Below are 70,931 nucleotides of genomic sequence, written 5' to 3'. Positions count from 1 at the left end.
TACAAGGCACATAAGAGATAGTTTTGTATCCATATGCATCTTTACAGAAAGAATACAAGTTAAAGAGAATGCAACAGAGTTCAAATCCTTTAGAAGTAGCTGGAGAGAGTCTAAGATACCATGGGATGGAGAGATGGCTCAGTGGTTAAGAACACTGGCTGTTCTTTCAGAGGTCCTGAGTTCAATTCCCAGCACAAATGTGGCTCACAACCATCTGCAATGGGGTCTGATGCTCTCTTCTGTTATATAAGTACATATGCAGGGGGCTGGAGAGATGGCTCAGAGGTTAAGAACACTGTCTGTTCATCTAAAGGTCCTGAGTTCAATTCCTCGCCACCACATGGTGGCTCACAACCATCTATAATGAGATCTGGTGTCCTCTTCTGGTGTGCAGGTGTACATGCAGAACACTGTATATGTAATAAATAAATACATATTTTAAAAAAAAGTACATATGCAGATAGAACACTTGTGTGTGTCTGTGTCTGTGTGTCTGTGTGTATCATATGTATTAGATAGATAGAAGACAGACGGACAGATAGATATGATAGCACACTGAAAGGGGGCCACCACCGCTAAAGTCAGGGTTTCAAAGTGAAACGGTCCAGCCATGAAAGGAAAGAGCAAACCTAGGTCCAGAGAAGGAAATAGCAAGTTCAGGTCCAAATGAGTGACAGGTGGACAGGCAGTCAAATAGGCTGCCTAAAGGTCAGGGGACTGAGAAGAGCTGACTGGAGCTCCACAGATAGCCAGAGAGTCCTCTGCTTCTTGGTCCCTGAAGAACACATGAGGTATAGACGGAAGGTTGGCCTGGGGCCATGTCATCACACTGCCAGGTGACATCACCTTATGGCTTCCAAAGAGTCATATTTTCCTTTGTCTGCTGTGTCTGGGCTTCCCCAATATGATCTCAACACACCCCAGTCTCATGTGCCTCCTACAGTCTCAGTTCATCCTAACAAACTAAGGTGACTCCCTTTCTAATTCCCAGGAATAAGTCACTTATCGGTCTGTGCTGGGGGAGTGGGACCTGGCAGATGGTGCAGTTTCAGGGTCCACTCAGGGGCTGCAGGCACCGACCCCTATCAAGATAGAGTTCAAAGTTGTTTGTAAGATGGAGTCTTTTAGGGCAAGGACCACTCTGAAAATCCACTATGCTATACAATCTGCAGTACGTTAGCATAAGACACAGCCTCACTCAAAGGTCACCCTCCTTGTCCTGAAAGGTGAGTGCTGGAGACTTCCTCTCCTACCACCCCACCTTGAAAGGATCTCCAATCATGGCGACAGGATTGAAGAGTCACTTGACCTGTCCCTTGATGCTAGCTACAGGGTAGGAGCAGTGTGGATCCCCATTACTCAAAGCTGCTGTCAGGTCCCCTCCTCTACTGCAGTTCAGCCAGGTCCCCATATGCTGCCTGTGGCCCTTCCAAGCCTCACTGCTGGGGTAGCAACACCACCCGGTTTGGCTGCAAACACAGTCTCTCAGGTCATTTAACCGTCTCTTTGCTTGCTGCTTCAATACATCATGTTAATGAGGCTTTGTCTCCTACCCTGAAGAGAAGAAAATTAAAAACAACAGCAACTTCGTGTCACATGGCACCAACCCAAGCTTGCAGGAGCATTCAAGATGGAGAAACATACATCTCAGAGCCATTTCTTCGTTTTCTTTGTCCTCTCAGGCATCGGCCTCCTATGAGACAGTCTCTCGTTGGCCTGGACCTTACCAGTAAGGCAAGACTGTCTGGCCAGTGAGCATCGGGGGTCATTGTCTTGTCTCCCCATCCCCAGCACTGGGGTTACAGATGCACGCCACCACGCCTAGCTTTTTTATGTGGGTTCTGGGACTGAAAGCCTCAAGCCTCTCTATGAAGCTTTTTTAATAAAAGAGAGATAGGTGATGGAGAGATGGCTCAACGGTTAAGAGCACTGGCTGTTCTTCCAGAGGATCCGGGTTCAATTCCCAGCACCCACATGGCAGCTCACAATTGTCTGTAGCTCCAGTTCCAGGGGATCTGTCACCTTCACAGACATACACGCAGGCAAAACACTAACACAATAAAATAAAAATAAATAAATCTTTTTATCTGGTGGCAGCTGGCCTTCAGAGATCCCATACACTGCAAATTCGATGTGCATGGGGTGGGGAGGCACGTGCGCTAAGGAAGGGGATGTGGGGCCACTAACCACAAAAGCAAGCCCAGAGTCTGACTTCCCTGGACCTTATAAGAACACCCGCAAGGTCAGCAGCTGTTCCCTCCTGCTAGCCTGAAATGGATCTGGAGCCCCAAGCCGTTCAGCAAGTACCCAGAAGTCCAACCCTCAAAAACTAGAGACAACAAAGATTTGTTTAAGTCACTAACATTTGAAGGGTGGAGGTCTTTGTTACACAGCAGAAGCTGACAGACACAGAGCCCAGTGAACTCCTATATATCCCTGGCGTGACCCGAGGTCTAGCTCCCACTACCTTCATGCAGCCTCCTCACCTCAAGACATAGCCCGCTCTCTGTCCTTGACAAGCCTCCAGAATGGTCCCCATCTTCTCCCAACCTGAGCACCAATCCAGGAGAAGAGGGTTCCTAACCATAGACCCAAGTTTCTATGAGCTCTGCCTGTCTCAGCCCACTTTCCCGAAGACCCAGAAGACAAGGAACAGACAGATGTCCACGAAGCACTCAGCACCAGTCTGAGATGCAATGAAATCTAGCCTGCGGAGGTTTTTATGGAGATTTTTTTTTTTTCAACATAAGGCCAGCTTCTGTCCTCATTTTTTTTTTTTAAGATTTATTTATTTATAGCATATACAGCATTCTGCCTACATGTATGCCTGTATACCACAAGAGGGCACCAGATCTCATTCTAGATGGTCATGAGTCATCATGTGGTTGCTGGGAATTGAACTCAGGACCTCTGGAAGAGCAGCCAGTGCTCTTAACCACTGAGCCATCTCTCCAGCCCCCTTCTGTCTTCATTTAAAACTTCCCAGCTGCTGAGGGATGTGAAATTCTTACCTCTGCCCACTTCCTTATCCAAGCCCACATGGAGAAGTGAAAGGACTCTTTAGGACGCTTTCTTTCGAGTTCCTTTAGGAGGGACAAGTGTTTGTGTGCCCTTTATTCAGACTATAGACTCAGGAACGTCTATCTCTCCCTGAACAAGCGCATCGTATCCCAGCAAACATGAACTGTTGACAGGGACACAAAGAACCCATTTCCATGTGGTCTTTTAAAAATCCAAACAGTGCCAGCACTCAGGAGGCAGAGGCAGGCAGATTGCTATGAGTTCGAGGCCAGCCTGGTCTACAAAGGGAGTCTAGAACAGCTAAGGCTACACAGAGAAACCCTGTCTCGAAAAACCAAAATAAAATAAAACAAATAAATAAAAATCCAAACAGTCTGGCTAGGTACAGTCACACTCTCAGTAGAAACAACAACCATGGAAACGGGTGAACACACCCCACAGGGTATCAGAAAGGGTGCAGAAGAAATGGTTTCTGAGGAGAGTATGGGTGGGGCTGCTGAGGGAGGAGCTTGGAGCACTGCACAACCAAATGGAAACTGAAAAGTTGCCAACAAAACTACAGTAGAAAGAGCCAGAAGAACGTTTGTTCAGCACTGGAAGGAATGAGGCATCATCAAACTAACTTGCCTGGACTTCTGAAAGACAATAAGATTCATTTAATGAGAGAGGCCCCAACACTGGGAGGGGGGGGGTGAACCTAAATTAATTATTTGCTCAGCAGCTCACGGGGAGGATGAGAACGTTGCCTTCAGAAATCACAACACTTTTTTTTTTTCCACCAAGGCAAAAATCAGAGAGAAAAGAGGATGGGATGGAAAAAAGAAGAAACCAGGGTGATGGGAAATGGTGTTTTTTATTCTTGATGTGGGAGTGACAATTTTGCAGGCACAAACAAACTTTCAAAACTGGCCTAGCCTTGGCTGGCTGCTCCCCTAAGACATGCCCTGAGGTCTCTGGGGAAAGCTATTTCTAGGACCCCTGAGACTTCTGTCCCCTGATGCTGGCCTCTTCCCTCAAAGTCTCAGTTCAGCTGGCCGACTCCCTGGCTGCGTTTTCTTCTGGTGATTAAAAACACACACATCAATCTTTTCCAGATGCCTGCTGTTGCTTTCCTGTGATTTGGGGCTTCTGTTACCAGGCAGAGTAGAATCGAGATGAAATTGAAACCTGCCAACACAGGCAAGTCCCCTTTCAAAGAGTTGAACTCATAAAAAAAAAAAAAAAAAAATGGGTGCAAGGAACACTCAAAACAGCTGGGCTGGACAAAAGGCTTCTGGGGACCCAGACTCCTGTGTGTTAGAAAGGAGGGTGGGCCTGTCCTACAGGGATTCTTGTGGTCTCTGTTTGCTGTGATGGGAAATCTCTAGGAGAGGTTCGGTATACACACCTAGGGAATGGCTTAAACACATCCGTGAGCTGAGTGCTTTGACCATCTGTCACGCACAGTACTTGCTACCTACAGTGCTATTTTGATGAAGACAGGAAAGACATTTTCCAAAAGTGAGCCACTTGCCCCTAAGGATTCTCCTGACTGGCTTACCTCCTGACTTCCTGCCTTGCCAGGGCCTATCCAGGGCCTCCAAAGACAGTGGCCAGGCCCGTCCTCCTCCTCCCCTCCTCCCTTCCCCCCCCCCCCCTTCCCCCCCCCCAGGTTGTTGCTCTGGGCAACGTCTTCCCAGGCAGGCCTCTCTTGACCTCTGCACTCTGCATCCCCACCTCGCCCCAGACGGCCTCCAAGGAACCGGGAGCTCAGATTTCTTCAGTTACAACAAGACTTCAGGCATAAATCCACTCTTCTAAAATTTCATTTCTGCTCTGCACAACCCAGGGGCAAAACAGCTACACATGGCCACTAGAAAATGCATGTACAAGCTCAGCTGGCAGCGTGCTTGCCTGACATTTACAAAACCTCCTTCAGCGTAACCCTGGCCTGGCAGCACAAACCTGTCACCCAGCACTAGAGGGGTGCAGGCAGCAGGATCAGGAGTTCAAGGCCATCCTCAGCAACTTGGTGGGTTTAAGGACAGGAGGATCAGAAGTTCAAGGTCATTGCATGTATCTTGGATTACATATCAAGTTTGAGGCCAGGTTGGGCTACGTGAGAGCCAGGTTTTAAAAGAAACAAACAACACCAAAATCGAATCAGAAAAAAATACAACAACAAAAACCTCTTGTCAGAATGAGTAGTACTTCTGTGCTAAGCACATGGAGATATTTTGTTTTTCACTCCCTAACTGGCACTACCAGACAGCGACCACACAGCATATATGCTGAACCAGGTGTTGTAGGTAAGAGGGGAGCTAAGGTGTACAGGAGGGTGTGTGGGTCAAATGCAAGCACAGCGCTGGTGTGCACAGCAGACTTGAGCACTGGACCTACAAACCCATCCCCCACACAGGCCAAGGCTCTGCCTGGGACCCTTCCAATAAAACAAGGGTCGCGTTCACGGAGTCTTTAAAATGTGTCCACCTGGGTAAACACTGACCCTTTACACTCAGCCCTTCCATTGTGGCTACTTTTTATTACTTGTTTTAAATGGTTATGATCAGCATGCAAATAGTTTGAAATTCTGTGAAGATTTCTTTGGAACTCAAAAGAGTATCCACCCAAAATAACTATGTTTGTTTGCTTTTGTTTTGATTTGTTTTTTAGGGAGGAAAGGGTTGGGTCAGCCAGATGGTTCCGTGGGTAATGGTGCTTGCTGTCCATTCAATCCTCAGAAGCTAAATTCAATCTCCAGGGCCTACATGTAGAAAGACTGACTCCCAAAAGTTATCCTCTGGCCTCCACTCATGTGTTATTTTGAGTGTATGCACACACACACACACACACACACACACACACACACACACACACACACACACACGATAGATAGATGATAGATAGATAGATAGATAGATAGATAGATAGATAGATACAATTTTTAAAAGAAATGTTAAAACCCAGGGAGGGGGTGCTGGAGATAGCTCTTCATACCTGAGTTTGGATGCCCAGTGTCTGTGAAAAGAAGGCAGGCCTGGTAGCACATGCCTGTAACCCCAGCCCCAAGGAGGCAGAGACAAGAGGACCCCTGTCTTACTGTCCAGGGCAAGTGCCAGGTTCAGCAACAGCCCTGGCTCTAAAAACAAGGTGGAGAGCAAGAGGAAGAAACGTCACATTAAGCTCTGACCTCCACATGTACATGTACCCAACGCACATGCACACACATGCAGCCCAACACACATGTTAACACACACACACACAGACCCACGGTCAGCATCCCGGCTGGCTTTTTGCAATACACCATTGACCGCACCTTCAGCTCTAATTGGGCTGCTGTGTTGTCCAGCATTTTTGTGCTTGTCCCCCCCCCCCCCCCCCCCCCCCCCCCAGCCTGCCTCCACCACGCAGTCAGTTTGTGGCAGGCAAGGCCCCACCCTTCTCTTCTCAGCATCCCTGGGTGGACAACATTTCCTCTTTTCTTCTTGCTGACTCCAGGTGATGGGGCCCTGAGAGCCCACAGGGATGGATGCATGATTTAAGGACGTTTGTCCTCGGGCTCCTCTCTGCTGTGGTGCAGTTCGAAGAACGACCTTTAGGTTGCCCTTGAAGGGCCTCCAACACCTTTTGGCCTTTCTGTTACCGGCCTGAAATGCGCAAATTGCTGACAACAGGGAAGAAGCTGAGAGACAGGAAGTCGATGGGTTCAGTCAGGGCAGATGCAGTGAGAGCCCAGCCTGGGGTGTCACTGTGCTTGTGCAGGCTGACAAGGGCTCACAGAAATCCAATCCAGAACACTTCCCAGGGGATAGTAGCATGGGGCTAGCCAGCAGTCTCTGCTGAGAGCTGGCAAGGTAGGTTTAACACAGAGATACTGTCTCCTTGTACCCCATAAGATCAGCCTGGGAGGATGCAGCCTGCACCTGCTGGAAAGCAGGGCCAGATGCCACAGTGCCATACAAGTGAGAAAATACTGCCCTGGCCAGATGGGCGCCACCAGAGCTGGGTGTGGATGGGGGCCCTGGGGAGACAGCCTCTTCTTAACCAGCCACTACCACCCTCCTTCCCGGAACATTGGCTTCTCTCTGTTTGTGTGGTCCAGGCATTCCTGCTCCCTCTCCTCTCTGCTTGCTCCTGATCCCCTACCCCACCCCCATGCCCTGCCTCGCTCCAGGTGCCACAAATAACAAACTTGAGGGGACCTGATAGAGGTAAAGCTCCCCTTAATTCATTCTTTCACCTCAAAGGAAAGGCCTTGGAGACTCAGTTTGATACTGATGTGCCTTTAACTCTGTCAAGCCGAGCACATTTCCCTCTTGAGGAGGGAGCGGACAAGCCTGGGCTCTTGCAAGTGCAGCCCCTCTGTTCAAGCCAACTGTTTTCATTTCTACGTTTACCTCAGAGCTGCAAGCCACTGGCTTCCTATTTACCCTCGTGATGGACTTTTCCTTTCAATAGCAGTGGACTGGTGACAACAAAAACAAACTTAATCAAAGAAAAAATATCCAACAAGGGATGAGAATGCACACGGAGAAAGAAAAGATGAGGCCAGAGAACATTTTCACTTGGATGTGCAGAGGACTCCAGAGGCAACGCAGAGACCACAAGCCCCATCCCTGTGCCCCACCCCCACCCCCGGGCCGCCTCACCCACCAAGTTATGAGCCTGGGAAGCGGGAAGGCAGTGGGAGCCTCTCCCGTGGGCCCCTAGGCAGATGGATGGGGTGGTGTGTACTGAGCACCAGCTAGGAAGCACCCATAGGAGGACCACCACACAGCAGGAAGGAAGAACGCGCTACAACTGGGAAGTAGGCTGCTTGGAGGACAGGACTGCTCACAGTCTGGGAAGGTGTCCTCACGAAGCCACTGGGCTTGGAACATACGGTCTAAGGTTGAAATAAGCCTGGGAAACCATCGGGGCTTAGAGAGCTGGAAGGAGGTGAGGAGGGGGCTTGCTAAACAACACATCCTGATGCTGGAGTTGGCAGAAACTGTCTGGGCACCAGGACATCTGTAAGATTGTACCCCCTGAGTTGCTCCAGTGCCATCAGTAAGGCCACCACTCTGGGACCCTGGAACTTGGAATTTGGGGAGGTTAAAAACAAGCAGAGGAGCTGGGTGTGGTGGCGCACTCCTTTAATCCCGGCACTCGGGGGTAGGGGGGTACAGAGGCAGGCGGATCGCTGTGAGTTCGAGGCCAGCCTGGTTTACAAAGAGAGTCCCAGGACAGCCAAAGCTACACAGAGAAACGGGGGGGGGGGGGGGGGGGGCGGGGGGGGAGGGAGGCAGAGGGATCTTGCCGAGGTGGAAGGGATCTTGCTGGGGAAAGAAAGCAGCGGCAAGCAGGAGAAAGTTCAAAACAGCCTTCTTGTAGACTAGCACCTCTCTTGGTCTTGAATAGGGACCAGGCCTTCTTACACACATTTTTCTAATTCTCTACCTCTGCCTTAGACCACTGGTGTTGGATTTTCTATATCTTTGTGTACATAAGACTCGTAGCTGCCAGAAACCAGAGCTCATGGGCATAATTACTCTCACGGAAACCCGGGCCCCAACTCCGGCTATTTTATACTCTTGAGTTTTGGTACTGTTGCCTTCTTTCTCCCAGATACCAGATCCTTGTTTCCTCCCAGCCAATGAAAAAGGAAGAAGAGGCAATGCTTGTACCCAATTGGCTACATTTTACGCGCAAGGCAGACTGGGAAATGTAGTCTTTAATTAGTAGAGGCTTCTGGTTTCCCTGGACACTGACACATGAAGGAGGGACACAGAGGATCGCGCAGAAGAACTAAGAAGCTCAGCCATGAGTGGGAAAGATGTCCTTTAAGTTCGACACCAGTGTAACAGGGCGTGGCTGGCCGGGTAGGACAGAGCTTGGCTCTGGTGGGAGCAAGTACTCTGCAGATGGAGAAGTGAAAGGGGTTGGGGCCACATGCAGCCTTGAGGGTCATCATCCACAAAGGCCCCTTCCTAGGACGTTCAGGCAACCTGCGGTCTTCCTCAGTGCAGCTGGTCCCTGCCATCTTGGGCACCTGAGGCAGTGCTGACCTGAGGAGACATTGGGCAACAGCTCAGAGCGCGACTAGAGGCTCCGACCTCTACAGGAAGTTCTGATCTGGGCTCTGGCGCCGTCTGCCACCTGCTAAAAATATGCCTTGCCTCCATCCACAGGTGCAGCCATCAGGGAGCCGGGCTGTTTTTAGCACTGGGCAAGCAGGAGACTTCTGGATTCACAACCTGTCTGGCTGCGTGGGAACTTGTTTCCAGGAAGGCCACTCGTGGACAGCAAGCCAGTCAGAAGAGGCACCGCAGCCCACAGCTGAAAGAGGCCCTTGTCAGACAGCCCAAGATGCCCAGAGTAAGAGACAGTCACCGGCAAGAGGAGCTGGGACAGTGGCCCTAGGGTGGGTATAAGACAAATTTAACCGAGGGGGCCAGGAAACAGATAAGAAGAGATGGAGGGTCCTGGAGACAGTGAAGAGGCACTCATGGGCCCTGAGAGAGGTCAATCGGTCGTTCATTCATTCATTCAGTCAGCAGATATTTATTGAGCCCTACTATATGCCAAGGTGGGGTGTCAGAAGCACTGTCCCTTGTCCGTGTGTCTGTTGAACAGTCAGCAAACACATACTGAGCTAGTGCCTGCCTTGAGCATAGGACACCACAAGGAGTGTCACTCTTTTCTTCCTGGAGCTGAAACGGTAATGGGGGCGGGGGTGCTCAGTATCCCTCTCCAAGGACAGATGAGTAAAGAAGGAATGATGAATTGAGGGCCCTGGAGACCTTCCTGTCCCCTTGGTCTCCGAGTGTGCCTTTGGGGCAAGAGAAGTTGCCTAACGCACCAGTGCAACTTTGTAGCGTTTGTAAGCTCCAGGAGCCAAGAGACAGACTGAGCAAGCAGCTCGGAGGTGGCCGGCGCTGTGGCCGGTGCTGAAAAGGAGGACTCTTGAATTTGGAGTTGAACATGGTGGGTGGCAGAAGCCAGCAGAAACAAATGAGCTGCACTTTAGGAGAGTCGAACTCAGCAGCATGGTTCTGTTAGGAGAGGCCAGGCTGCTAGGATTCTGCCTCAGTTTGCCTGTGATGTCACTGCCTACCTGTCACGGGAGCATGGCCCTGGCCAGGGCTCTTTAAAAGGACAGACCCTCCTAGCCTCTCTCTTTCTTACCCCCTTACTCCTCTTTCTTTTGCCCGCCCCACCCCCTGTCTCTCTGTGTCTCGCTGTCTGTCTGTCTGTCTGTCTGTCTGTCTCTCTCTCTCTCTCTCTCTCTCTCTCTCTCTCTCTCTCTCTCTCTCACCTCCTCCATTTCCTTCTCCCCTTGCCATGCTCGTTTAATAAACTCATTAATACTCTATCTGTTGCCTGGCATTTTATTTCTCATTATCTTATATTGTATTATTAAACATAAAACAGACCCCTTAGAACTGGATCCATTTGTGCCCCTTCCGGGTTTGGGCACCAGATGTATGTGAGGGGCCACACAGTAAGGAAACTGCCACATGACCTCTCCTCCGTGGTATGGTTAAGGGGAAGGTTTTTTTTTTTTTTTTATTGTGCATAAGAGAGAAAATATCCAGAGGCATCTGGAAGAATCCAGATCAGAGGGGAAAGAAACCAGACTGAGCATGGCTAGGACTATTTGCAAGATGGAGGGAGGAGAGCTGGGGGGTGGGGGGAGGGGAGATTTCAAGGGATAGAGAGAATTAGAAAAGAGAGGGACAGAATAGCAGGGACAGGAGGAGAAGCCTTGCCTGGCCTTTACAGAGAGCAAGAGGTGTCAGGGCACAGGGAAGCCTGGGGAGGCTAGCATGGACGTTGAGTGGGGACTGAGGGAGCCTGAAGGCAGTGCATGTGAATGGAGCCCTTAGTCCTTCTGCCAGGGGAGGGGGAAAAGGCAGACCGGAACTAGTTTCAGGCATCCCTGAGGAATGCTGGCTTCCATCCCCCCCCCCCAACCCCAGAAATCCTCCTGTAGTCCAGTTTGAGCCCATTTCTAGACACAGGGACAGACTGTGAGACCTAGTGGTGACTTTCTTACTTGGCAACATTTTCTTGTCCCCTCAAAGCTTGAGCCTACCTAACAAGGTTATTTGTGTCACTGCAGCTTTGCTATAGGGTTGAGAAGAGAGAGGCACAGGGTCTCCAGCTTTCTTCTTCTTTTTAAGCTTGCCTGGTTGGGGTGGGGGTGGGCATAGGGAAGGCTCCTGAGTTTCTGTATAAATTTTAGGATGACTGTTGTTTTTCGTTTCTGCAAAGTGCATCGTGGTTTTTGGTGGGGCATGTTCTAAATCTGGACCCTAATTTGGGAAGTGTGACCTTTGTCATGCTGTTTCTTCCTATGCATGAGAGAACATTGGGATGTCTGTGTATTCATGGTGTTGTCTTTGGTCTCAGTACAGTTTTTGTTCTTAGTGAATAAGCCTGTCTCTCAGAATTTTTCTGTCAATGTTTTATTCTTTTTTTTTTAAGTAATTCATCCTCTCCTCCTCCTCTTCCTCCTCCTCCTCCTCCTCCTCCTCCTCCTCCTCCTCCTCCTCCTCCTCCTCTTCTTCTTCTTCTTCTTCTTCTTCTTCTTCTTCTTCTTCTTCTTCTTCTTCTTCTCTTAGTTTTTTGAGACAAGGTTTCTCTGTGCTGTCCTGGACTCACTTTGTCAACCAGGCTGGCCTCTAACTCACAGAAATCTGCCTGCCTCTGCCTCCTGAGTGCTGGATTACAGTTGTGTGCCACTGTGCCCAGCTTGTTAGTATTTTATTTTTGTGGGTGTTTTTGTAAACAAATTGGTAGGTTTTTTTTCCATTTCCCTTGTAAGCTGTTTGTGCTCACTGTGTGTGTGTGTGTGTGTGTGTGTGTGTGTGTGTGTGTGTGTTGATTCTGTGTTCTGCAATTTTATGGAATTTATCTCTTAGCTGTAAGAGGCTTATTTTAATATAAGGCTTTCTGTGTATAAAATCATATCACCAAAGAACAGACACTATTTCACTCCTTCCTTTACATTCTGCAAACCATTTATTCCTTTTTCTTACCTAATTGCTTAGGCTGGGATATCCAGGATTGTATTAACTAAAAGTAGTTCCTCACTAGTTTTTTTGTTTTGTTTTGTTTTCCTGGTTTTTCACGGCAGGGTTTCTCTGTGTATCCTTAGCTGTCCTAGACTCATTTTGTTGACCAGGTTGGCCTTGAACTCCCACCTGCCTCTGCCTCCCAAGTGCTGGGATTAAAGGCATGTGCCACCACACCAGGTGGTAGATTCCTTTTATTCACTCAAATCTCAAATAAAACATTTTCTCTTTGCAGAGGGCCATCTCTTCGATACCAGTCCTCCCCTTCACTGGTCCATCAATACATTCCATTGCACATTTCAGGTGATCTGAACTTGTGTCATTCATTTAATTGTTCACTTTCTGTCGCTGCCTCTTGATTGTGGATTCTGCGTACAAAACATCCGTTACTCTTGCATACTCTATGCATAGAATTTCCTCAGTACAGGTTAATTGAATAAATTGGCCAAGAGTGAGACTGGGGCACGGGCAGATGGATGCTCACAGGTCCCTGGCAAAGCTTCCTGCTCTCTAGACTTGTTTTCCCGCCTGCCCACAAAAAGTCCCATCCACCCTAGCTGACTCCTCATCATGTTCTGCAATGGTCCAGCATTACTTTAGCCATCTGAGGACTGTGTTACCGGGGCCAGGGCATAAAGTGGGAGTCATCCCTTCTAAATCCAATGCAACATCGGAATAGAGCTGCCACTGTCCCATCTGCCACCCACCTCCCAAGAATGAAACAACCCCACCCGCCCCCCAGAGGAAGACAAACAGTGAGAAAGGGAGAGCAAAGGGAAGGAGAGATCTCACAGGAGAGAGGGCTACCTCTGCCAATAAAGGAAGGATTGATGCTGCTTCTGGTCCTGGGGACCAAAGAGGAGACAGAGGAGAAAACATTCCACAAATGTGGCTCTGTATCCCAAGACTCACTGCCCAGAGCAATGTCAGGAAGCTGAATAAATTGAAGCAGAGGCTACACTCTTGAGGAAAAATCTAACAGGAAGAGAACAGTCTGCCTGAGCCTGGCCACCTGGCAGTGCTGCCATATGGGCACATCACAGGGGAAGTGAGGGCCACCCTTCCTCCCACAGCACTCTGCACTCCCTTTAGGGCTAATTGGCGTTTGACAGCCCGTCTCTTGAGAGCGATTAGAAGCAAAGCTACCAAGCACAAAGCCACCTCTCCAGGGCCTGCAAAATCTCTCTTCCTTAACCTCAAGGGTGATCGCACAACTGCCTATTGGTGAGCACAATTCATTGAGGCTACAGCCACTTGCTGTGTACCACTGCAGTCCTGAGGCTTCAGGCATCCTGACTCTCTTAACCCTCACGAAGGTGAGGATAGATGGACTACTGGCTTGGCCTGAGTAGGATCAGCTCACTGGAGCAGCAGCTGCAGGCCGCTAGGGCTAGGTCCAGGGTACTAGTGAGCACTGACCACTAGTGTGTGATTGCTGGTCAGTGACAGTGCTCCGTCTCTTGGTGATTGGAGAAGGAACACAGCAACATCCCAGACAACAAGACAGGACACCTCTGTCCTCAAAAAGGACTGCTCCTCTCAGCCAATGGGTGCAGGGACATTGAACCAAACTGACCCAGGGAGCTCTCTGGATTCCATCGGCCACCATGGCAGAGGTAGCAAAGCCTTTGGAGTAAGTGTGGGAAACAGGCTGGAGAGATGGCCCAGTGGTTAGGAACACTGACTGCTCTTCCTGAGGATCCAGATTTGAATCCCAGAATCCATATGGCAGCTCACAATCAGTTTTAAGCAGTCTGACATCCTCTTCTGGCCTCCATAGGGACCAGGCATGCATGTGGTACCAGGCATACAGCCAAGCACTGTTGGAAACAGTGCCATTCAGTAGAAATGCAACGCAAAGAAATACAACGCCAGCACATCCATATATATATATATATATATATATATATATATATATATATATATATATATTTTTTTTTTTTTTTTTTTTTTTTTTTTTTTTTTGCTTGGTTGGTTGGTTGGTTGGTTTCTCTGTGTAGCCTTGGCTGTCCTAGACACGCTGTGTAGACCAGGCTGGCCTTGAACTTACAGCGATCCACCTGCCTCTGCCTCCCAAGTGCTGGGATTAAAGGCACATGCGCCACCACGCCTGGCTGTACCTTGATATTTCTTAACAGGAATCGGGCATGGCAACACACACCTTTATTTAATCTTAGCACTCAGAGGCAGAAGCCGGTGGATCTCTGAGTGAGTTCCAGTCCAAGCTGGTCTACAAAGCTAGTGCCAGGCCAGCTATGCTACATAGTAAAACCCTGTCTAAAAAAGAAAGAAAGAAAGAAAGAAAGAAACCAATTTGACAATAAGCACAAATATCATTTCCACATTTAGTAAATATAAAAGTTAGGGTGTCTTACTTTTCTAAAGGGCTCCAGTACTCAGTGAGATATTTGTGCCCATAGCTTATCTCTGCTTTAGCCTGGTCCCCTGCTGATTTGGTTGCCGGGCTGATGGTAAAACCCAGGGTGTGGCACATGCTAGGCAAACACTCTAATACTGAGCTGTGCCCCAGTCCACATGTTCCGCGTGCAGACCTCAGATGTTTCCATTTGAAAAAAGCAGACCCACACAAAGAGCAGGCCAGACTCAATGTAAAAGTTCTCCAGCGGCTGACCCACGTGCCCCCTTTTTGATCATTTAGTGAAAATTAAACAAATCGGAACGCCAGTCTCAACCCAATAGCTGCATTCGATGCGCCGCCCTTGCCTGTGCCCTGTGGTGACAGAATTGGGCTGTGTTGTTCCAGATGTTTCTGCTCTATGGAGTGAGTCTTTCTCAGCGATCTGGCTTGTCATAAGCGCAGCCGTTCCTCTGTCATCAAGCTGTAGTCATCCCCAGACTCGCTCCTTTGTGAAGTGGTTCCCACTCTGAGCACAACTGGAACAGACAGGTTTGGCAGAAAACTGACTCAGTGAGCATGCCACGCCCTGCTGAGCTCAGAGGCAAGCCTGCTGCAAGCCTTGGCTCCTGGTGGCTTTATGTGCCCAGGATGGTTGAGGCTTATACTCAGGGCCTAGGCTCAGAGGAGGGCTTGTCTAGACACCCACTCTGCACCAGAGCTCTCTCAGGGCACAGAGTGGCAGGCAGTTGCTCTCATTGTCACTTCTGCTTCTTCCTTTCTCTCTCTCTCTCTCTCTCTCTCTCTCTCTCTCTCTCTCTCTCTCTCTCTCTCTCTCTTGATACAGGGTCTCTCAGTGTACCCTTGGCTGTCCTGGACTCACTATGTAGACTAGGCTGGCCTCGAACTCACAAATATCCACCTGCCTCTGCCTCCTGAGTGCTGGGATTAAAGGCATGTGCCACCATGCCCGCCCACCTCTGCCTCTCTAACAGTGTACTGGTACCCCACAGTCCTACCCAAGAGACTGCCTACTATTACACCCCTGTGTGCCTTCTGGCTCAACAGAAGGCTAGCCAGATTCTTGTCCCCATGCCAATGCAGCCCCGTGGTTCATGGGGACACCATTAAGGTCCCCAGTCCCAAGCCATCTTGATGATTATGCCACAGGTCCCCTGGGAGCAGAATCTCCTCTCCTGCTGGTCAGAGGAGGGGGGGGGGCTCAGCAGGGGGTCTGTTGTGGGACCCAAAACTGCCTTTCTAATTTGTTGCCTGGGGATCCTGAAACTGCAGGTCCAGGGGACACATTGAGAAACACAACCAACCAGGTGCCACCCTCCTTGAGCTCTTGAGCTGGCCATGGAATGAGGGAACAAACTCGGGTTTCTCTCAGCAAGAGGGAAAGAGAAAAGCAGGTAAAGGCTTCTGTGCTCTCAATATCTTGTTACTTACTAGACTCTCTGCCTTCAAGCAGGCATCGGGGCAGTCACCCTTTCAGGCACCGGAATCTCAAGACTTCCATGAGACTCCGCACTCACTTATAAGAGGTCTGGCAAACTAAGAAATGTCTCATCAAAGTCCACAGCTGCTGCCTGCCCTGGCCACCCGATAAAAGCCCCTTCCTAAATCTCCACAGGCAGGCAGCCTCCTCTGGGCACTAGAAGGCCCCTCCCTCCTGACTTCCTGCTCTGAAGTGACACTGTGGGATCAGCAGTCGGGGGAGGGGGGTCACCCAAGAACAATGCTTGCTTAGAGGTCTTTGCTGCTGTCTCCACGCTGGTTGAGGCAGACAGCCTGTGGCTACTGATCTTCACAGTGCCCACTAATGGCTCGCTACGGGTGGGCTCTGTTGAAGGCCCAAGACAGCTCTCAATTCACTAACTGCCTAAAGAGTCAGCCCCAACTGGGAAGGCCAGAGCCCGGCTTCTGCATCCTTACGAACCTGCAGGAATGCAGCAGCCAGCAAGCCACAGGCAGTCTGTCTTCCTTTGCCACAGGGGACCTTTAGAAAGCTGCTGATGTGGAATCCGATGGATGAAGGGGGGGTGGGGGGGAGGCCTGCCCCTGCCAGCATGGCTGGTCCTTCTGTGGTATGCTCAGGTCCATTTGATCCGCTGGACAATCCCAGAGGTAACAAAGGAAGAGGTGACTTTGGTAACCATTTTACAGGTGGAGAAATGAGGGGCCAAGATCATGCAGCTGAAAAATGGATCCAGGGTGGATCCTCCAAGCATGGGTGCAGAGATGGACTTTACTGGATAGGCAAACTGCTTCCTGCTTCAGTGGGAAGGTCAGAGTGGGCCTTTGATCTTGGGGACATAAAGTCTGCAGCTACATCGCATGGGCTAGGACAATACACCTCTACCACCACGTCTGCTGCCTTAGCCACGTGAATTCACTTTGATTGAAGCCCAGTAGGGCCTCCAGGAGGCAGAGGCTGGGGAGGGAAGTCTGTGCCACTTTCTATGTAGTATTGCCTTTGGAAGACTGAACTATATTCTAGAGCCTCCAGCAAGCCACTTGCCCTCTTGGTTCCAAGGGTGTCTAAACATAAGCAGGTCTAGATGTGGGCCCTGGCTAGGCTTATGAAGTTGCGGGGTGCTTGAAAGCAGCTGGTTTGTTTGTTTTTCTCTCTTGTGACCACCCAATACCCTCACTACACATTGCTCTTGTCCCCAGGACCATCCCTACAGCCCCGGACCAGTTTCAGAAGTTCAGATTCCCAGACTCCTCTGTGGATGGCTGTGGTTGTCACCTGCCCTGGCTTCTTCCATATACAATGGGATGTGGAGCCTTGAGAGAGGTGATGGTTGTGCCTGAGTGAAGCAACATGGTGGCCATGGTGGCCGTGGTGTGTTGTTGTCAGGGGTCCTTGCCATGTTGTTGCAGGCTTTGTGTCTACCTGGCTAAGCCTGACCTTGAGAGCATCTCATAAGACGGGAGCATCTCAGTATCTCTGAGCAAAGCCCTATCCTGCTTAACCAGCCACTGCCTGTTCTTGTCTGTGGCTTGTTCCTCAGCACCTACAGTGAGTGTCAGGATCCTTCTCATCCTTGTGGCACTTTCTCCGAGGTGACGAGGACTGAGTGGGCTGAGTTTGGCTTGTCCCAGGGGCCTCTGATGCAGTCTTGGTCAGCTGCCCAGCTCACGTGGGCACCAGTGCCAGACAGAGCCACTGCTAACCAAAAGTAAACCCAAATGGTGAGTCGTCACTGCTACTCACGGGGCCAGGGTGGGCCTGATGTAAGATACCCTCAGGGGCCATGAGGAAAGACAAGGTCCTGCTCCAAGGAGGACAAAGAGAAAAGGGGGGAGGGCGGGGGGAATCCTGTCAGGTTAGCCCTAGGTGCTGGCTGAGTGGATCTCAGGGACCTTGGTCCATAGCATCCAAAGCTTTGGGGGTTACACAGGGCCAAAAGAGCCAGCCACTGAGTCCTGTCCTGCCTTGCTGAACATTCCCAACTAGAGTCTCTATGCTTGCACAGGACCCCTGTGGGTTGGTTCTGTAGGCACACAGGCCTCAACACCCTCTGAACACCCCAATACTAACCCCAGTTGCTACATCTACTGGGGACCCTTACTCAAGCGGCCTTGCAGAAGACGGTGTGAATTTTGCCCTACCTCACTCCTCACCCGGCTTCTCTCGGCTCAGCCACAGCCAGATGGCCTGTCCAGGGATGGATCAAGGGCTCCCAGCAGCCAGCTACTCACGCTAGAAGGCAACCTCCTGCCACACCTCCCACAGCAGCCAGAGCCAAGCCACAACACTGCTGCTGTGATGTCCAAGTGATCCAGAACTGCTCAGCCCCAGAACCTGACGGCTTTCCCCTCCCTGTGCAGTCAGAGCAAGGTGGACTCACCGTAGCTTCAACACAGTCCAAGTGCATGAGTGAAGGCGAGTGAGCAAGCTCACCAGGGAAAGGTTCTAAAACTGCCCTGTGGGGGTGGAGCATACTTTAAATGGGTGTGCTGTGCACTGTGTAAATTAGACCTTAATACTGTATCTTTAAAAAATAAAATAAAATCTGAGCTGGGTATGGTGGCGCACACCTGTAATCACCAGCACTCAAGAGGGGCAGAGGCAGGCAGATCTCTGTAAGTTCGAGGCCAGCCTGGTCTACAAAGCAAGTCCAGGATAGCCAAGGTTGCACAGAGAAACTCTGTCTCAAAAAAAACCAAAAAATAAAATAAAATAAAATCTAAGCCTCATGTGGTTGGTGGCACATGCCTTTAACCCCCAGTAGGGAGATCTTTGAGTTCAAGACCAGCATGATCTACAGAGAGAGTTGTAAGACAGCCAGGGCTACACAGAGAAACCCTGTCTTCAAACAAACAAACAAACAAACAAACAAACATGAAATCTACCATGCCTAGAGCCAACACTAGCCCATGACCCAGATTCTAGGGTTTTGAGTTCTGGTTAATATTCTTGCTTAGGTCTTACGAGGGGAGCAGGTGGTTACAACCGTGGCAATGGAAGGCATAGTTCACATCCCTCACCATTAACCAGAAGGGAAGAGACTAGGCCCCACTGTGGGCCTGTCTAAGTCCTGGAGGAGAGAGGCATAGCCCCACTGTGAGCATGTTTGCCTCTTAGGATTCCAGTTATGACAACAAGCAGCTGGCTGGTCTCCCCTCACCATTCTAGGACCAGAGTCCCTTGAGCAGCTGTAGTTAGCACCAGCTCCCTCTGAGGCTTCTAGAAGGAGCCATCCTACCTCTTCTGATTTCTGGGCTCCTTGGCTTGTGGCTATGTGGCTCTGCCATCCATCTTGGTCTTCACAGGGCTTTTTCCTGGGTCTCTCCAGGCCCTTACTTCTTCCTCCTATGAGGACACTGGTAATGGGATCAGGGCCCACGCTAACTCTGAGCTCACCTTAATTGTTTACATCAAAGGTGATTTCCAAGTAAGATCGTATTGCCAGGATCTGGGCTGGCATGAACTTGGGGTTGCACAGTTCTGCCAGCGCAGTGGGATGGGGCATGGAGCTGAGGTAATCTTGCCTCACTGTGCTTTATCAGGCCCCAGGTGAGATACCATCTTCCTCCCAGTGCCACTATGAGGGACCGAGAACTCTGCAGGTGTGGGTGAAGGGGAGCCCCATCCTTTATCTACTGTAGGTGCCAGTTGCTATAGGAGTCATTTTAGATGGATAGAGATTTAGAGAAACTCAGGGGTCCAGTCCTACGATCTGATTCAGCAGATGCAGGAGACTATCTCACCTGGCTAAGAGTTTGTAAGATGAGAGAGAGCCAGCCGTTAAAGACCATGCTGAGACTAGTTGGAAGCCCTGTCTCTGGCCAAACATAGTCACAGCATTGCATGACAGTTCATTTGATCTCATAATCACCCCAAGAGGCGGGTTCTGAGAGAACCCATGGGAAATGTAGCTCAAGTCTTTGCTCAGGGTCTCAGGTGATCAGGGCCAAAGCTGAAGGTCAAGTGCAAGAATGTGGCTCCTGAGGTCCAAGACAGAGTGAGCCACCTGCAGCTCGCCAGTTGGGTTTAGCTCCTCTGTGGCTCTGAGACCGAGAATGGCATTGTCATTCTCAAATGGGTATTGAATAGGAAAAAAAAAAAGAAAAGAAAAGAAAGAATACGTGCAGCACCTATGTGGTTTGCAGCACATAACTAACTATTTACTACTTAGTCCTTTGTGGAAAGTGTGTGCCAATCTGCCCCCAATATCCACACTCTCCACTCAGGCTCTGATGCACCCCAGGAGAGGTACTGGCAAGAGTCCAGAGGCCGCAGGCAGACTGAAGCCTTACAGCTGCTGGGTGGGACACGTGTGAGTCATACTGCACACAGCTCAGCCCTGGGACCAGAGTGAAGCCCAGGCTCAGTAAGTCACTCTGTAGATCAGGCATGTGAAGTAGGTCCGTCCGTGGGATGCAATCCTGGAACTCTACCAAGAAAGGAGGCTTAAAAGTGGTCTGTGGGGTGCTGGGTGTGGCGCTGCACACCTTTAATCCCAGCACTTGGGAGGCAGAGGCGGGCTGATCTCTGTGAGTTGGAAGCCAGCCTGACCTACAAAATGAGTTCCAGGATAGCTAGAGCTGCACACAGAGAAACCCTATCTCAGAAAAAGAAAAAAACAAAACAAACAGGTGTGTGTGTGTGTGTGTGTATGTGTGTGTGTGTGTGTGTGTGTGTGTAAAAGCACTTGAGAGCAAGCCTATTGTCCTGAGTTCAAATCCAAGATCACAAGGCAGAAGGAAAGGATGCCTACAAACTATCCCTCTGACCTCCATATGCCTGGCACCCTACGCACACCATAAATAAGCTTTTTAAAAATATTTATTATTTATTATTATGTATATAGTGCTCCACCTGTGTGTTACACCTGAGGGCATCAGATCACATTACAGGTGGTTGTGAGCCACCATGTGGTTGCTGGGAATTGAACTCAGGACCTCTGGAAGAGCAGTCAGTGCTCTTAACCTCTGAGCCACCTCTCCAGCCCCAATAAATAAGCTTTTCAAAGGAAACACAGTTAGAAGAAGAGGAGGAATTACAGCTGTGTGCCACGGCTCCTGGCTTTAAGCTGAGCCGGGATTGAAGCCCAGGGCCTCATGCATGATCAGGAAGTTACATCCCAGCCGAAGATCCTGAGTTTTTGTTGTCAGTCAGAGCATGTGGCCTCCAGAAGATAACAATTTACCCCTCCCTTTAAAGCTAGCTAGAGAACATTATTCTTGAAAGAACCCAAGCCCCTCAAGGCTCGTGCCTGATTAGCTGGGCCCACGAAGGACAATCTCCCTTCCAGCAAATTCTATTAGCTGCCTTGGGAGCGCAATCCTATCTGCAAAATCCCTTGGCCTCAGCCTCATCCTGAGGTGACACCACTCTGCTCATAGCCCTGCCCGCACAGCGGGGACAGAGGAATTAGGACTCTTGGGGACCACTTTAGAATCCTACCTCCCCACCCCAAGCTGCCTGCTTCCATCCCCTGCCCATTGTGGCCCCTCGGTCACCTAGTAGAAGAAACTACCGTCATTCAAGAGCTCAAAAGAAAACCCATGGCCTGGTCCATTGGTCCAACAAAGCATCATGTGCTCATGTCTGACCAATGCCTGGTCATGCCTGGTCAGGACACAGAACGTATGAATTAGCCAACCCTGAGCCACATACCCACAGCTGGAGAAAGGGTCCTACATAGCATCACTGTGAGAAAACACCAGAGAGGACAATGTTGAGAAGGTGGGCTTGTTCTGGCTCAAGGTTCCAGAGGGTTGAGTCCACAGTCAAACAAGGTCAACTCACATCATGGCAGCCATGGGGGAGAGAGAGGCAAAGATGGGGTGAGAGAAAGAGTGTGTGTGTGGGAATATACCTGTGGCTCTGGGTTCCAACCCCTTTTAAGGGGCAAAGAGCTCATTTCAGCTCAGAGTTCGTCAAGGCGGCAGGAGCAGTCAGAGAATAGGGAGGGACAGACAACTCATCTCTTTCCCCCTGTCACTCCATCCAGGTTAGCAGTCTATGAAATGGAGCCACAATAGTCAGGGTGCTCCCTCCCTCCTTAGCTGCTCATCTCTGGAAAGGTCCTCAGGACACACCTGAGGTACTTTACTAATCCCAACACCATTGGGAGTCAAAAGAAACCATCATAGGTCACAGCTATCCCACCAGAGGCACCAGGGTTGGAAATCGGGGAGAGACTTTTTCCCAGAGAAAAACAGGATTCTTCATACACCACTGGATAGATGGGTGCTGGGAAGACTCTTCTACTTCCAACAATAGCCCCACCCCCACCCCCACTGCCAAATACCATCTCACATATGCACTCTACTAGCTGTTCTCGTGTCCAAACTCTCTCCTTTCTCTCTCTCTCTCTCTCTCTCTCTCTCTCTCTCTCTCTCTCTCTCTCTCTCTCTCTCTCTCTCTCTCTCTCTGTGACGTCCAGATCTATGTGTGTGATATGTGTGCTGGGTCTGTGCAGGTGCAGGTATCTGATGTGTACACCCAGGAGCACACCCAGGCCACAGGACAGTGTCAGGTGTCCTGATCCATCACTTCTACTTTCTTCCCTTGAGAAAGGGTCTGTGACTGAAGCGGGAGCTAGGCAGGCAGCCAGTAAGCCCAGCAGTCCTCCTGTCTCCACCCTCACCGCCCCGGGGTTACAGGCACCCACGCAGCCACACCCGGCTTCTTGCATGGGTGCTGAGGGCCTTGTGCTTGCCCACAGAGCCCTCTCTCCACCCATCCTGATTTACACTGAAACTTAAGTTCATGACAACTTAAGCTGAAAACTCTCTATGTTCCTGCTTATAGGCAGCCAGGGTTAAATACCCATTGTTTAGCAGCCAGGCATGAGGCAAAATTCACACCAAAGCACAGCAAAGAGTTCGGCTACTGGGTCGTCCCCCCCTCCCCCCTTCCCCCCCCTCCCCGTGAGAGCTCTTTGTCTCCTCTGTGACACACTGCCAGGTCTCAGCTCCATGGGGACCTCTAAACTAGATCCTCAAGGCTAAGGATTATTTATTTATTTCATGACAGGGTTTCTCTGTGTAGCCTTGGCTATCCTGGACTTGCTTTGTAGACCATGCTGGCCTCGAACTCAAAGAGATCAGCCTGCCTCTGCCAGCCCAAGGGCTGGGATTACAGGTGTATACCACCTGCGGAATCAGAGTATTTAACCACAGGCTCTGGCCTATCATACCAGATGCAGGCTATAAGCGGGCAAAGCTTTCTCTGGGCCAAAGGGGGAGCTGGCTGGTTGGCCATGTGACAGCCTGTGGCCAGCAGTGTGGCAACAGCCATACAGCCATGAAGTTTTCCCAGGATGATACTGCCAGGAGGCAGTTCAGTGTGAGCCAATAAGCAGCCAGTTGGGCTTCAAATCAGGGGCTTGAACTAACCTATCTCCTAGGGGCCACACACACTACATACATTTTGTAAAAAATATATATTTTTTTTTTTAAAGATTTATTTATTATGTTTACAGTGCTCTAGCTGCATATACATCTGCAGGCCAGAAGAGGGCACCATATCTCATTACAGATGGTTGTGAGCCACCATGCGGTTGCTGGGAATTGAACTCAGGACCTCTGGAAGAGTAAACAATGCTCTTAACTTCTGAGCCATCTCTCCAGCACCTGTAAAAAATATTTTAAGTTTAAGGGAGGCTGTATCTGTAAACCAGACACCACTCAATGTCTGACCGTAGGTGGTGGACACAGACACCACCCCCATGTCAGGAAATGGAGGTCCATGGTGACACAGAGCTGGTTAGTGACAGCTTGTGGTACTGGAACTTTGGATACTGTCCTAAAATACTGGGGTCAAGATCATTTTTACCACCTCTTCTGTTTGGAAGCGTCGCCTACAGAATACTTCTCCATTTACCAAGTGTGTTGTGGACACTAAGCTATCATGGTAAAAGACACAGCCTCTGTCTTTGACTGCTGGTGTCAGGGGAGCTTGGGGAGGGGAACACAACCAGTGGCCACAAGCACAGAATAAAAGCAGAATCTCAGCCAGTGTGCCTTTATTCTTAGAGTGTATGAGGCGGAATCAGGTGGGTTTCTGTGAGTTCAAGGCCAGCCTGGTCTATGTAGAAAGCTCCAGGGGCAAGAGGAATGTCCATGGTGTCGAATTATAGGAAGCTGAACATGGGGAAACAGAGGAAGAGTGGCCAGGAAGTGTTTTTAGGTAAAACACACAGGGAAGAGTCTTGGGGAGGTGACATCTGAGCTGAACCTTGTGATCACAAAGAGTTGGCAAAGTGAAACATGTAGTTTTCTAGGGAGAGGGCAGAGCAAGTGCAAAGGCCCTGAGGCAGGAAAGGCCTTGAGAAACAAGGAGGAAAAAAAAAAAAAAAACCTACTTCTGTGGCTCTGTTAATGGGAGCAAGCTGGGAGCGATTACAGAATTACTGTTAATTTCCTTAGATGCCCTAATGATGGGAAAGCCATCTGGAAAAAAGCAGATACTGCTTGGGAGATGCCCGCTCCAGTCCCGAGGGGTGAGGGCGTCACCGTGTCTGCAGCCTCCTGCCAAGGGACCCGGCAACAAATAAAAGGCCACTGGAGAAACATAATCAACTGTAGCCTCAGGTGGAGGGTTCAAATGCTCCCACCGTGTAGTCCGTCCAGTGTGTCTATTGGGTAGTTTCACCATGAAAAGAGAACCAAGAAGTAACCGGGGAGACAGGTCAGCCGGCAAAGCTCTTATCACACAACGTGAATTCAGATCCTTGGCCAATCTTGCAAAATCAGCCAGCGCCGCCGGGTTCAACGAGAAACGCTGTCTCGAAAAATAAAGCAGCCGTTTACTAGAGGCAACAGAGGCCAGAGATTAGTGTCAGGTGTCCTCCCTATCCTCTATCCCCTCCCCACCCCCAGGCCCACCCAGCCCTGCAAGTACAGGTATGTATGCAGCCATACCTGGCTTTTTGCACAGATTGTGGAGGTGGAACTCATGCTTGCAAAGAGCCATCCGTCTTCCCTAGCCCTGGTCTCCACTCCTCCGCTCTTTTTTTTTTCTTCCCCCAAGACAGGGTCTCTCTGTGTAGCCTTGACTGTCCTAGACTCACTTTGTAGACCAGGCTGGCCTCGAACTCACAGCGATCGCCTACCTCTGCCTCCCGAGTGCTGGGATTAAAGGCGTGTGCTCTTAAATGAAAAATCTGAATGGGGTGGGGGAGGGGGAGGCAGCAAAGGAACCACATCGCACACACACACACACATACACACCCAGGCACAGACCCACCAAATTATGTGTACATAATATTTTTTTTTGTTTTTTGTTTTTTGTTGTTATTGTTGTTTTGAGACAGGGTTTCTCTGTGTAGCCTTCACTGTCCTGGACTCACTTTTGTAGACCAGGCTGGCCTCAAACTCACAGAGATCCACCTGTCTCTGCCTCCCAAGTGCTGGGATTAAATGTGTGCACTACCATGCCCTGCTTAATTAATTAATTAATTAATTTTGTTTTTTCAAGACAGGGTTTCTCTGTGTAGAATCCTGAACTCTCTTTGTAGAACAGCCTGGCCTTGAACTCACAGCGATCTACTTGCCTCTGCCTCCAGAGTGCTGGGATTAAAGGCATGCGCCACCACCGTCCGGCTAATTAAAAAAAAAACAAAAACAAAAACTAGAAAAGAAAAGAAAAATCCTTTTGCTTCACCTTGGCCATGGAGACACTCTCCTCTGCCCAGGGCCTTGTGGCTGGCTACTTTCATTTTCAACCCCTACCTGTTCTCACATTGTCAATGCATCCTCAGTTACCAGAGCTACCCAGGTGACTCAGATTCACACACTTAAACTTCCGGCCTGGGTAGGACATCAAACAATGAGTCCAGTTGTCACTGGACCTGTGGTCTTTGAAGAGTGTATTAACCGGGGACTGTCCCACTCTTTCCCTGGTAAGAATTCACAGTAAACACCATCCTTTTTCAAGATTGCTTGTGGCAATTATAGTGGTTTATAATGCTCCTCCCTCTCAAACTGGCCTTTGATTCCTAAATGTGCACTTTTAGGCATCAGGCGTTAGAATAAATTAGACTATACAATTACATGTAATTAAAGGGGGGGGGGAACGGCTGTGGCGATGCAAAGATAGCTGTGTCTTGCACAAGTAAAGCCTGTCTGTGACCGTGTGTTGGACTAGGGAGGCCACATGAAATACAATTAGCATTCTGTTTTAATGAGGGCTTATAAGGCTGCTCTCATTATGCCAATATCTGACGATATATAAACAATTTCTCGCTAATACCAGGGTATTTTTCCTGACAAGACAGCTTGGGTTCTGTCTAAGATTTCAGCAGAAGTAACCACAAATTCATATGGTTGTGCAAGATACCGGAATTTGTAGCTTAAAAGCCGTGCAAGGCTGGTTCATCTCTACTCTGGGGCCCAGAGGTTTGATCTCCACCCTGAGAAGGGGTCCCAGGCTTCTCCTGGAGAGGGGAGTCCCAGGCAAGCTTGTATGCGTTATTAAAGCCGCCTGTGCCCCTGAGCGTGGGACCTCAGCCGGAGCCCCCAGTCTGCAGCCGTGTTCGTACGTTTAGTGTTTCTCCTTTACACGCCAATTTGTTTGAGACATGTTAAAAGGTTGTCTTTTATAACCCTCATAAAATACCATCGACTCTGCCCAGATGCAGCCAAAAAAAAAAAACCAAAACAAAAAAAACAAAGTTAGGACCATCTGACTGGGTTTCAACCTGTAGGATGCAGAAAGGCTTAGAAAGAGGGTTTCGGGTTCCCACCATTACCAGTGAGTCAAAGAAGTAACAACGGGAAAGACCCCATAGGGTAGGTAGGACCCCTGATGTCCTGTATAGCAAGCCACCAAGGGGCTCCAAGAGGGGAAAAGCAAGGCACAGGGGTGTCAAGACAAAGGTTCTCAAGGTTAAACCAACAATGGGGGAGGGGGGGTAGCCTACGGCTTACAAGGCTCCACAGTTGTCCAGCCCGGGCATTTGCAGTGATAGATTTCATTAGGGGCACAGGGACACAAAAGAAAGGCTGGCCTAGATCATGTGCTTAGACAGGAGGCAGGAGCTGGAGATTCAGGTGCTGGAGACTGTGCGGCCCACCCAGGCCAGAGTTGAATTGTGGAAGAGACCATGCCGCCCCCAGGCTGGAGGGGGCGGGGTGCGGGTGGGGGCGGGGGCGGGGCATCTGACCCGGAAGCCACTCCCATCTTCATCCTTTGCCTGGAAGGAGCCCGGGCAACAGGCTGAGGCTCAGACCAGCGGGTCAGGTGTTCACTAGGAATTAGGGGAAGACGGGTGATGAAGAGACTCTGCAGACCCTCCAGGTGTCTTTAACTGATGAGTGATGTCCTGAATCACACCGGCGCATCTATCCCCTTATCAGTAAAGAATAAGAAGAGGTCTAGTCACTGCCTTAGATCTTTCCATTGCAACAGCAGAAAGAAAACGAGCAAAACCAGGTGACACTACTTTCCTCCAGTGCCCGATCCCAACTGGGTGACTGAACTGCCCTCTTTCCTGGAATTTCTGGTGGGTGCACCCATCTGCAGAAAGCCACTGTCTGAAGTACAAGGGTGTGGTCATATTGTGGATCTTGAACTGCTTTCTGGTGTAAACCCCCAACTTCTAGAACATTCTCCAGAACCTCAAAGCAGACAGGGCACAAGTTCCATCCCTGAACCGTCCTCCCTCTCCTGCCTTAGACACCCATGGGACACTAGGGTCCTGCTGGAAAATCACTGCTGAGTGAGGGCCAGATCCTCACCGGGGTAGGGGACACTGGGACTGGCAGGCAACACAGGGCCAGGTAGGGACAGGTTGAGACAAGGACTGAAAGCCACCTGCCCCACCCTGCAGGGCAAGACCCTAACCTTTCTGAGCATCCATGGTCTCCAACGAATGTGAATGTATGTTTCATGTGATGACCAGGTGCAGATGATCTTCAATTGGCCACAGAACCTTCTGGAGCACAGTGCTTCTGGGGGGAGAACCCCAAGCTACATGGGGCCCAAAGTGAGCAATGTTGTAAATGAAACAAACCAACAAACAAACATGTTGCAGAGAAAGAAAAGAACGTGAAAAGACCACATTTATACTCCATTATTGGTTTAAGTGTCTCTGAGACAGTCTTATTACATAATCAGTCTTGGTGATCCTCCTGCCTCAGCCTTTGGAGTGCTGGGATCACAGGTGTGAGCCACCATAATACTCTCAGTTAACTATATAAAGAATTGTCTGTGATGTCAATACTGGTTACACCTGCTTTTCTATTTTTTTTTTTTTTTTAACTTTCTAAGATTTTTTTTTCTCCTTTTGTTTGTTTGTTTGTTTTTAAAATAAGGTCTCCTGGAACTCCAGCTGGTCTCAGGACTTACTGTGTAGATGAGGGTGACCTTGAATTTCTGATTATCCTGCCTCTGCCTCCCAAGTGGGGGGATTGCAGGTGTGCACCACACACCACTGTTATTTTACTTCTTGACTTTCTGGTGCCAGTTCTCAGAATCTCTCAGTTACAGGAGCAGCATGACCCCTGAGTCCAGTGATCAGAGCAGCAGGGAACACGGCCCCTTCCTGAACAATACATCCTCTGAACAGTAGTGCAGGGGTGCAGCCCCACCTTACACAACAATAAAACTGGATGCCCCTGGCTTGGAAAAGCAAGATCAGGCTTAGTACAGAGAAAGTATGGGAGGAGTCTACAAGCCCCTAAACCACTCAAGACAAAATCCATTTGAATTTTATATAAATAGCAAAGGTGTAATTTCAGTACATCTTCATGGGTGCCCTGTTATTCTTATTGAGCTTGAAAACGCTTTCCATCAGGAAACTAGGAAAAGCCCACAGGGAAAGGGGGATTTTGAAAATAAGCGCAGCCTGGGGTTTCAGATGTAACTCTGGATGGAGCTCGGCTTCTTGGGATCAGATCCTGATCCAACTGTCTGACCTTGGGCCAATAACTTAGCCGCTGTCTTGGTTTCAGTATCTATAAACGGATAAGCATCATGGAGAACTTTCAGGGTTACGTTTCCATCCGTGCCCAGGGCTGGTCCACCGCAGGGTCGATTATCCCTTAGCACATCAGCTCTATTTTCTGAAGCAACTGGTGGCCTCTATGGCGGCTCTTCACCCACCCCAAGCAGCCAGGACCCCTCAGGCCTCTGGTGGCTTCCAGGACGACAGAAACCGCGCAGACAGCACCACCTGGAGACGAGTTTTCCCTTTACCAAGGGAGTCGGCCTCTCCTTTCTTTCCCACTCCCGGCCCATGTCTGGGCAACGCTTCTGCTTTCGCTTGAGCTCAAGTTAATTTCTCAGAGAGCTTCGGAGGCGCGTGGGAAGGTCCAAGGCGCGTGGGCAGTTCCTCCAGAGATCAAGCTTGGGGATCGGCCCGAGCCGGCGTCTCCAATGGCAAGTGTTTGCGTGTGTGTTTAGAGGAGAGCGCGGGGCTTTCAGCAAAGGCAGCCGGGTGTTTGCAAACCAGGGCGAGCCCCTGTGAAAGCGGATAAAAGAAAACATTTATTAACGTGTCATTACGAGGGGCAGCGCCGGGCCGGGGCTGTCGCACGCCTCAGGGAACACTTGGCTCCGCGCTGTTGGGAGGGAGGAGGACGAGAAAGAGGAAAGAGGCAGGATTCTCTGCGCGCCAGCCCCGGGGCCTGATCCATGGCCCTCTCGACTTCGCGCCGGTGTCTGGTGGACTAAGAGATGCGCCCCCGGTCCGAGTGGCACACACGCGCGCACACACGCACGCGCGGTCCCGGTTGGCCGGCAGCTCCCTGCTCAGCGCACATCGGCTTCAACTCCGCGCCCTGGGCGAGCGGGAGCGGGTGCGAGTGAGTGCGCCCGGGGCCCGCGAGGGTGCGCGCTCGGCGGCGGGAGCGCGGCCGGCCACCGGCTCGGCAGGCAGCAGGCCGGGAGCCGCCGGGACTTCGGGCTGGGGCGCGGAGCGGCCGCGGAGCCGGAGGTGAGGCGCGATGGCTGAATCACGGGTTCCCCGGCGGGGCAGGAGACGGCCGGGTTCTGGGTCCTGGCGGGGAGGCCGGGGCGGGCTGGGCGGAGCAGAAGCCGGGATGCCGCGGCGGCAGCGGCTGGAGCAGCGGCAACGCGGAGTCCCCTACGCCCCGCGGCCCGGCCCGGCTGCGGCAGAAGCGCGGTGAGGCCGCGGGGGCCGCGCGGTCAGTAGGGCGCGGGGCCGGGCCTGGATCACGGATTCCAGGGCGAGCACGGCTCAGGTGAGCCCAGCGGATCCCTGCCTGCCGCCCCGCTCCGGGAGGGTGGCACCGAGAGGCTTCGGCACCGGCTGGCCTCAAGGGGCTGACCGATTTGACCCGGTCTGCAAGCCTGGGCGGCTTGGAGAGGACTTCCCGCACCCGGGTGGTTCCCGGGGAAGGGCGTCTGGACCCGCGGGCTGCAGGAGCATGGCCCCATTGACCCCTTGGGACTTAGACCCAGAGGGCCAGCTAGAAAGCAGACCACGTGTGGCTTGTCCGGGCAGGAACCGAGCAAGCAGGGACTAGGAACTCGCAGAACCGAGGACAAATGAAATCGGAAAACTTATTCCGCGCCAGGTCAGAACCCATCGCCCTGCAGACCTGCGTCCTCCGCGGGCTCCAGAAACCCGGAGGAGACGCTGCAGCGGAGACTGCGACTTCATTTAGAGTAGTTCATTCATTCGTTCGACAAGCATTTATGGAGTTCTGAGCGTGCCAGGCACGGAGTGTCACCCAGGGAAGCGTGGATGGCAGTGTTAGTCCCTGCGAGGGCGGCTGGTCGGGAGAGGAGGCTCAAAGTGAGCAGATGGAGGGAGCTACCCGCGGACCGTTGATATGCTTAGTGGCCTCTGCCTGGAGGGAACCCTTGAAAGCCTTGTCTCCCCATATAGTAGGATGCTCTGCACTGAGCGGGTCTGTGGTGACCCCTGCCCTCCCCACTTCCTGAAAGTTCTGAGCGGCCCCACCCCTTCAGGACTGGTTCTCCTGCAGCTTGTTTTAATCACTTTTTGAGTTAAAAGTCAATATTTAATTAACCAAGTAATTACATTCAGCTTACGTTTGAATTTAGATATTTGCTGTGTCTGTGGGGACACCCATCCTCTCTCCTCTCCATCTGTCCCTGCCTCTTTCCCACGGTGCACCCCCAAGCTACTCTGAAGGTGACAGAGAGAGCTGGTAACACTGGCTTTCACTGGGGACACCCTGGATTTTGTCTCCGAAATTGTTCACCTTGCAGTTAGTGGTGACACGGCCCAGCTCCTTGCCCAAAGGAGATCAACTAAGATACAACCGTTGATCTAAAGGGGTGGGAGCTCCCTAAAGACCCCTCCCCCCAAGATGTCTCACCCAGCCTGGCTAGTCCCCAGGGAAATCAAAACAACCTGTTTCTATGTGGTTTAGTGTTGAAATCAGCAGTTTGCTAAGGGATGGTGTTGGCTTGGCCGCTGGCATGTTGGACCCGCCGTCCCTGCCCAGGCTGAGGCCAGTGTGGCTTTGGACTTTGTGTAACCCTCTTGAGGGTTTTTTTATTTGAATTTATGGCATTTTCTGAAACCTTAATAGCATGTTAGGTTTTTCAGACTTAAGGGTGAAGGGATGCTAAGCCAATGCTGAGGGAGCAGCTAAGGGCAGGCCTGTGCAGCCTTTGTGCCTGTGTGTGTACCCCTGGCCCACCTGGGCTTGTCCCGCTGGCCCACCTGGGGGCTTGTTCAAGGACCTCATCTCATGTGCAATTTCATATTTGATGTTCCAAATGCCTTTTAACTTGGAAACTGAGCCCCTCTCCTGCGCCTGCATTTGGTGGCTTCTGGCCCCTGGGTCAGCAGGAGATTATCACACAGCCATTATCTGTTCTTAGAGTCTTGCAGTCTCTGAAGAGCCTGAGGCTTTTCCTGCCTTTCTGGTCAGTTCAAAGAAGTTTCCCCCCTACACCTCAGAGATAAGGGGCAGGAAGTGTTGTTTGGGTCAAGCCCTCAGACACAAGTCACGTGACCACACAAATCTTTCCAGAGCTTGAATACCCCTCTGAACCACTGGGCTCTTTTCCTCTAGGAGCTCTTTCTAATGCAGTGGGTGAGAAAGACCTGGCCAGGGATGGGACAGTAAAGCTATGGAAGTTAGAAGCCCGGCTGAATCTTTTCTTTTCCCCAAGAGCTCTGCTGTTTTGGGTAGGAATGGGGAGGTGTCCTGGCTTATATTGGTTTTTGTTGTTATGATTTTTCCTCTGGCTTTTTGCCTTTCTTTCCCAGTGTTGTCTCCCTCCCTTGGTCTAGATGCAAAGGTTTTCTCAAATGTGGCCAAGGCAAAGCATGCTGAGATTAGGATTTTAGCTCTTGAAAAGCATAAGGAAAGAGGTAGGCCATTGTAGGAACGAGACCCTCTTGTGGCTGGTGGTGCATTGGCTACAGAGGGGGTCCCAAGCACTTGGTTTCAGGCTGGACTCTGTGTGTCAGTGGACAGGAGAGTGAGCCTCTCTATAGTGACCTGCCGGCCAGGCCAGGCCAGTCTGGCTCTGGCCATCCACAGGGGCTGGCCTAGTGGGGACCCCAGCAGATGCCATGATCCAGCCGGCTTCAAGGCGCTGTCTAATTGGAAGATCATTAAGATCATTATAATTAATTGGCATCCTGATAAATGGCATGATTGCCTAATTGGGGTGGTTGCTAGGGAACTAGACCTCACTTGGAGCCTAGAGGGGAAGAGGCAGTGGCTGGCTGCAGTTGGGCGCTGGGGTTACAGACCCTGCAGTGTTCGTGGGCAGGAAGCCAGAACTGTATCACCCACATCTGCTGGCAGCTGCTGAGCACAGTTGCAGATGGAATGTGGGTTAGGGGTGTTTTCTTGGAAGAGCTGCAATCGGGACCCTTTCTCTTGCAAGCCATTGAAAGGGAGGCTCTGAAATCAATGGGAGGCAAAGAAAAAAAAAGTGCCTGATTCCTTTCACAGGCTCCCCAAATCCTAAGGCAGCCCTGGCATCAGACACCACTGGATCAGGACTCAGCATTTGCCATAGATATCATTTTTTATCTCCGCTCTGCTCTCTACCTCGCTCTGTGCCTTCCTCAGCACTAAAGCTGCAGTCCCTGGCAGCCCCAGGCTGAGTTGTTTAAGACAGCCAGTCTGCCTGGCCACCTGCCCAGCAATGACACGGGGGCGTGTGACTCAACCGTTCTGTGCCTCTATGTGTTCTCATCCAACAAGTGCTGAGGATAAGTCCTCACTCCCTTCCCTGAGTCTGTGGACCGGAGAGAGGCCGGTCAGCACCAAGAGCTTAGCATCTGTCCCGGGTAAACCCGGGGTGCTTTATGGAGCTACCCAGATGATGCCACTGAGGGGCAACCCTCTCACCTCTGTTGTCACAGCCCAAGAGCAGAAGCAAGCCTCTTTGCAGTGACAGCCCCTGAGACCCCAGGTGCCACCCCCCCCCCCCCCCCACTGACCTACCTGTGTGCACTGGCCGAGGTAGAAAGTTACACATGCCTCTGACCACAGTCTGAAATGAGAAGAGATGACTGTTTGGTCCCACAAGCTAGGGGGTCCCTTGGAAAAAGTAAGCCTGGCCATTGGGGAAGCAAGGAGTCACCTGTATGGGCAGCCATGGTCAGAGGGGCCTGTCAGCCTTCTAGCTGAAGTGAGAGCTGCAGAGGCACCCCCCTCCGCCCCCCCCAGTTTCTGCAGGGTCCATGGGAACCAGAACTGAACCTAGCTGGCTCCAGTGGCTAAAGCTGCCCCCCGGCGTTGATCCGGGCCTTCCTGAGGGCCGAGTTTACCTGGCCGTCCTTCATGAAAATCATCTTGAGGTATTTGTTTAAAAAAAAAAAAAAAAAACCATAGAGTCCTAGGGAGGGAGCAGGGCACCCTGCATATGTTTAAGTCAGCAAAAGGCTTGAAAAGGGGCCTTGTCGAGCTGTGGGGCTGGCAGTGTGTGTGGGTGCTCTAGGTGAGAACAGGGATATAGGGTGTCAAAATGCACCCTCGTCTTGAACATAAGAACCTTCTTGGCATTGTACAGGTCCTACTGCCACACAGGGCCCAGTACCACAAGAGAGCAAGTATCTCATAGGCCCCAGTACCTCACAGCTCCCAGTACTACTCAGCTCCCAGTACCTCACGGGTCCCAGTACCACAAGGGTTCCAGTACCTCATAGTCCTAGTACCACAAGTCCAGTACTACTCAGCTCCCAGTACCTCATGGGTCCTAGTACCACAAGTCCAGTACTACACAGCTCCCAGTACCTCATGGGTCCTAGTACCACAAGTCCAGTACTACACAGCCCCCAGTACCTCATGGGTCCTAGTACCACAAGTCCAGTACTACACAGCCCCCAGTACCTCATGGGTCCTAGTACCACAAGTCCAGTACTACACAGCCCCCAGTACCTCATGGGTCCTAGTACCACAAGTCCAGTACTACACAGCCCCCAGTACCTCATGGGTCCTAGTACCACAAGTCCAGTACTACACAGCTCCCAGTACCTCATGGGTCCTAGTACCACAAGTCCAGTACTACACAGCTCCCAGTACCTCATGGGTCCTAGTACAACAAGTCCAGTACTACACAGCCCCCAGTACCTCATGGGTCCCCGCACCACAAGTCTAGTACCTCATGGGTCCCCATGTAGCGCAGGTAAGATGAACTCCTGTTCCTCCTAAGTACCCAATAAGAGCCAGGTGCTGCCTGAGAACCTAGCCCAGCAAAAGTGAACCTGGTCTTCCAGAGGGGAAGGCCCCAGGAGCCAACAGTGAACAAAGCCATGTTCAAGGCCATTCATAACAGGCTCAAAACAAAAACAAAACAAAACAAAAACAAAAAACAGTAATGAAATACAAGACACCTTCTTGAGTGTTGAGCTCGGTGAGGTAAGGTGGTCCAGAGGAGACCTCTGAACTGTGGCCTGAAGTGTAGGAAGAGGCTGGCCTTGGGAAGAGCTGAGGAAAGAGCATTTGAAGTGGCGAGAACAGCCTGTGCAAAGGCCCTGAGACACAGAGGAGAGCTTGCTCAGAACACACAAGCCCAGTGTGACGGGGGTGGGGGGGATCATGAATGAGTGATGACATTGATACTTTGTTTTAAATGGCGTGGAAACCATGGAAAACCGTAAGAGACTGTCAGAGAAGAGCCCATCTGTCTTTCAGAAAAACTTTGGCTAACCCCCAACAGTAGGCTTGATGCTGAGTAGTGAAGACACAAAGCCCAGGGCCATCAGCGGTCCATGGTTGAGCGGAGAGTGGCCACAGGGCAGAATGGTGGTGATGGTTTGTGTTGGTGCAGTGGAGAGAGATTTGGGGTGGGCAGGGAGAAATCATCACTGCAGCAAATGCAGGAATTGAGTGGGCCCAGAGTTCAGAATAGGGGAGCCACTGTTTCTCAAACCAGGGTGCTCTTGCTGGCAAGGGAACAAGGTGGAGACAATTTTGAGTGTCACAAATATGATATCTGGCGGGTGGAGACCATGGGTACTTCTCAGTGTCTTCTGCTCAGGAGGGTCCCACCCAAGAGTGACTGCAGTGCCGAGTGTAGTGACCAGGTGGCCTGGGACAGGGTGTTTCCTAAGTACTGTGAGGAGAGACCAGGAGGGTTAGGGAGGACTGAGCCTGGTGGTTCTCTGGGCCTCTGCCTTCAGCTTACATCTTGGATGAGCTGGTGATCTGAACCAGCCATTGTGCCTCCCAGTTTCTTTAAGCTGTAAGATTAGACAATACTTACAAGGGAGAACTCATACTTTATTCGCTGGTGCGGTCCCCTGTCCCCAGGGCCTGTCGCATACCTGTCGGAGAAATATTTTTTGGACTCCCCACTCACCCCCCTCTGACATTCCTGGGAGCACAGGAAGGTGCTGGCTGAGTTTCCCATGATTCCTCACTGCTGGGTGATTGGCAGACAGAGATCATCACTGCAGCAAATGCCTTCTTGGAATTGTCTGGGGGTGAGGGGGGGCATCTCCGGCCCGGCAGGTGGCACCGTGCCTCCTGAGGTGAATAGCACTCCTCCAGCCTTCCAAGCCTCCTCTGCAGCCCAGCCTAGCACTTGGCTAGATTCACATTTATTCCCAGTCTCGGTAGGATTGCAAAACATGCATGGGCCCAGTGGCAGGAGGCCCACACTCATAGCTGTGTGTTGTGAAAGACGTGGTCCCCCCAAGACACACTGGGTCCCACTGGAGACAGCCCTCCATTCCAACCCAGACTCAAATCCTTAAGCTAAGCATGCCTGTGGGGCCAGGGGATAGGGGAGGCTGACGGAGGCCTCAAGCAGGGACATAAGATATGTTTGGCCAGGTGGATGCCAGATGTGTCTGGGAAGGGTGTTGCTGACAGCTCTTCTTGTTGGCTCATGGCTGGTTCCCCAGCAGGAGTCTGACCCACCTTGGTAGCCAGAGAGAGGTGGGGATCTGAGCAGATAGCCTAGAAAAGTCCAGGAGGAATCTACCCTTGGTGAACACTACCTGTGCTCTGGGAGACCCATGCTGTCTGTGGATTTCTGAAGGCCAGCAGCTAAGTTTGGATGTTTGAAAGAACAGGGAAGCCAACCACGGTCGTTCTAATAGCTCAGAGTGTAACCATTTGAACGTGGCTCACAACGCTTTTCTTCACTTTATAGTAAAATGGAATTCCTGGCTTAGCGTTCTGGGCAATTGAAGTTTCTATTTCTCATATAACAAAATGCAAAGCAGGGGAGAGTCTAATCCAAGTCTTGTCTTTTGATAACAAAATCCCAGAATCCTGCTACCCACTGTCCCCTCTGTCCCTACTATGTCTTTGACCTTGTCTCTCAGTTTCAGTGTCCAATCAGCTCCAATCATCAACTCTCCCTTCAGAGTAGGACAGAACTTCTTTCTTTCTCTCCTTTTCCAAAGAACAAAACCCCTCTGAGAACTCGCCCTGCCGCAGGCTTTGCTCCGGGTCTCACTGGCCCCTGGGTGGGTGTTGTGCTGGCTTCTAAACCAAACACAGGGAAGGAGGGACTGATAAATGGGGCTTTGCTGATGGTTTTAGCTCAATGCTTCCCAAACCAACAGATCAAACACCTTCTGTTTTAGCGAGTGCTTTGAGGGAGGGTTCACCGGGAAGGGACTCACAGATAACATATCTACACAGTCATCAGTGAAATGCGCTGATTGGGAGAGAAAGGGAAAACAAAGGCAGAGTGGCTTATAATTAAACACAGTGAACACACTGCAGGCCGGCACCTGGGTGGGACACCTGGGCGGGATACCTGGGCGGGACTGGTGCAGGTGCTCACAGCAGCCCAGGCAGGTGGGTATTTGGCCAAAATGGCCATACATTTTCTAGCAGCTGAGGAGACAGCTCTGTGGGTAATGGGCTTGCCAAGAAAGCACAAGGACCTGAGCTTGGATCCTCAGCACCTATGTAAAGACCTAGGTATGGTTGGAGCTCCTGTAACTCCAGCACTGCAGAGGTGCAATCAGGAGGCTTGCTGGCCAGCTAGTCTAGCCAAACTGTTGAGCTCCAAGTCCGTTAAGAAAGAGGCTCTGTCTCAAAACACAAGGTTGAAGAAGACAGCTGATGTCAGCCTCTGGTCTCTGTGCTCACAAACGTGTGTGTGTGTGTGTGTGTACACACATGCCACATACTCATAAAACAATTTGATTTTATAAAATGGTGAACAAATGGCCAAATTTCCCAAGTGAAGTGGATTTTGGTCTTCCTTTGGTTTATTTGGGTGTAGGGTAAGAACCATTCAAAAGTCATCTTGTTTGTGGGCAACAGGCAGTTTCTTGGCTCTGGAAGCTGCCAGCAGCTTTCTCATCTGCAGAAGTTAGGAAATTATAGTACACTTGTGATCCCAGCACTCTGGAGGCTGAGGCAGGAGGATTCGAAGTTTGAAAATAGGGCTATATGCAATTCTGTCCACCCGCCCCACCCCCGACAGCAAAACTGTCCTCCTCAAAAAGTTGTATTGGAAATGAGTGGTTTTTACTGGGTGTGTGTCATAAATAGCCCAGGAATCCTTCACTTCCTCATAAGCCTCCCTCAGCACTCCAGTCAGTCATATGGTGCCCCAGCTGTCCTCACACAGTCCTGGGGTGCCCCCATGGGCAAGGAGAGCCCCTCTGTGAGTAATGCTGACTTGGAAGGGATCTTTGAACTAGAGGCATCTACCCCAAAGATGCTTGTAGCTCCTGTCCCTGCACCACCCTGCTGTGACACTCCATGCAGCCAGCAAAACAGACCCAGCCTTTGCCACAGGCAGGGCCAAGTGTTCTCTGGTTGATCTTGGGATCATTGGCTTCTCCCCAGGACGAGATGGAACTGGGGTAGAAGAGACGTCCCAGTAGTGGTCATAGTGTCATAATCAAAGGCATCAACTCTAATCACAGTGCCTTGTCCAACTTGGCCTCTCAAGAGGTGTGTGCAGATGGGTGAGCCACTCTGTTCCTCTGAGTCTCTGTTGCCTCCCTTTGGAAACTGGAATAGCCATAGCAGCCTGCTCCCCAAGGAGCCGTGGGGACCCGGGTCAATGCCTGGGCTCAAGGGCCTGGCTCCAGAAAAGCTGGCTTCCCAGTTGTCACCATAGTCACTGTTCCTGCTCGTATCTGAGAGTTCTGGCTTAGCTTTTGGAGCAGGGTTGGCTGTGCCTTTGAGGCACTGCCTCTATGGGACGCCTCTAGAGAAGCCATTAGCCTCCCTGGGACAGGTGAGCACAGTTCAGTGGGACAGTAAGGATGGAGTCATCGGGCTTAAGGCTCTGCTATGTCTACTCCCCACCCCACCCTACCTCTGCCAGGTCCCATCATACCAGGGAGTTCCAGCTGAGCTTAGGACCTAGAGCCTGTCCGGAGAACCCAGGGTGGCAGCTGTCACTGTGAGCAGTGACCAGGTTGGGGCAGGAGGTCTCAGAATCTCCTAGTGCCCTGACCACACCCCGATGGTTAATTGGGCACCTTTGGAGTCACAGACCAAGCCTCAAGACGCCACCCAGGGAATGCACTCTTGAGAACCACAAAGGCAGGAGGGAAGGCTCGGGTGTGCCACCTTCCACCAAGTTCCAAAGGGGCTTCTGGAGGTGGCATGTATCCTGAAAGAGACTGTGCCAGGGCCTGTCATTCTTGTAATAAAAAACGGGCTTGTCAGGCTGGAGAGTTGGCTCAATGGTTAAGAACACTGTCTGCTCTTCCAAGGTCCGGGGTTCAATTCCCAGCACCCATATGGCAGCTCACAACTGTCTGTAACTCCAAGATCTGACACCCTCACACCAATGCACATAAATTAAAATTAAATAAAAAGAAAAAGAAAAAAAAAAAGAAAAAACAAACCAAAAAGAATTCTTTAAAAAACAAAAACGGGCTTGTTGCACAGTTACATGGGCTGTCTGCCCCCACCCCCTCCACTGCTGCCACTCCATTTACCTCCAAGCCTCTTGAAGCTTGTTGCCTGCTGCCCCTCTCCTTCCCCCCCCTCCCCCCTCTACCTCACACTCACACTCACACTCCCCATACACTGGCCACTTCTCTGTTCTCAGATACTGTTAAGCCTCCTCCAACCCCAGGGCCTTGGCACTTGCTCTTCCCACTGACCGGCTTTTCCTCACATTTGGCTCCTTTATCCTTAGCCCTAAAGTCATTCTTGGATGACACTGTTTCCTCTGGAATTCTCAAATTCAGCTCTTGTGGGGTTTTTGTTTGTTTCCCCTCCACTCACTAAAAAGTAAGCCCAGGTGCGGCCTGGTCTTGGCCTTGTTAGAGTTTGCCAGCCCAGCAGGTACCCAGGAAGGAGGCCTGGGGATCCAGGGTTGAAAGGAATGCAGCTTTTGTCCTTGCTGGAAGGTGACTGCTCCTAGCCTGGAAGTCTAAACCTGTTTGTTACAAGCTTGAGGTGGAACTGGTTAGATTCACACATTCCCATGGTGGCTGGTGGCGGGAGGGGTCATTCCCCTGATGCCCCAGCAGGGCAGCAAACCCCAGGAACACAAGGGTTAGTCACTCTTGGGCCACCTGGGAAGTGAAAGTTCACCTTTGAGAGAGTCTGGACTGAGGCCTCCTTCACTCCTTCCTTCCTAGCATCTAAGCCCATCCCACCGTGCACTCTGAGTGCTGGCTGGGCTCCTGTGGACCCAGGATGGTTTGCGGCTGAAGCAACACCCTGCTCCCTGTCTAAGGGGCTTGTGCCTGCAGACTCAGCATACAGGAGGCCTGAGAGGTCAGGGCTCTATCTAAAAAACAAGAGAAAGTATGAGACCTCCTAGGCTGCCTACCCAATGCCTGTGTTTGGCTCATGGAACCTTTGGCTTTGTTTCCCCCCCCTCCCATGTGTTACTTTGAACCTTTTGGAAAAATCAGTTAATAGATTGTTGGGCAATTGAGGGCTGACAGGGTGTTGCTATGTAGCCCAGGCTGACCTGGAACTACTAATTCTCCTGCTGCCATCAGCCTCCCAAGTGCTAGAATTACAGCCATATTTTAAAAGTTAGAGTTTTTAGCTTTTTCTGAAACTTGAGGCCTGGGGAGTTAGTGTGGGCCCTGTCAGGCCACATGAGTGCTTCTTGGCCCTAACCGAGGCTTGTGAGTGAGCCCAGCTGCCTCTTTCTTGCCCTCCCTCATTGGTGGAGCAGTGGACCGGCCCTCCTCAGGTGGGGGGTAGGTGACGGATGACCAGTGGCCCTGTATCAGGCCCACTTCTCCCAATTACATGGCTCACTTAGATCTTAGCACCCTGCTATGACACTCTTCCAGGGACAACACACTCTAAGTGTGCTTGTAGTGATTTTAAAATCTTACATTGGGGGGGTGGGGGTGGCTGGAGAGATGGTTCTTCCAAAGGTCCTGAGTTCAATTCTCAGTAACCACATGGCAGCTCACAACTGTCTGTAACTTCAAGATCTGACACCTCCACACAGACATACATGCAGGAAAAACACAAATGCACATAAAATTAAAATAAATAATTTAAAAAATTTTCAAAAATAAAAATCTTACACCATCTTGCACCGGGCAGGTAGCACACACCTGTAATTCCAGCACTGAGGATGTGGAGGCAACAGGATCAGGAGTTCAAGGTCATCTTTGGCTACATATCAAGCTTGAGACTTAGCCTAGGCCACAGGAGACCCTATTTCAAAAAAAAAAAAAAAATATGCGTTATAATAATTAAGTTAAATCTGTCTTATACTTGTTGCTTGATACTTAGTTATCTCACTGATCTTTAGAAACAGGACGTTGATTGTCTCTGTCTAGTAAGGGGGAAACTGAGGCAGGCACTATATGAAAAGCTTCCGCATGGGTGGTTCACTGAGCTCCGTCATCTTTCCACCTCCGTTGCTGGGCGTCTTAGGTGCTTGGGTTGAGGTGGTAGCAGCTCTTTCTGTTCTGAGGATGCTGTGCGCTGTTAGTGGTCTGTGTTGAATGACCCTACTTGGGAAGTCCAAACTGGCTGTACCCGGCTGCCCATACCTAGTACAGGTCACAGGTATGCGTCCCTCAGCCATGCTGAGTTTCATGTCCCTGTGTGGTGTGGCCTGGATGGCCACACAGTGTGGTGTTCCCCGAGTAGTCGGAGTTCAGAAGGTGCAGAAATGAGAGTTGGGGAGCCTTGAGCCTTACACTGGTCCTGGGTGAAGAGGTACACCATTTCCTGGAGCCCGCGCAAGGGTGTGGCTGCTGGGCGGAGTCCAAGGAAGTAACAGCTCACAGCCACAAATATTGCCTCAGAAACTGGATTCACCGAGTGGGCAGGCACTGGAAAGCTTACGGGTCTGTAGGAGGGTTGGGCTTAAGAGAGGATAGGACGCAGTCTGGAAGCCTCTGGTGGTGGTAGTGGGGTCAGGGTCTGTCTCTGTGCAGGAGTTGTTAGGAAGCCCTGGGGGGCTTCAGGGAGACCACTCAACCCTGCTGGGAGCCCTAGCTTTGAGCGCTGTCTGGGAGGCCTGAGCTCTGAAAAGTCTCATTGGCTAGCCCTGGTCACATGGCTACCTTTGGTAGGGGAGACTATCTTCTGAAGAAAATATGAGGTACTGTTTTCCAAAGAAGGAAGGGGAGTGGGTGCTTCCACACAGGGAGGGAGGGAGAGAGAGAGAGAGAGACAGAGAGAGAGAGAGAGAGAGAGAGAGAGAGAGAGAGAGAGAGAGAGAAGTCTGTGCCTAGATGGAGCAGTTGTCATCTCAAAGGATGTGTTTTTTGAAAAGGCCGACACATCTGTGGCAGCTTTTCCTGTTCCCAGACCCAGTACTGAGGCGCTGTTGGGCTCTGGAAGCCCCTCTCTATAGGGCAGCAGCAATTTCCTGCCTCATCTTAGTGTTCTTGTCTGGAAAATGACAGCAACCTGTCATCCCCGCCCCCCCCCCCCCCCCCAGCATCCTGGGTGCAGGACACGCCCCCCCCCCCTCAGCCTTGTTTGGGCCTGGGCTGCCCACTTGCTTTCTTCCATCCCCAGGATGTGCCTACTTGCTGATGCCCAGGTTGATGGCCTCACAGTCCATGTTCATAGGATCCACAGCCTCCACTCGGATAGTCATTAGCCCACGAGGCAGGAAGTGGGGCCCACATATTATCTCTCCATCTCACCTCTAGCTGGTTATTTGGTCAAAGGGACGTCAGGAGCCTGTCCCACCTGTATGTCCCAGTCTCTGGACTGTTTATATTGGCTCTGGATGGACCGCTCAGCCAGGCTATCAGGCAGAAGGAGAAGAGATGACTGGGCTATTAATCCCACAGTCAAAACTGCCCTAGTGCTCTTGGACGGTCCTGAAGAGCCCAGCCACATTCTCAGCCAGAGATCCCTGTGCTGTTTGTAGGACATGCACAGGGCAGGGGAAGTGTGGGGCTGAGCGATGGGGCGAGAGGCTGGGATGGACAGTCCCCACAGAACACCAGCCCGCAATTAGGCGTGAATAACGACTCTGTTCGAGTTGGGCTTTATTGCTTTTGGCTCTGAGCCTTTTACAGAAATAACTGTAACTCCTGCCAGGAAGCTTTTGTCCTCAGCCAAGAGGAAAGAACAAAAGACAGAGGTGGGAATGTCTGCATCTGATCCCAGTTCCCCGAAACACCCTGGAAGGACAGCGGGCGTGGCTGCCCACAGGCATGGGCCAGGGTACAGCTGTGTCCACTCTCAGCTGAGACAGCCAGCCACTCTCCGGCATCATTCGAGCTTTTGGGGCTTATTCCCATCACGCGGGGGGGGGGGGGGCAGGGGCTTTGCCTTCATTAGTATGTGGTGTGGGTGGGGGAATGGGTGCCCCAGTGTGCGTGCAGAAGTCAGTTGACAACTTTGTGGTATTGGTTCTCCTACCTTCGTGTGGGTTCCGGGATCAGAGCCCGGGCTGAGTGGCTTTTGTAGTAAGTACCTTCGCCGCTGAGCCATCCTGCCAGCCCTTTCATGTCCCTTTTTTTTTGCTCCAAAGGTGTTTCATGAGCATTGCCTAGGATACCCAAGGCCCGAGGGTTAGTCCCCAGCAACATGAAAGGAGGGAGGGAGGGAGGGAGGGAGAGAGGGGAGGAGAGAGTCAGCATTTCAGATATAACCAGCTTCTCACTGGCCTTCGAGTCTCAGCTGAATGTCACCTCCTCACAGAGGTCTCCTCTGATTGACTCTCTGGGTGTCACCCACTGACAGATTACTGCAAAGCTATCAGACAGTCTGAAGTTCTTCATCAGTTCGCCGCCCTCTGTTGTCCTCACCAGAACGGCCGGTGTTTGGAGACGGCCCTGCCTCATATTCCCTGTGGCACCACACAGGATGGTTAGCACAAGCATAATAGGTATTCGGGAAAGCTCTGGTGGCCTTGAAGATCCACTCCCAGCTCCCAGCCAGGCTTCACAGGGGCCTCATAGACTCCACTGGCTTTTCCCTGTGGCCCATCTCCTAAGTCTAGGTCCTTTCTCTTTTTTAAATATTGAATTTTAAGTTATTTGTATGTGTGTAGGGGGTTGCTTATGTGAATGCAGTGCCTGCAGAGACCTAAGGCATAGGATCTCTTGTGAGCTGCCCAGCACAGGGGCTAGAGATCAAACTCAAGTCCTCTGGAAGAGTAATATGAGCTCTAACCACTGAACCACCTCTCTGGCTCCTAGGTCTTTCATCTGTGACCATGTCTCCAACTATAGACAATGACCACTGCAGACAGGCATCTTTTTTCCAAAAATGACCAGATAATACATAAACTTCTTACAAGGCAGGCCTTCCTAGGACTGCCTCCCCATGTCACACCCCACCCTGTGTGAGATTTTCTTACAAATACGGTGGTCTTTCACAAACGAGGAGGAGGAGTTTGAAACAAAAGCAATGGGAGGAGATTAATGTTTTCTTGAACTTCAGATAGAAAAGATATTTCTGTCTTTCCCAGACCTAACTAGGAAGGTTTGTTATCACGAGAGCCTCAGCATGAACAACAGCCTGTCATCCTAGCAGACCTGTGGCATAGGCAAGCACATCACAGCCAGGTCTACATAGGGAAAATTCCAGACTAGACAGGACCACACAGGGAGATTGTTCTCCTTCCTCCAAGCCTTCTCGCCCTCCACACCCTGGGTCATACAAGAAAGAAGAGAGAGCTGGGGACCTTCGGGTTACCCAGACTTCCTGGGGCTTTAGAGACCCTCTGGAATGGGCACGGGACAAACATATCCCAAGAGGCAGGCCTGACATGATGGCCTGTGGGCCCTCACGCTGCGTGGGTTTGAGAAGGGCCACAGAACCCCATGTGTTCATCTAAACTGTGACCTCTAGACTTCCCATGGAGAAGGGGGGCTCATGTCCTCTGCCCTCAGACCAGCCTGCCTCCATCACACACACACACACACGCCTGAGAGAATGAGTAGCAGGGGTGCAGACCCACGGCAGTGAATAGGCAACCACTTTCTGTTGCTAGACACTAGAGCTCTGGAACCTTCTCTTGGCCCCACCCTAAGTCCACCAGACCCAGGCACATGAAGGCTTGCCCACTCTGGAGCCTTGCCAGCCCATGACCACAAACAGAGCACAGCCACTCTTCATGAGTCTCCGAAAATAAGTGAGTTGGAGTCACATCCCAGAAGGGACGGTGAGGAAGCTGGCCTTAGGAAAGAGAGGAGAGCCCACAGCCGAAGGGTGAGGTGGAATCTACGAGCCGGAAAGGCTTAGTTGGAACCAGGCTCCTAATGTCACTGGTTCATGCCATTTCCCAGAACTGGCCTCTTCCTCTGCTGGTTTCCTTCTCCACTCCACAGATGGCAAGATGGAGACAATGTCCGTCTGTTTTCATAGAATAGGATGTACTCAGGCTGCCACTTGGGAGGCATGGTCTCCTCTTCCCAGCCAGGGAGGCCGAAGGGCCTACGATTCTGACAAGTGAATCGCTAAGGTAGGGAGATTGAAAAGTCCTGCTTGGATCAGGTCTTGATCTCATGGTCTAACCTTAGACCTCTGTGGCTGGGCCTTAACGTTATGGATCAAAGAGGTGCTCAAATGAAAACCGGGTGCTGTTGCTGGGTGGCCCAGAGCCAGCAGGTGAGACCTGCCAGCGTTGATTGGGCACCTGCTGTAGACTGATCTACTTCTAGTGTGGACTGCCCTGCTCACCAGCCCTCCTCCACCTGCTCCATGGAAGCAGGGATGTGGGGTGCAGTTTTCCCCAGGCAGGGAATAGTCCGGGGACACAGCAGATGTGCAGGCATGTGAGTGCTGGGGTTCTATGGCCTGGCAGCCATCTGCCCCTTTGACATGTAGACAGCATGGACGCTCGGCTTCCCAAGACTGCACGTGTTGCTTCTAGCCTTTCTCTGAGCACCAGTTGGAACTGTGGCTCTTGACTCCATTTCCCAACCTGCCTGTCACTCTTTTCACCCCCCTGGAGACTCCACTGTCTTCCGATGTGTCTGCTCATTAGAATGCCAGTGCCGTGAGGACAGAGACTTGACTCCCCTGATGTTTGTTCACAGAACCAAGAACTGTGCCTGGCACACAGGCCTTCCAGAATGTTCTGTTACCTCCATGGTTTTGCACCTGGCTATTGTCCCTCCAGGTGCCTGAGCTACCTGTCCAGACCCTGAGCCCTGTCTTGAGACTGGGCCTCCACCCCTCAACCTCCAACCCCTCAGAAGGGTCCTTTTTGTCCCTGTGCTCTTTCAGGGCTGGCTTGGTTCTGTTGTTTCTAGAATTCCAGAAGGCACCAGGGTGCCAAGGCAGACCTAAGAAGACATGAGAAACTGTCCTATGGGCCCCAGCAGCTTCCTTTGAGGCCAGAGACCATGGGGGGGGGGGGGACGCCTGCACCTAGGAAGCAAGGAAGTTCCAGCAGGGTGGGGGACTAGGCAACCACCTGGCGACACCCCATCCTCCCACTCCACTTTCTTTCCACTCTGCCTGAGGCCGCACCCACTGCCATTTCGTCGCGCTCTCCTTGAGCCCCGGGGCTTACCCTGCCTTTGTACCTATGGGGCATCTCAAACATGACACTTGCCACCCTCCTCCAGGCAGCCCTCCCTGACTGCCGGCCAGCAGTCTTTCTGTGTTCTTCCTAGTCACTGAACCTCGGTCCAGTGTATTGTTCTTGCCTTCTGAATGAGTGTTAGGGTTGTAAGAACAGGGTCTGGGGTCAGGAGGTCTGGGTGCACCCTTGCTTCCCCCTCCTATGAGAGGAAGGCACCTATGGGCAGAGCTGGGCCTGCCTCTCGGTGGAGCCCCAGGCCTTCCTTCCCAGAGACCTGCTGGGGAAGGTGTCTGCAGAGCACCCTCTCTTCTCCCCCTCTCCACCCCTTCCTGTGTCCCCTTGACTAGGCTCACCCAGAGCAGACAGCACCAATCTTTCTGATGTAATCTGCTTTTCAGGAACCTTTTGCGGGGTCAGGGAGTGAATGTGGTTGCAAGCTGTGTGACTCACAGTCTTGAACCCCTCCTCCTCCTCAGCTCCCTCACCTGGACCTCGAAACTCTCAGTGCTGTTGTATGTATGTGCGGCTGAGTTAACATGGGGTGTGAGCCTAGAACTGTGCAAAACCCCTGGCAAGCACCAGATTTTAGTTACCCCTCGATAGTCTTTCAGGGGTTACTGTGTTGGGGGTATGCTCCCTTCTGAAGGATAGCCCTGACTAGCCTTTGGCTGACTACAGCATATGCCTTAATCACATCCACTATCCACACGCACACATACACATACATGTGCATGCACAGCACCCAGAGCAGGGCTTTTGCAGGCTCCCAGGCTCCCACCTTCTCACTGGTCAGACCTGTGTCACATGTCCACCTCGGACCAGTCACTGGAGCCAAAAATGGGAGATGCTCCACTGGTTCCACCTGGGTCAGTGGCTTTGCTGCTGCAGCCACACTGAGCCAAAGTGGCCTCTAGGCTCAGTGGAGGGCTGTGACCACAGGAGACAGGTGAGAGAACATTCTGTCCTAAGTCAGGAAAGAACCTGAGCACCCACTGGCTTTGGGGACATGGAAAGGGACGAAGCTGACTGAGAGAGATCTGTGCCTTCGGGGAGGTGGCATTCTGGGCAGGGAGATTGGCAGGTAGAATAGCTAGTGGCTGGGATGGCCAGTGCTTTAAAATTAGTATGTAAAGGTGGAATGTGAGCCAAGACCCGGAGAATGGGAGGAAGGGGCTGGGAGGGTATCGGAATGAGCAGCTGGTGCAAAGGTCCTGGGGTGGAGATGTGCCAGGCATGTACAGACAGAGGCTGTGTGGCTGGAGCCAGATGTAGGAGGGAGGGGGGATGGAAGGACAGAGACCAAGGTCAGCTCGCACCGGGTCTTGTCTTGGTTGGGGAACTTTGGGTTTTTACCTTGTGTGGGATAGAGTCCTTGAATTCAGGCTTTTCAATAAGAACGGCCTTTGGGTTTTGGAATTCTGGCTGCTTGGTGAGAAAAGGCAAGGGCAGAAGGACTGGAACCTGTTAGGGCATTGTGTCGTGCCATCCTGGTGGGACTCACCTGCCATGGAGCACTTTACTTCATATCCAGGAGGTCCCAGTTTGTGGCAGAGCTCACAGGTGTCTCTGCACCCCACACTTTTTTCTACCTCCCATGGAGTGCCACCGCTCCCCTCCCTCCCAGTCTAGACTCTCCTCCACTCTGAGCATTTGTCTCCTACCCTGCCAGCTGCATGGCTCTTCCTGGCTTCTCTACTCTTCTTGTGGGACTTGGAGACCCTCAGAGGAAAAGCCCATCTAGGCCTTTCTAGATGCTCTGAGTGTGACCCTGAGAATTCCCCATAAGCTCCTTGGGCCGGAGGTCTGCAACCACACCAAGACCTGAGCCTGTGTAGAATGGCCCTTGGATCTATAACTGTTGTGGTGCCTCTGCATTCTTGGGACCTTAGGTGTCTCCAGAGATATTTTGCTAGGCTCTGTGGAGCCTTTGCCAAGGCCAGTGAGGAGAGAACAGGTTGGGCAGGCTTTGAAATGAGCTGATGGGAGCGATGGTGCACCCAGTGCAGACACAATGCTCTGAAGCAGAGGCATTCTGTGCAAAACTATTTTGAACTTCTTACCAAGGAGAATGCAGAAGTGCTCGTGTCATTGTTAATTGATACCTTCTGTGTCCAGAGAGAAGCTGGCACCAGGCCAGAAGCAGCTTTGGGGTAGGGGCAGGAAGGGGATTCATCAAAAATTGACCCACGGATGGCCCAGGCTGAGAATTAGCCCCTCTCATTCCTCCATCCGGAGGAAGGAAGGGCGCCTTGACCAGCGAGCAGAGCCAGAGCTGGGACTGGAGCCCAGCGGGTGGCATCTGTCTTCCCCCGCCCCCTCCCCCCAACACACCACCACACTAGTAGCTAAACCGGCTCTGGGAGGGTACCTGCCCACCTGTTGCCTTTGGGAGCAAAAAGACTAAGGCTGGGAGCCTCTTAGGAACCGGCTTATAAACCTGCTTCTGGGGTTCCATCATGCCAGCCAAATCCAGTCTGGCGTTGAACCTTGTCTGCCCTCCAGAACCCGCAGTCCTGGGAAAGTGATTTTAGCCTTCTGTGTCTCCCTTTCTTCGTCTGTGGAGTGGGTATGACATCACCAGGCAGATCTGCATGTTGAATGGGCTGATAGCTGTGAAGTGCTCTGAGTGGAGGCTGCCCGGGTATTGCAAGCTGGGCTCTCAGGAGTATTTGCTCACATGAGTCCCGGCTGCTGGAGCACTGCCACCGGAGGCCCTGTGGGGCAACCTGTGGGAATTCCCTCAGGACTGTCTCACTTCCCATAGAAGCGCATGTTGGCTCTTTTTCTTAATAATTAAACTTGATTATACAGCCCAACTAGCTTATATAAGAAGGAAAAAAGGTTAAAGGGACAAAAGAGTGAACCTTGCGGTATCCTGTTCCACGGGATGGGTCCTTATGTGTCTCTCTGGCCCGCGTGCTGGTCCAGCCGGTCCGCTGCTCTCCACGCGCTCCAGCCCAGGCTGAACTTGTAGTTCTTTCCTCCCCGACTGCCTGAGTCACGTGGGAAGGACCATCTCCTTCTCCCGGTGAGGGTCAATTAGAAAGACAATAGTCCAGGTGGGGTTCCCAGGTCTGCTTCCTGAATTCCAGACCCAGGATGGCTCCACTCAGTCTGTCACAAGATATTCATGGGGTGCCCCAAGGGTAAAGCCCGCCAAGATTGCTCCCACCTGTGACAAGGCTTATTCTTTCCCACAAGCGCACAGGTATATCTCTGCAACTTACAGTGCACCTACATTGGAACTTCTGGGGGGTGGAGGGGACCCTTGGCCTCCTCATAAGTGCCCTTTTGGAGGCTGCCCCTGATTTGGAATAGTTCAGGGCCAGCACCACGGTGAAGGGACCTCTCTGTTCATGTGCAGCCTCCTGCTCCCTCCTGCCTGGGTGGTGATGTGTGTTGGCTACTTCCTGCATCAGCTGGTATCCTCACTCAGGAGAACAGAACGTTTGAAGGGGCCCTAGTAGAAAAAACAGCACACAGGGCTACCATCAGCTTTCTTCAGCTCCGTGGGAGCCACGCCACAGGGAAGGGACAGCTGCTTTCTGCTCACACTTGGGGAAAGAGGTTTCCGCTTCAGAAATGTGTGTGTGTGTGTGTGTGTGTTGGATACTGTGTCTCAGATAGCTTCAAACTTGTGATCCTCCTGCCTCAGCCTTCTGAGTGTTGTGACAACAGGCAGGTGCCACTTCATCTGTCTTTGTATTTGTCTTTTAAAGTGAGACCAAAGATGTCATGGATTCGGGTGTAGCCCAGTTGCAAGCTTGTCTAGTACGTGAACACCCGGGTTTGATTCGTGGCACAGCATAAGCCATAGTGGTGCACCTCTGGAATCCCAGCGTGGACGACAAAGTTTCAGGTGAAAAGAAGCACGGGCTGTCAGGAGGGCAAGGTTCAGATGCCCTCTGCTGTCCTCTCTGGGTGCCTGTGCGTACAATCTGTCTTCTTGGCTGTCAGGGGCGGAAAGAAGAGATCCCAAGTCCGTAGGCATTGGAGGGGGCTGCAGAAACCCAGCAGAAGGGTGATCACTGTAGTGTGAAAGCTCTGTTTCCACCTCTGGGTGACCTGTTTCATCTCTCACTCCCAGTTATCGGATGGGGAAACTGAGGCAGAGCGATTTTGAAGTGACCAGACAAGGAAGTTGAAAGTCTGTGCTCTTAACGGTTCTCACTCAGGGTGGATCAGAGAGGCCACTGCATTGGTTCTCTCTGGTGGTGGATACAAGCTTTAACATGGCAGGTGGCCAAGGTAGCCAGTGTCTGCCCTCTTGGGTGCCAACCTCAGTGCACATGCCAGGCTTCCTACTGTGCCCTCCAATGGCCTGGTGTCGTGACTCTTCCCCCAGCTCTTTGTGGGCACTGTTCTCATCAGCCTTTTGTAGCACCTGAGTTGGAGCTGGGGCTCTGAGCCGGGGGTGGGGGCGTGAGGGGGTGGGGGAGTGGGCATAGCTACCCTAGACTAAAAGACTGGAGGAGTAGCTCTGTGTGGCCCCAGCAGAACTGTGGGGTGAGGACGGGGAGCGGGAGGAAGACAAATAGGTGAGTTCTCAGATAGCTTCCAGAGGTAGACTCAGGCACTGCTCTACCGAAGAGATCAGAGGCTGAACAGTAGCTAGGCATGGCGGCACATGCCTTTAATCTGAGCACTCGGGAGACAGAGGCAGGTGGATCATGAGTGCTAGGCCAGCCTGGTCTACGAAGTGGGTTCCAGAATAGCCAGGGCTACACAGAGACACCCTGTCTCAAACAAACAAACAAACAAAAAAGAGGCTGAAGAGCCCCCACCAACACCCTCCCTGGAGCTCCTCTAATGATGGCTCCGTCCTGAAAGCCAGTATGGCTGGTTCCTCCTTGGAGGCCCTGGAAATGTCTGGATAAGCAAGTGGGTGACCCAGGGTGTGACAGTGGCCCTCGAGAGCCTAGCTTCCCTCACTCTCCAGAACTCTCCACGTCTCTAGTTACCTATGTATTTTCATCAGGCACTGCCCAAGGTACAGGGGACTGAGCTGTGACCAACACCAAGCCCCGTCTCTGCCCTCATGGAGCTGTCCCTCCTGTGTGTGGGGACAGGGACAAGGCTGTGTGTGGATGGCACAGTGAATAAGACCATTTCAAGGTGAGGTGGTGATTGATTGAGAGAAACCGAACAGGTGATAAAATATATAGAGTGCTTGGATGGGGGCCAGGGTGAGCCTGTCTGAGGAGGCGACATCAGTGCCTAGACTTGGCAGAGCAGAGAGAGCCCGGCGTACCATGACAACACTTACAGTGCTTGCAAAAAAGGGCAAATGTCAAAAATGATCCCATGGTGGCCAGAAAGAAGCATTGGCGAGGGGGGGGGGTACTGGGGGGGGGGGAGAAGTGAGTGAGAGATGGTGATAAAAGGAGAAGGTCAGAGCAGCTGAGCACGGAGCCAGGCGCCACCAAAAGCGGGCACCCCTCCCCCACGCCGGGCCCTATGATTTGAGTCGCTGTCACCACAGTGGGGGGGGGGGTGCTGAGTCAGGCAATCTGCCTGTCACTTTAGGAAGTTCCCTCCAGCTTCCCTGAGGGGTGGAACACCCCTGGGCACTTTTACAGCCCCAGGGCAGGTGACATGGATGGTGACTGTAAGCAGCGCCCCATCCCCTACCTCCTTCGCCCGCCTTTGCTGGAGATGCAGCCCACCCTGGGGTCAAGGATGACAGGCTAGTGTGGAAGCCACAGTCCCTCTCCCTGGCTCTCTTTCCGCACTCTTGTGACTTACTCTGCCAGTTCAGTCTGATAGGAGCCCTTTTGCCCATCTGTGGGATGGGGGATGAGGCCTTGCACACGTAGCCTGTTGAGTTGAGTCCTTAGCTTGGCCATGGGGAAACTGGGGTTCCTTTGTTTACGTGTATGGATAACAACCCCAGAGGGGTGAGTCCGATCCAGGAACCTATGACCACCCCTCCCTCCCCCCCCCAAGCATACAAGTGACCCAAGCCATCTGCTGCTGGGGCTGGAAGGGAAGGGTGGAGCAGAGGTGCTGGTGGCTTGTCCCCTTCCTTGTCCTGGTAAGCAGGTAGTCAGAGCCACACTCTTATCTGTTAAGGCTTCTTCACTGTCCTCCAGGGAAGTCCTTGTGGACAGTTCTGCTGCCGATCTGCCCCTGAGCCAATTGTAAACACTCCATTAGCTTAGCTGCAGAACCACGCCGCTCTAGAGCACGGGAAAGGCTGTCCATGCCCACACTGGTCCTTCCTTGTGTGAGGCAGCAGCGCAGTGCAGCAGGGGCAACTGTGATGTCGGTACTGACGCTTGTCTACCCTTTCATCCTTCAGATCCTGAGGGAAGAGGGGAAGGAATCCCATCCACAAGACACCACCTCAGCCTCTGCATCCAAGAAGAAGCAACAGACCAGCAAACCGCGCCAATGGCACCCCCTGGCCTGCCACTATGGCTGCTGTCCACGGCTCTCCTCTCCCTGCTGGCTGGTAGCTCCGCCTTCCTGTCCCATCCCCGCCTGAAAGGCCGCTTCCAGAGGGACCGCAGGAACATCCGGCCCAACATCATCTTGGTGCTCACGGATGACCAGGACGTGGAGCTGGGTGAGTGCCTGAGCTGCCCAGCAACACCTGGGGCTCTGGAGGTGTCATGTCCCCACAGTCCCATAGCTCCAGGTACCAGGCGGTTGTGTGGAGTTCGCTTCTGAGAGGGAGCAAGCCAGCTCACATCTGGGGGCCTTGAGAATGTAGGTTCTTAGTGAACCTCAAAATTGGGGACCACCAACTTCACAATGTAGAGTGATCTCCCCAATTTCTACAACATAAGAAGTAGAGTAAGCTAAGTTCGCTCTTGTGGTCCACCTTGCTCTCCTAAGCTACTGCACCATGGCCTTGGCTGACAGCTAAGCCATTCCCTGTTCCTTCCAGGCTGAGCAGCGCTGCGGGCTTTTGCTCTTTCTGCTACAAGAAGCCTTCTTTCTGTTCGCACCAGTAGGAGACCCCAAAACTGAGGTCACTACCAGAAAGGTCTAGATCTGTTCTCGCTCACCTGTGGGGGCATCTCCCAGTGCGCCCCATTTCTCCCTCCTTGTGTCTCCCTGAAGTCAACGTATGGGTTCCTCCCCAGCTGAACCCCGCGTCTGTGCTGTCTCATAGACGCTCAGCTCTCTGTAGCCTCTGTTCTCCATTTTCACATTCAACCAAACGTGGATCAAAAAAAAAAAAAAAAAAAAAAAAAAGCACTGCAGTGTGTGTGGGCATCCTCCTTAGTCAGTTGTTAGTCCCCGCGCAGTACCCCGCGCCCCATGTCGCAGGTCATCTAGCGCCAAATAAAGAGGGGTACAGGTGATTAGCAAAGAGCACAGCAGTTAATTCGAGGGCCTGAGCATCCTCAGAACCTGGGCCCTCCCACACTGAGGGACAACTGTATAGCATGATTCACAAATGCAAGTGGCTCGGTTGGTAAAGTGCTTGCCTGGCAAAGTCCTGCGTGCCACATCCCCAGCGCTACATACACCAGGTGCGATGACACAGAACTATAATCCCAGCACTTGGGAGACGAAGGCAAAAGAATTAAAAGTCCTTAGCTACTATAGAGCTTGTGGGCGCTCAGGAGGCAGAGGCAGGCGGATCTCTGTGAGTTCAAGGCCAGACTGGTCTACAAAGAGAGTTCCAGGATAGCCAGGGTTATTACATAGAGAAACCCTGTCTCGGAAAACCAAACATAGGTAGTGGGAGGCCAGCCTGGGCTACATGAGATCCAGAAATTAAAAAAAAAAAAAAAAAAAAGTGAAACAAAACTAATGAATTGTAGTAACATTTTGTTTAGCCCAACATGCACACTCTGCCATCTGACGTGTAGTCAGTAGAGAAAATGACTTGCGAATGTTTTGCCTCCCTTTACCTTGCCCCGACCACCTAGCATGTGTGTATCTCTGTTAGGACTGGCCACCTCTCCTGGGCTTCACAGCCACATGTGGCTTGGGACTGTTATACTGCACAGTGTGCACGGTAATGTGGTTTCCCTCTGTAAGTTAGACACCCCTCCGAGTCATTTGTACTACTGTACATTGTGAAAATCTGGAGGCAAGTGTCCCAGGTAAGGGAACAGGATGTGCAAAGACCCTGGGGCAGGATCAAGGAAGTAGTTATGGCTGAAGCCCGGAAAGACTGGCAGAGGATGGGGCATAGCTGTTGTTGCTGACTAGGTGGATGTTGTTAACCAGGTGAGGGGTGAGCGCTTTTCCTCCATCCTTTCTCTGAGGATAACAGAATATAGTTTGCGGGAATGAAGGGAATGTCTTACACGGTGAATCTTTGTAACCTGCGCCTGTGTTTTAACTACTCCAAAAGGCTGCTCGCATGAACGCCAGCCAGCCCTGACAGTTGGTACTGATGACCCCGCCTCCTGGTTTCCTTTCTGGGGTTAGGCATGCCGGAGCAATCAATGGTCCAGAAGCAGTTGGGGCTCGGAGCTTTGCAGCTGGCTTGACATACATGGTGCTAATCTGCTTGCTGGGGAGGAGTCTGTAACATGAGATTGTGGGGTGGGGGCTGGCTGGTGATTTCCTTGCAGCAGTACCTGGCCTCTGGGGTCCTGGACTCCCTTCTTGTGGCCTTCAAGCTAACGGCACTCCTGTCAGGCACCCAAGGCACCCCACATGGCCACTCAGTCAGGCAGCACAGGTTTAACAAAAATTGTTTCTTCTGGGAGATGCTGGGAGATACTGGCAGGGGGGACACTGTGCTGGCAAAGAGGTGCAACATTGATGCAAAGCAAGGTGGAGCCACTGGGACCAGTGAGGGAACAGAGGGATATTGGTTTGGGGCTGTGGTGGGGGTTGTTGTTGGTTTTATTTGGGGGGGGTTGTTTTGTTTTTGTTTTGAGACAAAGTCTTGCTATAAGCTCGAGTTAGCCTTGAACTCAGGATCTTCCTGGCTCTGCCGCTTGAGTGTTAAGGTGACAGGCATAAGCCACCACACCTAGCTGGAATGTCATTCTTAGGGAAACAGGTCAGGAGGGTGTGGAGGGGGAGGGCTGCGGCCTCACTTGAGTTCCCAAAAGACCCCTCTGCTATGCCGATAACATGACGGGGGTGAGAGGAGGCACAGAGGGCTCTCAATAGGCCCTCCAGGAGCAAGATGGACACTGGTGGTAGCCAACTGTGAAGTAATGTGCTCAGAGTCAGGTGGGCAGAGGCCAAGCTGCGCGTCTGTGGATGCATGGGTCCATGCCGGATCTGAACCAGCAGCGACTAAATGCTGATTGTCAGGACAATGCTCTTGCTCCCAGCTGCATGACCCAGCTAAGACAGAATCACATCTCAACCTTGAATCTGACTCTTATCAAACCAGTGTAAGCCAACAAGTCATGGGTGAGATGAGACGGGAGAACAAACCATGGCTGGCTGTAAGTCAGCACCCATCCCCCTTTCCATCTTGGGGTGGGGGAGGGAGGGGGCACAAAGATGTTAAACCACAAGTCCAAGACGCACAGCTAAGATGGGTTGCAACAGGATTTGAACCTAGAACCCGTGGCCTTCACCACTCAACGCTCTGCTCAACTGGTTTCTGGGATGGGTGATGGGCTGTTCAGAGTGTCTCCGCATTGATACTTAACTGTCACAAGTTAACTGGCAGAATCTGCAGATATGCCTCTTTGCACAAGAATGAGTGTTCTGAAATGTAAATTTCTGGGAGCCAGTCAGTGGGGACAGGGCCTCACATAGTCTGTGCTATGACAGCTCCCGCCCGCAGCCCTGGATGACAGAGATTGGTGCCTACCAACCATCACCTCCTCACATGCGATATCCTAGGCAAACAAAACTGAGCCTCCTTGAGGAGTGTGGGCGGGAAATAGGTAGTTGGGGGGCTGATGGGCTTTTTATAAACCAGACAGACCCAGATCAATAATGCATGAGCCCCAAAAGCCCAGCACATTATCTCACAGTTGGCCACCACCGGCAAGCCAAGGGTGGTCCTGAAAAATTCATCGGCTGCTATTTTGTGCTTGTCTGTGAGGCAGCTCCGGAGGGCCTCTAGCTGGAGGCCTCTCGGCAGAGCTCAGCTTGAGCTTCATTCCGGTCCCAGGTGGGGACAGCTGTCCACTCTCATCAGGACCCAGTGAGAAGAGGGACAAACATTCTATCTCATGGTTGCTGTTTGTGTTCACCTGGCTTTCCTGGCACATCTGCTCTTCCCTGATTGTCACTGGGAAGTGTTGGGTGCTGGGTTCACAGAGCATCAATGAGTGAGCACCTGCACTGTCTGTCTGTCTGTCTGTCTGTCTGCAGATAAATAAGGTGGTCTCTGAAGGGATACAAGAACATCAGCAGGACAGTGGGATAGCGTTACCAATGATGTCACAGTCCTGTCACATGCCGTGCTGTGTCCAGGTTAGCCAAGGAGATGCTAGGTTCTACCAGCACTGGCCAAGTTAATTAGAGGCAGGCCAGCTTCAGGACCTCTCCAGGGCTCAGCTGGCCTCTGAGAGCCCTGGGGGAGTCACACACAGTTTGAACCAGAACTGTTAGCTCAGATTGTTCCATCATAGGCAGCCAAGGTCAGCCATGTGGCACTACCATCAAGAGGGGCCACTAAGCTGCTGTAGGGACAGATACAAGAGCTCATGAATGAAGTCAGGCTTAGAAGTATGTCCCTGTCACCCCAGCACTCAGGAGGCGGAGGTGGCAAGATCAAAAGTTCCAGGCTAACCTGGGCTACATAATTAGATTGTGTCTCAAAAACAAAGCAAACCCAGACAGGCACAGCCCCAGCCCGTTGGTCTTGACTCTCCCAGTTACAAGTGGCTTCCTTGAACTCAACTTAATCATTGTGGGAACTTACTGAGGCATGAAAATAAAAAATGCAAGTTTTGGAGCTTCAGGTGCATTTGGGTCCAGGAGCAGCCCCCTCTGGATGTCACCTGCCATATGTGGCTCTACCTTCCTGAGAGCTGGCTCTGTTTTCAGACCAGCTCATTAAGCAGGTATTAACAGTTCCCCATGAGGCCCAGTGTAGCCAACGAGGCCATTACACAACCTGGCAATGACCTGGACTGGGATTGAGGGGAGCTGGGCTGGTTTCCCTGAAGGGAAACTGAGCATTGCCCCTGGAGGGTGCAAGCAGCAGCAAGGACTGTCAAATCAAGAGTCACCAGGGCTTCTCCCACATGTCTCAGCTGCAGGATGAGCCTCCCATGCCACACTTGCCCCTTGTATCACTGAGTACATATTCTCAAACAATGGGCACCAAGCAACAAACAGATAGACAGAATCTTGCCTGATTCAGGGCTTGCCTTATAGCACAGGTTTAGGTCAATAGCCAAAGCAAAACACACAGCAGAGGAGCCAGGCAGTGGTGGCATATGACTTTAATCCTAGCACTTGGGAGGCAGAGGCAGGCAGATCTCTGAGTTCGAGGCCAGCTTGGCTTACAGAGTTCCAGGACACCCAGGGCTACACAGAGAGACCCTGCCTCAAAAAACAAAACAAAACAAACGAACAACCACCCAGCATATGGGGCCGGGCATGGTGGCACATGCCTTTAATCCCAGCACTCGGGAGGCAGAGGCAGTTGGATCGTTGTGAGTTTGGGGCCAGTCTGGTCTACACAGTAAGTCCAGGACAGCTAAGGCTACATGGAGAAAACCTTGTCTCAAAAAGCCAAAAACCAAACCAAAACCAAAACACCCAGAATATGGCATGCGACAGAAGGACAGAAGTCAAGCAAAGAGGGAAGGGGACCCTACAAATTTATCCATGGTGATCCTGTTGATAAAGGGGACATTGAATCAAGAAAGGCCTGGGGACCTATCAAGGCAATTTCTAGGAAAAACAAGAAGTAACAGTTGGTGCAAAGGATGTGAGGCAGAGGCATTCACAGCAGGCTGACATGGCAGAGCTGTGTGGTCCAGGGGAGTGAAGTGGGAAGTCTGAGGGGCACTAATGGTGGCGTGGGTCATAGTACTGCATGAGGCTCTGAACCGGGGGGTGGGGCTGGAGTCGGGGATGGGCAGGGACTTGAGCTTTCTGAGGAGGAAGGACATGAGGAGAACACTGAGCAAAGAAGGGAGTCAGTCTAATTTACATTTCAATATGTGGAGCAGAGACTCTGTAATGAGGCTGGCAGGCCAGCAGGTGAGGAGGCTCTGCTGTCCAGGCAGGTGAGGAGCCCAGCAGACGCTCTATTGCAATGGTCCAGGCGGGAGGTGCCAGTGGCTCAGTGGCCAGTGGAGAACAACTCCAAGATCTAGGACAAAGCGTCGGGATACATTGATGGGATGCTCTGTGCCCATAATAAGTGGCAAGGGAAGAGCCACTCCACAGGCAGCCATGGTGAAGTCTGAAGTTGAAAGTGAGGCTTGGTTTCTGGGGTTCCGGCATGTCGTGGAGAAGGTAGGACAGGGTACAACTTCAGGTCCCCAGCTCTGACATCCACTTCGTGCAAAGCAGGCCTGGGAAAGAAGGGCCTGGCAGTCCCGTTCTCCACGTTCCATCTGGGAAATGAGGAAATGACACCCTATACTGCCAACTGATAACTGAGAGATGGATGATTGGAAACCTGGGTTCTTGTGGGGTCCAGATGGCAGGCAGCCCGGGACGCCGCACCCAGATTCCACCCAGTTCAGGGCACCTTCATCCACCACCGACATCCCATTCCCAGCATTCCTGCTGCCACTCACCAGTGGAAGGAAGGAAAGCAAGTGGACACATGTTATCTCTGGAGTGGCCCACCCTGGGTTCAAACTGCTAAGCGCATTCCTCTGAGATTTCTTAGTTTTATTCAGCAACATGGGCATTGAGGGGGCAGATTCACTCGAATCCTAGAAAGCGCGTCAGAATTAGGCTTGGCTGCTTGGAAAGGAAAAAAGAAACTCAGCATCCCATTCATCTCATGAGAGTGTCCAGAGGTTGGCGGTCCAGAGTTGGTGTGGTAACCTCAAGAGTGTCCCACACGTCTCTAGCTTTCCACTCTACAGTCCCTACTGTGTAACATCTGTCCTCAAGGCCACCTTGTGCTTTAGAACAGCTGTTGGAGCTCCAGCTGTCCCAGCCGCCTCGTGCCTGGCAACAGGAAGCAAAGGACAAAGGGCAAAAAGGATAAAACTGTAAATTAAGTGTCTCTGAGGACCACACCTCAGCAGTCACACGAGACATGGCCCATCTCCAACAGTCATGTGATCTTGGGTTTAGCTAAGTCAGGGAGGGCTTAGCTTCTTTGCTAGGGTGTGAACGGGCGTGAAGAAAGCTCCAGGGCTTAGCTTCTGGAACCGGAATGCAGAGCCACCCAACACTGCCCACACCACAGGGAGGCAGGAGGGGAATTCAGATCTAAGACTCAATTGCCTTCTCTGATCTCCTGCCAGGACCTCCCCTGAGCCAAAATTAGTGGGTGGAGGAGTTTGTTGGTGCAGGCCACTCTGGGGACAAAGGATGCAGAGGTCAAAGGTGATCGCTGGCTGCCTTCTAGTCACAATAGAGCCGGTTGTGGACTAGGCACAGTCTGAGATACAAGCTAGACCCACTGAGAAGGAAGAAAGGGGAACAGCTGGGGTCTGAGCCACTACGGGACAAAGGCAGGAGTCCCATGAGGGACAGGACCTCCAGCAGTGAGCGGTGTGGGTACAATGGGGAGTGGCTTCCCACAAGGGCAGCTACAGAAAGAATGCTGTGGGTGGGGCAGCAGGTGCAGAGTCTTGTGGTATGCACTGTCACACCAGGATCTCTTGGAGACTGCTGCCCAGGCTGAGGAGTAAGGGCATGGGAGATGTGTGGACCTAGGTGAGCCATGCCAGAGGGTCAAGACCATGGTATGAGGGCTGATGGAAGATCGGGAACAAGCTCTGAGCAGGTCAGGTATCTGGAGTCCTGACTGGGGACAGGAAGGGGGCTAGTTTGAGGATGAGTGTGGAGCCAGGGAGACCAGCTGCGGGGGTGGGGGAGGGTGATCAGATGGGGTGCTGGGGATGCTGAGCAGGCAGCTGAGGGAGGACAACAGTGGAGACCCCAGCTCTGCTTCCCGGCAGGCAGTGCGTTGTGCTAGGCAGAGGCGCTGCACCTGGCAGGTGGTGCAGAGGGTGGGTGGAGGAGGTCTCGGAGTGCCAGTCGTGGTACCTTGTGCAGAGACAGGGCTAGAGGAGGAACGGTGGTGTCTTAGCTTGGCTCTCTGTCGCTGTGCTAATAAAACACTGTGACCAAAGTCAACTCGGGAAGGGAAAAGTTTAGTACGTCTTACAGCTTGTAGTCTGTCATCCTAGGAACTGAAGGAACGATGCTTCCCGGCTTGTTTCCACACAGCTTGGCTCAGCCTACAGCCTTGTAGGAACCAGGACTACCACCTAAGGATGACATCACCCACCGTGGTCTGGGCCCTCCTACCTCAGTCATCAAGCAGTAAAATGGCTTGCCCACACGCCCATCTGGTGGGGGCATTTTCCCAGTTGATGTGTTCTCTTCCCAAGTGACTCTGGCCTGTGACAAGTGGACACGCAAACTAGCCAGCCACAGACAGGACACAGGCTTCCCACAGACAACACTGTTTTCAGGTGTTGCTTTCAGTGACTTAGGTACCTGGCTCTGTGACACACCCCCTCCCCCCCAAGGCGTGGGGCAGCACCAGCAAGCAAGCACCATATCCTAGAATACTTACCTGGTGTGGCAAGGCTGCTGAGCATAAATATTCCCGCACGAGCGAGCAGGCTCTCAGCAGGGACCAGTCCTGCAGAGTTCCTACACTCACACCCCTCCACACTTCCCTTGGGAGGTCTCTCAGTCCCCTGCTTCCACTGAGGAATACCCATTGGGGATTTGTCCCAGCAGAGCCAGCAGTTGATAAAGGAGAAATTGACAGCATGACCCTGGATTTCATCCTGGCATTCAACAGCTGAGTTCAGCGTGGTCTCCTGGGCATCTGCCTGATTGATTTGGGGTTTTGTGGCACCAGCTTGATTTCACAATTCCCTAGAGTCAGGAGGATTCACTTTAAAAGCATCAGCCAGGAAGCCGTGTCTGAGACGCTGGTCCTGGGATCCTGCGGCCGTTCACTGGCCCCGGAGAGCCTAGAACTGACAGCATCCTAGTGTGCCATGAGCCTCAGCCTTCTTCCTGCCCAGATGTTGCCTCTGCTGCGTGTGTGTGTGTGTGTGTGTGTGTGTGTGTGTGTGTGTGTGTGTGTGTGTGTGTGTCCCGCCCATGCTGGGGACAGCTATTCTGGGACATCTCATCTCCCAATGTGGCTGTTGCACAGGTGTTTCTGGGGAAGGTGACCTACAGGAAGATGGATTTTCATTGTGGATATTCCAGAGACACTCACAGCTGGATGAGGGCTGCCACATGACCTCCACCATCACAATGTTGTGACCCAGGATAGGGCAGGACACAGGTGCTTCTTGCCCTTGCCCGGGCCTTATGGCCTTCTGTCCTCTTCTGCACTCTGAGGTCTTGGGGTGCAGCAGGATGGTCCCTTCCACATCTGCTTATCTGCACCTCTCAGAAGGAGCAGAAGCAGAGACGTAGAAGGTGCACGCTGTGGTCTTTCTAGCCACAGCCGGTCCCAGTCTAAGCCATTGCTATACAGGAAATGTCCAGCAGGCAGGTAGTCCTGAGGGGTCCCTTGTGACCCACAGGCTCATCAAGAAAATTAGCCATCTGTTCGATTTCCTCAGCACCCAGCAGTGTCTTCTGGCTCATGTGGTGCTGGGGTCTGAACATGCTGGGCACAGTGCTCTACCATGGCACCACACCCCCGGCTCTGCTTTTGGTTGGTTAGTTTGGTTTTTAAAACGGTCTCTTGAATAGCCCAGGCAGGCCTCCAACTTGCCATGCAGCTAACCTGATCCTTCTACCATGACCACCACACAAACACAACACACATAGCACACACAAGTACATATATACACACCACACACAGACACACACAGACACTACACATATATACACACACCACACCCCCACACAAATATATATACACACACGACACACTCACAGATACACACTCACCACATACCACACACACATACATATTCCCACATACATATATACACACACACATACAATACCACACATATACGTACACGTACTGTACACACACACACACCACAGACACACACACACACACACACACACACCATCTCTGAGATGACAGGACATACTGCCACCTCTGGCTTTTTTATGTGGTTCTGGGAATGGAGCTCAGATTCTCCTGCCTGCGTGGTTGGCACTTTGCCCACTGAACCACCAAGGCAGCCCCTGGAACCAGGACTCTCTCACTATAGTAAGAGCTCCTCGTGATCAAAAGGAAACAGTCGGATTGAGGGTGTTACGTATTCACCTGCATTTCAATATGGCCTCCAAGCCACGGTGTTTAGTATTTGTTACAGCGGGAATGTCAAAAAGTCAAGTGCCCTGGGCGCCTCCATGGTATCCCAGAAAAATGTCCTGGTTTTCAAAATACGGGTGGGGAGTCACGTTCTTCAGACAGTGAGAAAACGTGACTAAGTGCTCTGGGCAGTCTGACTGTGGTCTCCACAGGGAGAGGCATCCTTGCCCAAGGCTCCCCCGACTGGAACATTCTGTGCTGGGTTATCTGTTGCTAAGATAAAAGCAGAGAGGGAAGGCTTTGAGGAGAGGCACACCCAGAGTCAGCCTGTGTGCCATTGGAAGCTTTAAAATAACTCAGAGCAAAGATAACCCTTCCTCCCAAGTCAGTGGCGACGAGTGGAGGTGAGGGCGGTCTCAAGGCCACCCAGCAGGAGCCTTCAAGGAGATACTGTTTGAAGAAACCTGAATATAATGAGAAAGGGATGTGACTGGTGTGTCCTCACTGTGGCCGGGAGGGTAAAGTAGCCTGAGAGGTAAAAGTGAGTTTATCAGGGCAATGACTTTCCAGGGTCTTTGAGGTTCTGTCAGCCAAAGGTCTTAATTAGGGTTTCTACTGCTGTCACAAAACACTGTGAACAAAAAGCGAGCTGGGGAGGAAAGGGTTTATTCTGCTCTCGCTTCTACATTGCTGTTCATCACCAAAGGAAGTCAGGACAGGAACTCAAACAGGGCAGGAACCTGGAGGCAGGAGCTGATGCAGAGGCCGTGGAGGGGTGCTGCCTACCGGCTTGCTCTCCTTGGCTTGCGCAGCCTGCTTTCTTAACAGAACCCAGGAGCACCAGCTCAGGGATGGCACCACCCACCATGGGCTAAGGCCCGCCCCCCCCCATCTCTAATTGAGAAAATGCCTTACAGTTAGATCTCATGGAGGCATTTCCTCAACTGAGGCTCCTTCCTCTCTGATGACTCCAGCCTGTGCCAAGTTGACAGGACACCAGCCAGTTCAGTGGTCTTTGCCTTCTACTTTGGATGAGGCAGGTATCTGCAGGAGAGTGCCTGAGCAAACATGATGGATATGGTTTAATTTGTTAGAATTTGCCCTCTGACTGCTGAGGGGGAGAACACAGCGTGGAAGATGACTTAAGCGTCTGCCGAGGTTGTGCAGGCAAGACCTGAGGTGCTCACACGCAGATTAGCGTCAGGGTTCTGAGGCTACCGACTCTGGTTGTGTTTGTCCCCCTCCCACCACGTTCCCAAGGAGGCCTCAACCCTCAAAGACTGTTTCCCAACGATGTAAAACAAGCAAGCATAGGTCAGCATCATCTCCTTAGATACCTATCCAAAGTGCCTCAGGGGATTATTGCAAGGGGTGGTAATGCATCCCACCCCAACCCTGGGTACCAGGCCTCTGGGGAAGGAATTAGACAGGAACCGCATAGGCACCGGGAATGGCAGAGTTGGCACATGTTTTCAATCCTGGGGTGGAAAGATGGTTGAGCTGTTGAACATGCTCGTCATACAAGTGTGAAGACCCAGCTTCCAGCCCCAGCACCCACGTAAGAGCCAGGCAGTGCGGAGAGAGAAGACAAGAGAGTCCTTGAGGCTCTCTGGCCAGCTAGACTACCTACATCGGCAAGCTGCAGGCTCTGTGAGTGACCCTGTCTCAAACGAGAAGTTGGAGAGCAGCCGAGAAGGACGGCCAATGTGGCCCTCTGGTCCCCGCCTGTCCACAGGTTTGCACGCACACAGAGGGAAGGAAGTCAGTCCTCCGTACCTGCTAAGTCCCTGTAGACAGCTGTTGCTCTGACTCAGGTCTTTACAAGAGCAAGCGAGGCTGGGGCTGGGGGTTGGTGCAGATCTCTTGTCTACAGTGTTCAAAGGCCTGGGTTCTATCACCTGCACTGTAAAATAAAACACTGTAAAAAAAAAAAAATAAACACACACTAATTCAGCATGTCCTGACACCGTCAGGGCCAGACCGTCTCATGTGCTAGATCAACAAACACTGACGTTTTCTGTGTGTGTGCGTGTGTGTGTGTGTGTGTGTGTGTGTGTGCGCGCGCGCATGTGCATGTGCATGTGAACTTGATTCATAGCTGAAGGTGGTCTCTGATCCTCCAGCCTCCACCTCTCAAATGCTGAGACTACAGGCACATGGATAGGCTTGGAGGTGGAGCAGGGCTTCTTCACACATGCTCTCTACCAACTGAGGTCCATCCCGGCCCGGCATACCTTAACTCTACTGCTTGCAAACCCACGTACGAGGCATCAAAATAGGCAGTGAGGAGGGCGTCCCGTCCATGATTTTAGTTCTCTGGATCAGAGACGGAAGGGTTTCATCAAATAAAGACCCAGACGGACGGACAGACTGACGGACAGACACAGAGATGGCTCAATAGGTAAAGTGCCCACCATCAAGTGTGAGAACTTGAGTTCAGATCCCCAGCGTCCATGTGGAAAAGGCATGCGTGGCACACGTATTTCTGTCTGTCATCCTGGTTCAGGAAGATGGAAATGGGGGGAGGGGAGCAGAGACAGCAGACTCATTGCTCAGTGGTCATCAAATTTGGCCAATCAGGTTTGAGTTCAATGAGAGGCCCTGTCTGAAAAGATGAGGTGGGGAGCAGCTCAGGGAGACACCAGTCGTTCATCTCAGGTTGGTTATGCCTTAGTGCCCACACGCATGCACATAAACACACGTGTGTGCGCACACACTCACACACACACATTCACACAAGTGATACGCTAGGTGACCCTATGCAGCATTTGCAAGAAGGTTGAGCAGTTTCCGGTTGTGGGGATGTCTGGCAGCAGTCAGGAGTTTGGAGCCCCGAGGTTTAAGTCCCACTGTCAGGGAAGGGACACTGCCCATCAGAATCGCACCAAGAGATGCCAGCATAACTTCACACCCTGGCCCTGTGTTGCTGGAAGGTTTGGTCACAAGAAGAAACCAAGACCGCTATTGTCCACATGTCCCCAGGTTAGTGTTGGACAAACCAAGTTTGGGTTGGCTGGCCACTTTCCCTGTGTGTGGCTGCATCTTCCTGGCCAAGTGGCCGTTAGCCCTCTGAGCCATTAGGTCATGTGTTTTCACATTACAGAAGTGGGTTTTATAGCCCGACACTGGGGCCTTTTCAATAAAGTGGGTCACTGTCTGCAAGGGAGGCACAGTGCGCTGTGCTTTTCCACACAGACCCAGCTGTCATTCTGGCCCTGAGAACTGTACTCCCCTAACTGACTGCCCCAGAGCTCTTCCCTGATGGCATCTGCCAGGCAGAGTGAGGACCTGGTGACCCCAAGGGAGGAGGCAGAAGCCTGAGCTTCCAGCCCTAAAACATGAGATACCCCAAAGCCAATTGACTTTGTGTCAACACAGCTTTTGGGGTGCTCTCTCAAGCCTCCAGAGGGGGTTTGATGGCTCAGGGAGCCAGCTTGGGACCCCAGAGGCTGAGGGGCAGAGCATCTGCCACCAGCTATTCTGTTTTCTCTCTGGAGGTCTGTGAACTAGGTGTGTGTGTGGGGGGGGTGTCTTCCACCCATAGCACAAAGGATCCATGTAAGAAAAACAAAGCAGGAGTGACTATGAGGTGGGCCCCAGGACAGTGGGAATGACAGACAGGATGCAGGTGGGAGGGTGGGAGACAGTGGTGTGGGGCCACAAGGCCAAACCCAGGAAGAGGCGTGAAATAGTGGGCCAGGGAGGAGAATGCATAGCCAGGGTAGTGCCACTGGGAACCTTTGGGAGAGCTGGTGTGTGTGTGTGTGTCTGGGTGTCTGGGTGTGTGTGTGTGTGTCTGTGTCTGTCTGTCTGTCTGTCTGTCTGTCTGTGCATCTGTATCTATGTGTGTGTCTGTGTGCAGCTATATGAGTGCTGAGAACCATACTCTATACAGAGGGAGTAACAGGGCTGGGGCCCTGAGTGGGTTTGAGGACAGAGTTGAGGTCCTGAGGCTGCATAATAGTGAGAAGGGGATTAAAGTGAAGGGTTGCTGGCTGCATCCTTTGGGGGTATCACCCAAGTAGTGGGCCTAGTCCTGGAAAGAGAGGCTTGCCCCTGCCCAAAAGGAACTGGCAAGGTCCAGTGGGTCTATGTGTGCTGCAGAAAGGAGTGGGCTGGCCCACCAGATGGAACGGGAGGGCACATTCTAGGCTTCTGTTCCCTTCTCAGTTCTAACCACAACTCCAGCACTAATACCGCCCAGCAGAACCATGTTATAATGAACAGACTGACACTTGCTTCTAGTAGAAGAATCCAGCTAGGACCATCTGCCTGTCACAGTTCCACCCACTGTCCCTGTGTGTGAACAGGTGTGGACAGCACGTTCCCCTGGAACCACACAAAGGGACATCTCTAGGGGTGGGTAGGATCCCTGTGGCCCCCATCAATGTCATGATAGGAGGACACTTTAGTCCCCAAGGGGGCCTTGCTGAAGCCAAGAGTCAGTCAGAGGCTTGCAGACTCAGCACTTCTCCAGGACACCATCACCAGCCTTAGTGAAGGACACTCACCACCTGGCTTCTGCCATGGACAAGCCTGAGTCTTGAGCTCTCATCTGCCACCTTCCCCACTGTGTAGCCCCAGCAGTCACCAAGTGCCCCAGCGGCACTTCCTGTTCAGAAAAGGATACTTTGAAAAATAACTTTGCCTATCATGTATGCAGAGCACTAGATGCCCAGCCCATATGTTAGTTATTACAACAGTCTACCCAGGGACAGGCCATTCATCCTAAAGCTTGGATCAATGAGCAGGCTGTAATGCAGAGACTTCCAGAGCCTGCTGCATACATGTGATGTAGGAGGTGAGGTTGACATGGACTGCAGAGTGTGCTGTGGAGTGCGGCAAACCTCAGAGCCTCTGACATGTTCAAGCCAAAAGTTAAAGCTCACTATGCACCTGGTGCACACCTTTAATCCCAGTACTTGAGAGGCAGAGGCAATTGGATCTCTGAGTTCGAGGCCAGCCTGGTCTACAGACAGTGAGTTCCAAGACAGCCAGGTCTACACAGGTGGGGGAGATAGCTCAGGTGGCAGTGTTTACCTATCATGACAAGACTGGATTCCACCCCCAGTATGGTATAAATTAGTCATAGTGATGTTGGCCTGTAATGCCAGTACTCAGGACGCAGAGGCAGGAAGATCAGTCGTCCTGGCCAGGGCAGGTTTGGAGCTAACAGGGGCTTTGTGGTATGGATTGATTAGTAATCCTCAGGCTTAGTACAGTGAGACTCTCTTGTCATTGAGCCCAGGGCCCTCCCTGTAGCTACAAGGTACTGTCAGCTGTGAAGGCTCCCTCGGGAGGGGTGGCCTTAGCCACCTGCTGCCAGCCTGGCAGACCTGCAAAGGAAGATGCTGGGTCAGGGTCAGAGCCAGGCACACCTGCCACCTCCCTAGCCACCCTCAGGCCTCTCTCAGCTCTGCTGGGAACTCATGTCACGCCTCCATAGGGACGCCTGCCACCAGTCAACAGACCCTGTAGTTGTCTGGGACTGGACTCACCAGTATACAGATATTCCAGAACTTGGTGAGGCCTCGATCAACTCAGAAAGTCAGCCTGACTTGCTGAGGAAGGACCCTTGATCTGAGTTCTCAATGACAGACTTTGTCAACAAAGCAGTCTCAGAGAACCCTGGTCAGAGGATGTGGTGTGTGCAAGGGTCCTGGGGCAGAAATGAGCTGAGAGTGTTTACAAGACCATGAGGAAACCTGGGAACATGGCTCTGTTAGTAATGCCCCAGAGAGAGCCCAAACCACTACAGCTCATTTAAAAAGTCAACACAATCATGTACCTGTCACCCCAGCAGTGGTGGGACAGGAAGCAGAGACAGGCAGACCCCTGTGAGTTCTGGCCAGCTATCCTGGCCCATGTGTAAAGTTCCAGGCTAATGAAAGACCCAGTCGCAAACAAAAGGTGGGAGGCATGCATAGGTATACACTGTAGCATGCGGACACACAGACACACTGTGAAGAGGCCACCATGAGCCTGTGAGGTGAGGAGAAAGGAAGAGGAGAGGTGGTGGTGATTATGGTCCGGTGGTGGTAGGGTGGTGCTGGTGGTGGTTGTGAAGGGGGTGGTGTTCTAGATCTCAGTAGGAAACATGGACCTACCTAATTCCTGGTGCAGGAGAAAGCCACTGGCAGGTCAGGAAAGCAGAGCTCTGGAGTCTCCGTCTCTGTGGCAGAGACTGGACAGATCACAAATAACCCTTTCTGTGCATAGCCCTGAGGGAGCTCATCAGTGCCATCCTGTCTCTGAGAGTTGCTGGGACAGGGACATAGGTCTAGGGTGGGAACCTCAACTGCCCGGCCAACCCTGTGAAGGCTTCCACCAAGGTCCCTGATGTGTTATTATGACTCCCTTGGGCTAAAACAGCGGAAATGTACTTTTTACAGTCCCCCAGGCTGGAAGTCCAAAGTCAGGGGGCGTAGTGGGATGGAGCCTGTGCCCTTGCAGTGTCTTATCATCTGAATTTCATGTGGACACTTGTCAGTGGATTTAGGACCCACCTGGGGAAGGCATTTTACGTGTAGGAGGTGAAACGGGAGAGTCAGTGAGAATCTCAGGCCAGCCTGGGCTACAGTGAGACCCTGTTTCCAAGGGGGGATGATGGCTCATCAGATACAGGTGCTTATTGCCAAGCCTGAGAGCTTGGGTTTGATTCCCAGGACCCACTTGCTGGAAGGAGAGAACCAGTCTCATCAACTTACCTTTTGATTTCTACATGCCTGTCATGGCATGCTAGAGTTTACATACACACACACACACACACACACACACACACACACACACACACACACCATACCACATACATACACACACCACACACACACCACACCACACACACACACACACACACACACACACACACACACACACACACGGGAAGCAAAGGCAGGTGGTTCTCTGTGAGTTCCGGGCCATCCTGGCCTACACAGTGAGATCCTGCACAAAAGAATTACAAGGAAAACAGGAAGCTGAGGCTGGCCACAGAAGGAAGAGAGAAAGGTCATGCATGGATCACTCCACTAGATCTCAGGGTTACTCCGACCTGTGTGCAGTCTGACAGCTCTTCTCCACACTGGCATTGCACGCTTACCATGTGCTCCCAGTGAGGTCCCAGCCCACACCCAGGAGGCCTCGACACACACTCATCTCCTTGACTCCTAAGTGCCCTCTTCTGCTTGTAACCTTTGCAGAGCAGCAAGAGCAGTCAGGGACCAACCCTCACTACTTGGTGGGGCTAAAGGACCAATAGCACTTGTTTAGGGGGAATCCGAGACCCAAGGAGCTGGAGGCCCAGAAAGTTCTCCAGAAAAGATGAGATTAGGCAGATAGGTTGGCCTTGAGGGGAGGAAGGGTATGGACTCCAAATGGATTAAGGAGGCAGCAGGGATGGGGCCACAAGTGTCGGCAGAGAGACTAGCTAGGGCTTGGCTGGACTAGATTGCAGTGCGAGTGGATAATTCTTGGGATACTTCCAAACAAAACAAAGCCTAATCCTGCCTGCATTTGTGACTGCTTAAAAAAGGATCTGTGTATATTAACACCCTGCAGAAAAGACACAAAACAGGGTTTGAATCTAGACTCTAGGTACTTAAAAGCAGGTTTGGATGCAGTGTAAGTGTCTAGTGGGGCTGAGACCAGGGCTTCCTTGGTTGGGCTGGGGGTCTGGTCCATGCAAGCCCATGGTTTTCCTAAGCCTGCCAGGCTCAGGGCTGCCAGCAGGTCCTCCTAGCAGGCCACGCGACTCACCGGTACCCTTTTCCTGCAGGCTCCATGCAGGTGATGAACAAGACGAGGCGCATCATGGAGCAGGGTGGGGCACACTTCATCAACGCCTTCGTGACCACGCCCATGTGCTGCCCCTCTCGCTCCTCCATTCTCACCGGCAAGTATGTCCACAACCATAACACCTACACCAACAACGAGAACTGCTCCTCACCCTCCTGGCAGGCACAGCACGAGAGCCGCACCTTCGCCGTGTACCTCAACAGCACAGGCTACCGGACAGGTGAGGGTCAGGGTGGGGAGAGAGCTGCAGGGTCTCCTCAAGGGGCAGGTGGCCTCTTTAGGTTCTCTCTGGGTGTGACATCCGAGCTGCATCGGTCCCCGAGATAAGTCTGGGTCATGCCTAGAAGATGTTTCATTTCACATCGAAGTTCTGAGCTCATCTCTATGCACACGAAAGTAGACATGTCTGCAGTGGGTTCCGAAAGTGACCTTTTCAAAGAAACTGAAGGGTTTTTTGTTTTGTTTTGTTTTGTTTTTAAAGATTTATTTATTTATTATGTCTACAGCATTCTGCCTGCAGGCCAGAAGAGAGCACCAGATTTCGTTATAGATGGTTGTGAACCACCATGTGGTGGCTGGGAATTGAACTCATGACCTTTAAAAGAGCAGTCAGTGCTTTTAACCTCTGAGCCATCTCTCCAGCCC

At 51.8% G+C, this 70,931-nt stretch overlaps 1 protein-coding gene across 1 annotated transcript; it reads left to right on the top strand.

Annotated features, from left to right (window-relative positions):
- The first annotated feature begins 29,735 nt into the window (after positions 1-29,735).
- On the top strand, positions 29,736-70,628 carry LOC127187710 (extracellular sulfatase Sulf-2-like). Its single transcript, XM_051143816.1, has 3 exons — positions 29,736-29,819; positions 52,515-52,781; positions 70,267-70,628. The coding sequence occupies exons 2-3, from the start codon at positions 52,607-52,609 to the stop codon at positions 70,611-70,613; spliced, it is 522 nt and encodes a 173-aa protein (XP_050999773.1). The 5' UTR covers positions 29,736-29,819; positions 52,515-52,606; the 3' UTR covers positions 70,614-70,628.
- Positions 70,629-70,931: the final 303 nt, after the last annotated feature.

The sequence above is a fragment of the Acomys russatus genome, chromosome 4, assembly GCF_903995435.1.
Source record: "Acomys russatus chromosome 4, mAcoRus1.1, whole genome shotgun sequence".
Taxonomy (NCBI): domain Eukaryota; kingdom Metazoa; phylum Chordata; class Mammalia; order Rodentia; family Muridae; genus Acomys; species Acomys russatus.
This window is presented reverse-complemented; position numbering and strand designations above follow the sequence as displayed.

Coding starts and splice junctions, on each gene's coding strand:
- LOC127187710 (XM_051143816.1), top strand. CDS start 52,607: ATGGCACCCCCTGGCCTGCCACTATGGCTGCTGTCCACGGCTCTCCTC. Junction 52,782..70,266: donor TGACCAGGACGTGGAGCTGG/GTGAGTGCCTGA, acceptor CTTTTCCTGCAG/GCTCCATGCAGGTGATGAAC.